The sequence below is a fragment of the Theropithecus gelada genome, chromosome 10 (assembly GCF_003255815.1).
Source record: "Theropithecus gelada isolate Dixy chromosome 10, Tgel_1.0, whole genome shotgun sequence".
Taxonomy (NCBI): Eukaryota; Metazoa; Chordata; class Mammalia; order Primates; family Cercopithecidae; genus Theropithecus; species Theropithecus gelada.
The window spans coordinates 23597648-23669736 of NC_037678.1; the positions used below are offsets into that span (position 1 = coordinate 23597648).

Genomic DNA, 72089 nt, shown 5'->3' on the forward strand with positions numbered 1-72089 from the left:
ATTTTGCTCCACCTTCTTCAGCTTCTGGATATAGGGCTCTGATCCCATCACTCTTACCAAGATTACCCTCCAAATAATCATTAATCATAAAATTGCTAAATCTAAGACCTGATTTCAGCTCTCATACTTGACCTGTGAGTAGCCTTGCCACTGCTGATCAATATCCCCAAGCCAATTTCCTTCTTGGATTCCAGAATTCTAGGCTTTCCTGCTTTCTGCTTACCCCTCAACTCTCTTCCTTATTTCACCTATTACATGTATCCATATCTCCAAAGAATGATTCTGATTTATCTGCTTAGTCTATGGTTCAGTTCAGTGGAGAGGATTCCCATTTGAATTTCAGCTCCACCACAAGGAGAAATCCTCAGCCAAAGTTTTGAGGACAAGTAGTTCATTTGTGGTCCCAGGAAACACTAGGAAGGAGGATGCAGAAGTGAACAGGAAGGAAAGACAGCCAATCAAAGGTGCATAATCAACTCAGAAACTCCCGTGGGCAGCTGGAGCCTAATCCTGCTGGAGAATGCTGGGAAACAGTGCAGAACATGCTTGTTGGAGTTATCCCGCTCGAGGAGCCAGGGTTCTGAGTCATTTATTTACCAACTCCTTTCAATCCATAGTTGAGGGTTGCTCCTGGAGGATGGTGATTCTCAGGTACTTCTAGCTTGCATGCATGTAAGCAGAATAAGCCACAGACAACAGCAAAGCCCTTAGACTGTTGGCAGTCATCCCATCAAGCCCTACAAAGGCAAGGCTGCAGGGATATGGGTCAGGACACCAACAGTGTCTGCTGCAACTCCCAGATCTGGATCTCCATCTACAGCTCTTCTCCCAAGTTCCAGCCAGACACAAATTTCCAACTCAAGGTGGTTTTCTCCCTTGGACCTTCCTAGGCTCCCCACATCAGCAGTCCTAGCCTGTCATGCTCACCATATGTCATCTATATGCCCAGAGTGGAATTCAGGGGATCCCCATTATCCAAGGCGGGAAATAGGTTCCAAGATCCTCATTGGATGTCTGAAACTTGCAGATAGCAACTAACGCTATATACACTACATTTTCTCCTATACGTAAATACCTATGATAAACTTTAAAGTTTATATAATATAAATTAAACATAATGTTTATGTTTCTCCTATACATAAATGCCTATAATAAAGTTTATAAATTAGACACAGTAAGAAGAGATTAACAACAGAACAATACTTCATAATAAAATAGAACAAGTATAACAATATACTGTAATAAAAATAAAATAAGGTGTTCTTTCAACGTAAGCACCATGATATGTCAACAGCCTATGTGATAACCAAGATAGCCACTAGTGGGTAAGGGGCAAGCTGTGTAGACAGATTGGATACCTAGACAAAGGGAAGATTCACATCCCAGGCGGGATGGAGCTGGACAGTGTGAGATCTGATCACGCTACTCAGAACAATATGCCATTTAAAACCTATGAATTGTTTATTTCTGAAATCTTCCATTTACTATTTTCGGACCATGGTTGGCCATGGGTAACTGAAACCACAGAAATTGAAACTGTGAATAAGGGAGAAACAATGTCATTTTACCTATTGTGTATCCTTGACCAATCACTCTCAGCATTACCCCAGAGACAAGATGTCACCAGGGCAAGTACCAGTTCAGTTGTGGAGGGGCAAGAGTTTGAATGCTGGCTCTGCCACTTCCCAACTGCACCCACATAGGTGCATCGCCTCACCCCTCACTTTCAGTTGCATCGCCTGCAAAAGGAGAATTTTAAAATCATATTTAGGGAGGGTGGACAAGAATATGTATGGAAAGCTGCCGGTACCTAGTCCAGATTATAACCCATGGTGGGTATCTAGTCTTTCGGAGCTGTGACCGCTCCAATCAGTAGCCAAGGTATACTTCTCTCTTTATTTTGCCAGTTCAATTGCATATCTCATACTAGCCCCTCTTGTTTATATTTTCTTGGCTATTTCAAGAGTTTGCAAGCTTGGCAAAATGCTGAATACTCCAGTGAATTGTTCCTAACCTTTCTACAGCCCTCAATCTCTTCTCCTAGAGTCCTCCTCGCATATCAATGCCAAACTCATCTCCTTAAAATACCACATTCCTATCAGATATCACCAATGGCTCATGATTGTATTACGGTGATGTTTAGCCTCCTTGTTCTGGCATTTAAGGCCCTTCACAATCTGATACCCTAATTATATTCTTCACTTTATCACTGCTTTTCTTTGGTAAAATGCTTCATGTTCTCTTCTTTATGTTGATTTAATCATCAAATGCTTATTAAGCATCTCCGTGTACCAGGCTCTGTCCTAAGCCCCAAGAATAATTTTATAAACAAGAAAAAGATACATCCTTTTCTCTCCTGGAATGCTCCATGATAAAGCCTTTATGCATGATGTTCTCCAGTTGACTACCCCCACTCCAATGCCATCAACTCCTGTCCAGAGAGGCATGTCATTGTATTGAAAGCAGGGAAAGGTCAAGGTTCAAACCCCAGGGTGACCATTTATGACCAGTGGCCTTGGGTCACATTCCTCTCTGGACTTCTGTTTCCAAATGATATGAAGTCCTGCCTGCAAGGGTTGATGTGGTCCTCTGAATAATGGTCCCCCAAAGATAGACATGTCCTAATCCCTGGAACCTGTGAATGTTACCTTAGATGGCAAAAGGGACTGCTCAGATGTGACTAAGTTAAGGATCTTGAGATGGGGGGATTATCCTGCAATCACAAGGGTCCTTCTAAGAGGGAGGCAAGAAGAGCAGAGTCAGCGGGAGATGTGACTGTGGAAGCAGAGGTTGAAGTCATGAGCCAAGGGATGCTGGTGACCTCTAGGTGCCGAAAAAGGCAAGAAAACAAGATCTCCTTTGCAGCCTCCAGAAGGAACCTAGCCTTGCCAACACCTTGATTTTGGATTTCTGACCTCCAAAACTTGAAGATGATAAATGTGGGTGTTGTTTTAACCCCTAAGTTAAAACAGCAATAAGAAACGAACACTGTTGTTTCTTAGTTGAAACTAAGAAAATAATACAGTTGTCACGGAGAATACAGACTAATGTATGACCTTGGCCTCCCCAAGGTCACATGCCGTAAATGGCCAGAGTGGAGTTTCACCTGGGACTATTCCTGCTCTCGGTGTATTGAGATGTCTTTCCGGGGAGGACCTGACGGAGTATGGAAGGTCCAGCACACAGTGACAGGCCTTCGAATGGAATCTGAGGGAGGGTGAGGAGCAAGGGAGACCAGCTCAGGTTCCCTCTTCTCCTGGAAGACTTCCCTAATCATTGTAGCATGTATCATCTGTAAAATACAGACAATGTGTCTATGAGGGATGTTTACATATAACAATATCTTCGCATAAGGGGGCCTAGGAGTATTCTTGAATGTGATGTGCATAGCAGGTGAACATCATTCCATGGGTGAGAATACAGAGGCCCAAAGGGGTTAAGTGATGTCCAAGATCATTCAAAAGAGCACAGCAGATCGGGGATGCAAACCGAGTTGTCCTGCCTACCAGTCCAGCACCGTGTGGGTTTCCAGCTGGCCTGTTCTCTGCATTCACCGTGTCAGCATCCCCATCTACACACTGGCAGCCACCAGCCCCAGAGAAGTCAGCTCCCCAGCCAGAACACAGGAGTCCCATGGAGGGCGCATCTCCAGTCCCTCTCTTAAGAGAAATGACAAAGGGAGAATGCCAGCTGGGAAGAAATGATAATTTCCTCTATGTCAATAACAGGATGAGAAATGGTCCCAGGATAAAATATGCCCCATCTCCTACTCGGCTTGGATGCATGCCCAGGAGATGCCATGTGCTGGGACTGGGTCAAGGGGCACAGGGAAAGAAGGAAGGCCTAGTGGGAAGGGTGGAGAAAGTCCTCTATGTCACCAGGACATTGGGAAACGAGAGCCAGGACGCTTGCAATATGTTGAAGAGTCTTGGTGTCTGCTCTCAACTCTGGGCGGCCAGGGCTGAGCCTGTCTTAGCCACGGCAGGATCCCCAGGGACTACAAAGGTGCCTCATGCAACATCTATGCTCAGGAAATGCTGGTTGTATGAATGGAAAACTTGGAGTTAGGAAAACTCCCTACAATCTATAAGCTGAGAATTGTAAATTCCACTTCCTGTCTCTGAGGCCTTGCTTCACCATCCACAAAGCTACTCACCAGGAAGTCTGCAAAAAAAAAAAAAAAAAAAATTAAATTAAGTCAAGTATGCATTAGTCAAGTTTATGTGCCCAGACTCTGGAGTAAGACAGTTTTGTGCTCAAATTGCCTCTTCACCCCTTCCACCATTTGCTTCACCTCTCTGAGTACTGTTTCCTCCTCTGAAAAACAGACCTATGTAAGAATGATTATCATGTTGATTATTAGTTGGCTGTATCAGTCATTTACACTTAGCCCTAAATAAAGGGCCTATGTGCAGATTTTGGCAGGAACTAAAAGACACTGCTATTTTCTGTGTTTACTATTTGCCATGCACTCTTTTAAGCACTTTGTATGTAAACATGTATTTGATTTTCACCACAACCCTGTGAGGTTCAAAGCAGGGAAGGAAATTACACACAGCCACACAGCTGGTAAGTGGCCACGTCAGGATTCTCTCAAAGTCTGCCTGCTTCCAGACCCTGGACTCTTAATACTGTGTTACCTCTTCAGATCAAAATTGCCTATGGGCCATGAAAATTAGTTCAGAATGTATCCTCTAGTCCAGTGCTTTTCAAACTGCTGTGAACAGGAATCAGATTCTGGAATAAACAGATCTGGAGTGGGAACCAGGAGTCTGCATTCTAACCAGCTCCCAAGAGTGGCCAAAGCTGCAGGTCCATTTTGAGTAGTGAGGTTCCAGACAACAGGATTCCATGGATGGTATTTCACCAGAACATGACAGAGTCAGATCTGGCCTTTAGTAGCTTGCGGGGCTACCGTAAGGAGCCTGGATTAGAGGAGGCGAAGCTGGAGGTGGGTGTTTACGCCTTGAGGCTCCTTCCGGCTGAAACACTTCATGGTTTGATTCTTAGAGGCGCTCTAAGCCTCTTCAGAAAACGGGTGGAAAGAAAGAATGTAGGAGTCATTCAGCTCCACCCCTTCTCCAGGCCTAAAAAGAATATCAGCTCTGAGGCAGCTTCTGCTTAAAAACGACTGCTCTGAGCAGTCGCTCAGTATTCCAGGGACCACGCTGGATTCAATACATCAAAGGTTGAAGGATCATATAGCCCCATTAGCTGCAAAGTTTAATTTCCCTTCGGGGCTGGTGGTTACAATGAAACTACAGCAGCAATTACAACTTCCCCTTCACTGACAACCTGCTCAGATCAATAAAGGCTGCGTCACCAGGATCAGCCTCATTCGTCAGGAACTCTGGGCCACACAAGGCCCCATACTGCACACCACACACCCTTCTTGCTGGGTGGCAGGGGAGAAAGCGTGGGGACACACACGTTTTAGGATGCTGTTTCCCTCTCTGAGTTTGTAGAGGGGAAGCCTGAGGCCAAGAGAAACCTCATTCATTCATTCATTCACCATATAGTTCATTCATTCATTCACCATATAGTTAATCAAGTGTCAACTCTTCTAAGCCTCAGGGACACGGCTGTTGAAGGTGGCAGATGACATATTATCTTTGTGGGGAAACAGAGGTAAAGGAAACAAACAAGTCAGAAAACCTAGGAAGGCACATGTGCTTCTTGAGTAGAGGGGCTGGGGATGGTGACTTAGTGACATTTGAGCAGGGCCTGAAGGAAGTAAAGGAGCGAACCATCTGAAGATCTGAGGAAGGGCACTCCAGGAAGGAGAGACTGTAAATGACAAGGCTGCGAAGTGGGAAGAAGGAAACAGAAGGGAACCGGGCATCGTGCTTCCTGAGTGAGGGCAACAGGGCTCGAAAACGAGGTCATAGGGCTGCCAGAGACCAGGCCAGGGCTTTGGATTTCACTCTGAGTGAGACAGGGTCCCAGGGAGGGTTTTCTGGGGGGAAAATCACTTCCCAAAGATCACACATGAAATCAGGAGCCAATCTGAGTTAGAACTAATGTCCCCATAGACCCCATTTGGGGGCTTTCTTCCCCAATACCAGGCTCTATTTCATAGAAGTGTTGGTTACACGAAAGGGTCCTCTGCTTGCTGATTTACAGTTGGATGATTGGAATCAGCCATTATTATTCCAGCATCCAGATGAGCATATGGAGACCCAGAGCTCCCACGATGTCTTCATGATCTGATCCAGAGTCGCTGGACTTCATGTTCCCTGTTTTTGTGTGTGTGTGGCCATTGTTTTTTCAAGGATGTCCATTGTCTTGTCAGAACATCACAGCAAGCCTTGGATGCCCACATCTGAGGGTGTGTGTGTGTGTGTGTGTGTGTGTGTGGTTTTTTTTCTGACAAGCGTAGAAGCCAAAGGCTAGAGCAGCAACAGAAGCAGCACCACCAACCCTACGACCAGTCTTAAAAAGTCCTCTTTCAACCTGCTTCTCCTTCTAGGTCCACACCCAGCTAAAGTCCTACCCACCAACCCTTATAATCACACCTGCAGGCACTGATGGCAAAAGCTAGTCTTTTTCGAGGCTTCTACGAGACTGGAACCAGCTTCCTCTCTCTCTTGCCTCCCTCTGTGCCTCCACATTCATTCAATCTTCTTTTCATTCTTTTTTTCAATACTGTCATTCTTCCTTTGATTTATTAATGAAACCACGATTAAATCCTGCTCCAAACTAGACAGTACAGGGAGAAAGTACAGGGGCCAGAGGAAGAAGGGAAGGAAGGCAAATTTCAAATCCCATGATGTTCTGTTGGTGCCAAGCATTATTCCACCCGGGCTTAATTAGCTATGCCTTTCCTGTATCTATATCTTCAACCTAGATTGATGGTGGTCTTCTTGAGGGCAAGCCACCTATCTCTACCCTTTTTACAGTGTTTAGCACAAATCAATGGAGCACATGCAGCACAGCGTGAATACCGGGAGCATGCACTCTGGGGCAGGATTACCTGGATACGACTCCCAGTTTCACCATGTGCCAGCGGCGTGACCTTAGACAAGTGGCTTCACTTCTCTGAGCGTCAGCGTCTTCACCTGAAAAATGGGGATGGGCGTGGTGTGTCTCTTGCGGGGTTTCTGTAAGATGCAGTGACAGTGTGATGAAGTCGCCTGCACAGAGGACTATCTGAATCGCGGTGAATGAATCACTTATTGTCTGGTTCCTGGGCTGCCCCGGGCAACCCATGTCATCTCCTCTGAGCTTCAGCCTCTGCTTTTGTATGTCCTCATGGTACAAAAGTCAGATGGGGTTCAGGGGCAAGAATCAAGGGCGACTCCAGCCTCCCACAAGACTTGGGAAGAAGGTGGGAGATGGAGGAGATGTAAGGTGGTCCCTCTGCACAGCTGATCCTCAACCAATAGAGCCCTCTGTCGTCAAGATAGGTGGGCTCTGAGAACCAGCCCAGCAGGCTGTTTGGGGGGCAGCAGGGCGACTGGGGAGAGGGATTTGTCAGGGCATGCACCACAGGACAAGCACAGATGGTTGTGATAAGACAGGAAGAGAGCCATTCTCTTGTCATGAAATATGCCCTCCAGCCGATATAAATGCCTTGGAAGAATTAACGCACAAAACTTTGGTTTTGTTTTTTGTTTTTTGGTTTTTTCTTTTAAGACAGTCTCTTTCCTTTGCCCAGGCTGGAGTGCAGTGGCTCAATCTCGGCTCACTGCAACCCCCGCCTCCTCTCCCCGGGTTCAAGTGATTCTCCTGCCTCAGTCTCTCAAGAAGCTGGGATTACAGGCACCCGTCACCATGCCCAGCAAATTTTTGTAGTTTTAGCAAAGACAGGGTTTTGCCATGTTGGCCAGGCTGGTCTCCAACTCCTGACCTCAGTGATCCGCCTGCCTCCGCCTCCCAAAGTGCTGGGATTATAGGCGTGAGCCACCGCGCCCCGCCAAGAACTTTGATTTGTAGCTTATCTGCCAGGTAGAAGCAGAAGCATGTGTGTGAGGCAGGCAGTGTCTAGGAATGAATTCCCAAAACCTGCCAAATTCTCGGGAAACCAAGGGCATGCCTCCTACTCCATGGAGGACGGAGTCGCTCATGCAGGGAAACCAAAGTGGAAATCATGTTTCTGTCCGTATATAGCTCAGTGGGGAAGATGTGGGACGGGAGCCAGAAGGGCACTCCCTGCCGTGCTGGTGCCTTCACATGACACCTCAAATGATCGTCCCCACAGCTCAGAGAAAGGCATCCATTGTGCAGGTGGGAAAACTGAGGTTCAAGGAACAGGAATAACAATGTCACATAGCAGAACAGCATTTTGACTCAGGCTTTCTTCTCCCAAAACACTCCTCTTCTAACGAGAAAGTCAAGGGAAGAAGAGACAACCAGGACTATGTAACTCAACTCCCTACTCTACAGTTAGAATCTCTGCAAGCAAGTACCCTCTTGCAAAGTGCTGATACATCTCTGCTGAATACATGAAATGATGGCTGGTCTACTCCCTCCAGCACAGTACTAGGACATCTAAAGACAGCTCCTTTCCTAGTACTGGTGGTGCTTACCTGTTTATCAAGTTTTTATTGAGAGAGGGAAGGAGGAAATGAACCTCTGTGGAGGAAGTATATATATATATATATATATATTTTTTTTTTTTTTGAGATGGAGCCTTGCTCTGTTGCCAGGCTGGAGTGCAGTGGCGCGATCTCAGCACACTGCAACCTCCGCCTCCTGGGTTCAAGCTATTCTCCTGCCTCAGCCTCCTGAGTAGCTGGGACTACAGGTTCGCCCCACCAGGCCCAGCTAATTTTTGTATTTTGGGTAGAGACAGGGTTTCACCATGATGGCCAGGATGGTCTCGAGCTCTTGACCTCGTGATCCACCCATCTCAGAGTCCCAAAGTGCTAGGATTATAGGCGTGAGCCACCATGCCCAGCCAGAAGTATATTCTTGATCCAATGAAGTTATTCAGCAGAATAAACAGAACAAGAAATGTTAATATTACAACCACTCCAAGAATTCAAGTTCAAGTCTGTGCCAAATCCTGGGGCAGTCCCCTGCTAGCTGAGTGACATTAGGTACTTTACTTCACCTCTTTGAACCTCAGTTTTCTTTTCTTTAAAATGGATATATTAACTCAAAAGATGATTGTGAGGTCGGCAGAAAAATGAATCAACAAACTATGATGTTTCCATACGATGAAATACTACACAGCAATGAAATCAATTATTGATACATTCAACCATATATAAGAATCACAAAATCACTGTGCAAAATGAAAGAAGGCAAATATAAAAGGCTGCAAACTGTGTGATTCCATTATATGACATTCTGGGAGAGGCAAAATTGTAAGGACAGAAATCGAATCAGGCGTTGTCAGATAGGAGGTCGGGAGTAGGAGAATGAATTCAATGTGGTATGAGGGAATTTTTGGAGGAGGTGAAAATGCTCTATATTTTGATAGTGTTGGTGTTTTTACTACAGTACACATTCATCAAAGCTCATCAAACTGTACACTTGAAAAAGGGTAAATGTTACTATAGATAAATCATACCTCAATAAACTTGACTCTTTTTGTAAAAAAAATGTGAGGATTCCATAAATATTCGATACGTGGCAATTAACTTAGCACATTGTAGCCACTCAATAACTGTTTATTTCTTCCACCTCTCAAAAGTGGTAAAATAGAGAGAGCTGGGTTGCTATAACCAGTTTAACCAGTAGTTGTCGCTAACAGATTCCATGCCATCTTTGTTTGACAGTCCCATTTATTCACATCTTAAGAATTGGATAAAATAAATCTTGGCTAAAATTGTAATTTTAAAACATCCTGTTGAACGCAAAGGCTATTTTACGCATCTAACAAACTGATGAGGTGATAAGCTTGGCCCTCTCCACCATCCTGATGAATGATATAATGGACTTGGCCCCACTCCACACATCAAGCAGTGGAGGTGTGACCCACTACATCACTGGGCTGCATGTGACATCTAAAGTCCTTTTGTAGATACCTGCACTAGGCATGGCTGAGACATTTCTTGAAATCTTCCTGCCTGTGGAAGAACGCATGATATGCTGAGGTCTCACCAGGGCCAGGCATGTGAGCAGCAGCAAACTTTGAGTTTAGGTGGACACACTCCTCCCCAAACCCTCACAGCTGTGCCTCTTCCAATAACAATATTTTCTCTGCTCCCTCTGAAGAGAAAGTCATGTGTTAAATGGAAGATTTTCTTGAGTGAGTCACTAGGAACCTAAGCGAAATCATATTAAGGAAGTAATATTTATTATATCCATAAAGCGACCCGCACAGGCAAAGTGCGGGGGCCAGATGGGAGGCCCAGATGTGCAGGGAGCAAAATCAAGCCTGTCAAAAGGGGGGCCTGGGCCTGTGAGTTAAAACCCTTCAGCCAGGGAGGAATTGGAGATGGATTTGGGCAGTGGCAGGGTTCTTTGGCAGCCTCAGAAGTGCAGGCTCTCAGGGCAAGAAAACAAAGGGTAAGGGTTGCCTGCAGTAACAGAGGCTGCTGAAATGGTCCTGGGTAACACAGGGTATAGGTTAGCTGGATGGCCATAGATGAAAGGGGACATATTTTCAGGACATGCATAATAAGAACTTGGAGGAATGGAGGAGGATGAGGGGAGGAAAAAACGAAAGGAAAAGGAATAAGGAAGGAAGAGGACTGTAGGGTACAGTCGTCTGACTCATTGCTTGTTCAAGATATCCAGTCAATGGGGCAGGTAGGGGCTAAAAACCAATTCACACTGTACTTTGAAGCTCTATATCCTGGACAAGATTGGGTTCTTTCCAGAGGAAGAGCCTACTACCAATTTTCACATAGGTCCACATGGGCTAGCCACAGTCCTAGACAAAAGGATGAAAGGAAGATGGAGAAAGGGAATGGAGGGGAAGAAAATAACCAGCATCTTTGATCCTTCTCCACACATTGCTAGACTGCCCACTTTATCTCATGGTTAATATATTCTTCCCTTCAAATGCATTCCCTTGGGTCCATGCCAATCTCACCTATACTTCCAAGCCCAGATCAATCATCACCAACTCCAGGAAGCCTTCCTAATTGCCCACATCCCCCAAAGGGAGCTCCTGGTTCTGTTGAGCAATCTGAAGCTTAAGCTACAAGCCAACCCCTGCCCTGAACACAGCTATGATGCCTTCCCTGCCATTGGTCAGTGACCCTTTTGATGGCATTCCTCTCCCCATCCACACCTCTCTGTGCTCAGAGCTCTCAGTTATGCTGAATCCTCCTTTATAGTCATAAATGCAAGCAACTGATAGTCCTCCTTTTATTACCCTTCAAATTCTTGTTGTTGATGCAGACCACAATGCTGGCGATTCTGACCCTGTGCCAGACAAGTGGGCAGGGTCATTGTAAGCAGAGACCCAGACAATGTACAGTAAACATTTGTTGTGCTTGCCACTCAGCATCTATTTCCCCATCTTCTGGGAACAGGGTGCTTCTATTCTTTTAGAGGCCCTTCTTTCATCCTCAGTCCACGGGACTCTTGCTGCACTCATCCTTGCCCCTGGCTCCACAGGCAAGTCCTATTCATCTAGACCACTGTGATTGGTCCACAGCCCAAGCCATTCAATGAGAGCCAGTCCTGTGACTTTTGCTACAACTCTCAGGAAACAGACTCCCTTTCTGCTGGCAATGAGAGACAAACAATTCCAATAGAGCTGCCACTGCGAGGGGCCATCTTAACACAGTGAAGAGAAATGTTTGCCCCAAGAATGGAGCCAGCTCAGAGAAAAGCAGCGCCAAAGACAGAAAGACAAATATTCCTGACGACATGGTTTGAGCATCTGGAGCTAGTTAGCCATACCTGAAGCAGTCACCCATTTCACTCGTGTAAACCAGTACATTCCCCGTCTAAGTGAAGACAATTTCATTTGGGCTTCTGGCATTTGTCACTGAAAGGGACCTAATCAATAAGTACAACTGTCTAAAAAGTCTAGTTATTTTAAAATCATTACAATGCAGGACAAAAAAATGGAACTGAGAGTTAAAAGACATGAGATTTTACTCTAGTTCATAGATTAAGCAAGTAGGTGAGCCTAAGATACTCATTCGCTCTCACCAGGCCTGCTTTTCTATTATGTGAAATAAAGATTGTCTTTGGTTTGGTTAAGTTTTTGTTTTTATTTTTATTTTTTCATTTTATTATTATTATTTTTTTTTTTTCTTGAGACAGAATCTTGTTCTGTTGCCCAGGCTGGAGTGCAGTGGCGCGATCTCAGCTCACTGCAAGCTCTGCCTCCTGGGTTCATGCCATTCTCCTGCCTCAGCCTCCTGAGTAGCTGGGACTACAGGTGCCCGCCACTATACCCGGCTAATTTTTTATGTATTTTTAGTAGAGACGGGGTTTCACTATGTTAGCCAGGATGGTCTCAATCTCCTGACCTCGTGATCCACCCGCCTTGACCTCCCAAAGAGCTGGGATTACAGGCGTGAGCCACCACACCCGGCCTATTTTTATTTTTTAAATAAAATGCTCTGTCCTGGCGCAGTAGCTCATGCCTGTAATCCCAGCACTTTGACAGGCTGAGGTGGGCAGATCACCTGAGGTTAAGAGTTCCAGACCAGTCTGGCCAACATGGTGAAATCCCATCTCTACTAAAAATACAAAAATTAGCTGGGTGTGGTGGCACATGCCTGTAATCCCAGCTACTTGGGAGGCTGAGGCAGAAGAATCACTTGAACCTGGGAGGTGGAAAACTTGCAGTGAGCTGAGATCGTGCCATTGCACTCCAGCCCAGGTGACAGAGCGAGACTCCATCTCAAACAAAATAATAATAAATAAATAAAAATCAAATAAAATGTTCTTTTCAAATTTTTGTGAGAACCGTGGCTCCTTTGGTTAGTGAGGAGGACTGCATTGTCATGGACACATCTCTTCAGCCACTCCCTGTCTTCCCTGGATCACCTGCAGTTGTGGGCACTGCAGTCTTCCCTGTCTTGTCAAAGGAAAGGCTTCAAGAGACAGGCATCCACAGTAACCAAAAGCTCCCACACTTTGGCACCAGGCGGACTCTGGCTCATATCCCAGGGGACCTGCTCACTGGCGTGAGAATCTTGACAAGTCCCATCACTTCTCTGAATGTGTTTCCTTACTGTAGGATGAGGATCATTATCCTTCATCTTCACAGCCAGAGACTTCACTAAATGCTTTCTGTGCATCACCACCTTTAATCTTCACAACAGCCTTATGAGTTAGGTCCTATTATTATCCCCATTGTGCAGAAAAGGAAACCCAGGCTCTGAGAGCCTAAACTTTGTACTTAAAGTCAAGTCCTAAGCTAGGATTAGAAACCAGGTCTGTGTGACTCCAGAGCTCAAGCATGTTCCAGCACTACACACACAAATGCCTAAGTCATGGCCAAAAACACAATTGACACTCAAGAGTAGATACAAACACAGTACTCTGCAGTAGAATTTTTCTCTATTAATGATGGAATATTTTAGAGCTGTGCTGTTCAATACAATGGATCACACATCGTTTAATGACGGCGGATCTGATTTTAAATTTTATTTGATTTTAATTAATTTACATTTAAAAAGCCATATGTAGCTGGTGGTTAATATGTTGGCCGGTGTGAAACTAGACACTCTGCTCCCTAAAGGAAAGATTGAAGATGTTTGTAAAACACATATAACGAGAGTCAAGCTGACCTATATTCAAATCCCAGTTGGCTATTTCTTAGCATTTGGCCTTAGACAGCAATTTCAATAATGTGGCAAAAGCCTCTACTTCACAGGGTAGTCACGGTACTCATTCATACATTGATTTAACAACGCTGAGCACCTCCGGCATCCAGGGCTTTGTGTTAGATTTTGGGAGTATGGTGAATAGGAAAGAAAAGAACTCAGCCCTCAAGAAATGTCCAGCAACTAGACGCTTGTCTGTAAATGTAAATACTGCACATGAGGTAGGGAACACAGAGCCTGGCACGTAACACATGCTCGCAAAATGGAAGCTTATTTCAAGAAGCAGACGTCTTCTGGAAGAGACTTGGCAACGTCTCCAGAGCATTTTGTATTAACTCGAGAAAGTTGGGAGGGTTATGCAAATGGGCCTGTTGAATAAAGAATATTCCTAGTAAAATCATTATGCAGAACGGTTCCCCTCTGCATAAGGTGGCAAAAATTATCTCCCCAGTGCCAATTATGTGCTTGTTAGCACTGACATTCTCAGAGTCATTACACCGAATGGGTGCCGTTTATGTAAGATCTACACTGGGTTCCATTGTAATTTTTTCTCTGTTTACAACCTGGTGTAATCAAATGTCATTTTTTCAAATGTTAAGGTATTTGGTATTTAATCTATCATTAAGGTTTGGAATATGCTTGCCCCTAAAAGGCACTCGCTCCCATCCAAACACCTCAGGTGTCATGGAATGGAACAAATATTCAGGGCTGCTTGATGAGGATGGGGGTCAGGAGACAGGAATTCCATTTCTGACATGATGTCCTTGACCAGGGAGCTTTCCTCCCTGAGACTAGTCATGCCATGTGTGATGCAACGGGATCAGATCAGGTAATTTCTAACGTGCCTTTGCAGACTTGATTTCCACAAGCCCATTGAGAGGCTCAGCTTTTGCAGTTGTTTATTTAAACCATGTTAATAGCATATTTTAAAAAAACAGACAAGTGGAGCAAAATGGTGATAGATTACATAGATAGATAGATAGATAGATAGATAGATAGATAGATAGATAGATAGATAGATAGATGANGATAGATAGATAGATAGATAGATAGATAGATAGATAGATAGATAGATGATTGATACAGGATAGATAGATAAACAAATGATAGATGATTGATAAATAACAGGTAAATAGGTAGATGATAGATGGATAGATAGATAGATGGGTAGATGATTGATACAGGATCGATAGATAAATGATAGATGATTGATAGATAGCAGGTAAATAAGTAGATGATAGATGGATAGAAAGATAGATAGATAGATAGACACCTATATACATACATACATAGAGCATCACAAGTCTCAAAGAGTGAGGAAATGATGGATTATTGAATAGAGTGTGTTGCAAAATTAAATCTCTCTTTGTGGAACAATCAGGTGGATTCCAACCTCACACCACACACAAAAATAAAGTCCAGATATATTAAATACTCAAACATGAAAAGTGAAAGCAAAATGGAGGAGAATATTTTTGTGATCTGGAATGGGAGGGGTAAGGACTTCTCGAAAATATTCAAATAGCAGAGGTCATGGAAGTGGTAAAAGGACAGACTTAGTTACGTCAAAATTAAAGAGGTCTGACCCATGGACACCAGAGACAAAGCTAACACGAGGTTAATGGAGTGGAACAAGAGATTTGCAAAGAATAGCTCTCTAGAAAACACAGAGATATATACAAATTTGGGGCAAAAAAAAAAAAAAAAACCACTTTAAAAACCCGGTAGTGAAATGAACAAAATATGTAAGTAAGCAATTCACAGAAAGTGAAAGAAAATTACTAATAAGTAAGTATATTTAAGATTCGTTCAAAATTACTAGTGGTGAGTGACAATAACTTAAAATCACCATGAAGTAGCACATTATTCCCCATTTGACTAGCAAAAGTCAGAGAGAAAGGCAGTATCGTATCTTGACAGAAAAATGTGGTGAAAGAGGAATTCTTGCGTACAGCTGGAGAGAGTGTGAACAATGCAGCCATCTGAGTTCTGAGTCTGGCTAGACTCAGTGAAATTAAGTGTACAGATACCAAGAGCCAGTAATCCCATCTTCGGTGACAGAGCTTGAAGAAATCCTTTCCTGGGGCCACAAGAAGATATGCACAAGGATATTCGTTGCATCCCAGTGATATTGACACAAAGTTGGACTCCCCCCTCATCAGAGCAGCCGTAAGGAATCCGTGGTGGGAGGCACACTAGGAACATACTCTGTAACTATCAGAAGAAACTAGCCAGATCTAAATGCAGCAACACAGGCAGATCTCAACACCATGCTGAGCAAGAAAAGTGAGAGCCAGGAGGACTGGAAACCGTGTCTGTACTTTGCAGAAGCACACACACACACACACACACACTATATATATATATACACACACACACTTTTCCAGGGTGCAAATAGATACCAATGGCCAGTCAGTGGGCTGGAGAAAACATAAACCAGGATGATGGCCAGGGTGGGAAAAGGAGAGGTATTAGGATGGAAAGATGAAGGCCAGGTGCAGTGGCTCACACCTATAATTCCAGCACTTTGGAAGGCCCAGAAAGAAAGATCACTTGAGCCCAGGAGTTTGAGACCAGGCTGGGCAACATATTGAGACCATGTCTCTACAAAAAATTAAAAATTAAGGCCGGGTGTGGCGACTCATGCCTGTAATCCCAGGACTTTGGGAGGCCGAAGCAGGTGGATCACTTGAGGCCAGGAGCTCAAGACCAGCCTGGCCAACATGGTGAAACCCCATCTCTACTAATAATACAAAAATTAGCCAGGTGTGATGGCGCATGCCTGTAGTCCCACCTACTCAGGAGGCTGAGGCAGGAGAATCACTTGAGGCAGGTGGAGGTTGCAGTGAGCCGAGATCGCACCATTGCACTCCAGTCTGGGCGAAAAGAGTGAAACTCTGCCTCAAAAAATAAAAAATAAAAATTATCCAGATGTGATGACACATGCCTATAGTCCCTGCTACTCAGGAAGCTGAGGCAGGAGGATCCCTTGAGTTAGGTTGGAGGCTGCAGTGAGCTGCGATCGTGCTACTGCACTCCAATCTGGGCAATGGCATGAGTCCTTGTCTCTAAAAAACAAAACAGAACAAAAAAGACAGGGAGTAACTTAAAACAAAAGAAGAACCCTTGCAGAGGGTGTCTACTCCACTCTGTCCACCTGAGTCCCCCTTCCAAACAAATAGATACTATCCTTTTTTGGTTGTTCCCAGGCACTATGCTAAGGGACATATAGATTAGATATAAATTGAATTAGATATATGTGGATATATCTTTATCTCATCTATATTTATATAGATCATTTAATCTGCACAATCAATCAAGACTATAGGCATCACTATTAGAATTTACAAATGAGGAAATTGAGTCTGAGTTAAACAAAATCATTGTTCAAGCTCACTAAGCTCAAAGGTGGCTGAGTAGGGACTTGAACCCAGGTTTTCCCACACCAAAGGCAATGCAGTGAAACCACTCCACTCTGTTAGGGCCTGTTCAAGTAGCTCCCGTCTTGCTCTTTCCCTCTAGGCACCTTCAGCGTCAAGTGGATCTGAGCACAATTGTCTGTCTCAGGCCAGACCCAGGTCTGTGTCGCCAGGGTGGGGAACCACATCTGGTGCACCACTGTGCACCCAATCCCTAGCAGATGGCAACCACGTGTGGTCAAGGGAAGGATGTTCACCTGTTGTTCTGAAGCACAAAGCATACTGTGAACTCACCTACTATAAAAAAGAGGTGTTTGTCTCACAAGCATTAGGATGGCTAGTATAAAAATGTAAGAAAAAGAGAAAGTAACAAGTGAGGGAAAGGAGGTGGAGAAATCGGAACCCTTGTGCACCGTTGGTGGGAATGTAAAATGGTGCAGCTGCTTTGCAAAAATGTATGGCAATTCCTCAAAAAGCTACAGATATAATGATCATGTCACTCAGAAATTCCATATTTCTTATCTGGGAATATATCCTGGGGAATGGGAAAAAAGGGAGCTTGAACAGATATTTGTACACCCACGTTCAAAGCAGCACTATTCACGATGGCCAAGAGCATTGTGAAACCAGCCCAAGTGTCCATCAGTGGATCAATGGATAAGCAAAATGTGGCATATACATACGGTAGAATATTATTTATCTTCTAAAAAGAAGGAAATTCTGACTCATGCTACAACATGGATGAATCTTGAGGACATTACACTAAGTGAAGTAAGCCAATCACAGAAAGTCAAATACTGAATGTTTCCACTTATATGAGACATCTAGAGTAGTTAAATTCATAGAGGCAGAAAGTAGAATGGTGGCTGCCAGAGGCTGGGGGAAGGAGCCAAGGAGGAGGTGTTTAATGGATAAATAATTTCAGCTTTGCGCCATAAAAAACTTCTAGACTTGGTTGTAAGCAATTAGAATACACTTAACATTACTGAACTGTACATTTTTAAAATGGTTAAGATGGTACATTTTATATGTATTTTAACACAATTAAATATATATATACACACACACACACATATATATATATGTTAGAAATCAATAGGACTGACATATCAGAAAAAAACTCCCATGCTGAAACAGCATAATCAAAGCGCATGTGATGGGGATGGGGGTGGAAATGATGTCTTAGAAAAGAAATACTTCTTCCTACATAGATCCTCTTTCTAAAAAAGATTTGCTGTCAAACTTCCCAGTTTAGCCAATATCCTATATATCTCAAGAGTAGTATCCTTCCTATACTTTTCTAAAAATTAGTTCCAAATGGTCATAAGAGTTTGTAGCTGAAAGAGCTCTGGATTATTTTAGCATTGTATGCATATTTGACCATATTTTCTGTAAAACCTCCCAAGCCCTCAAGAGCAAGGGATCATGTCCAGGTTTGTTGTTGTTGTTTTTATTGTTGTTGTTGTTGTTTAGAGGCAGGGTCTTGCTCTGTCGTCCATGTTGAAGTGCAGTGACATCATCATAGCTCACTGCAGTCTCAAACCCCTGGGCTCAAACGATCTTCCCACCTCAGACTCCTGAGTAGCACACCCACTGAGTCTGGCTAATTTTTTTTTTTTTTTGTAGAGATGAGGTCTTGCTATGTTGCTCAGGCTGGTCTTGAACCCCTGTCCTCAAGCGATCCTCCCTCTTGGGTCTCACAAAGTGTTGATACTACAGGCATGAGCCACCACAATCGGCCTGTTCTTACTCATGAATTTATCCCTAGCTTCTAGCACATAAAAAGGGCTCAATAAACATTAACTGAATGATATAAAAATAAGCATATCACACTTTGCATTCTTATCTTAAAAAAATAAAGAGAGATTAAAGCAGAAACAAAGAAGGGGGGGCGGCATTTGTCCTGACTCTTAACATCAATAATAAAAGGGACCTCCTTCATTCCTCTCTCTTCTCCTCCCTTGGCATCACTACCCAAGTAAGAATCTATCAAGATAAATCCCCCTCAGGACTGAGCCTTATAATTTATAGCTGTGCTCCAGGAAAAACCTTTGCCTAGAAGTTGCGATCGTTCTTAACTTGCTGTGTGACCTTGAGTTTTTTTAATGTGTTTCTTTATGCCCTTCGCCATGAGCCCAGAGCTTGCTAAGTGCTAGCAACTGTGCTAAGTAAAGTTAAATCTCTTGCCGGAGGTCCCAGAGTTTCAATCTACAGATCCAGTGTTTGAACCCAGCCCAAGAAATCAATTCAAAGCCTGTGATCCAATACAAAGATCGCTGGTCCACAGCCTCCAAGCACACAATATGATTCAGACATTGCAAATCCCATTCCTCAGAGTCCCTGACTTTTCCCTGGAATCCCAGGGAGCCGGGGATCTCGTGTAGCTCTTGGACTGCTCCTGCCCCAGAGAAGCGTGCAAGGAATGTTTTGCCAAACTTGCTGCTGGCAGGCAACACTATGCCACAATAAATCCCATGACAGATCTGGATCTGCAAGTGGCCAACTGTCCCCAGCCTGGCTCATGATGGCTGTCCTCAGGTCAGAACAAAGTGCCTCCAATAACCGGGTCATTAATCTTGAATCACTCTCTCCCCAGCCTCTCCCGTGTGCCACGTCTCTGGCCAAGAACAGATTGGCCCGTAACGCCTCTCTATCGGGCACTCCTGCTGCAATCCTGGTAGATCCCACAACCCAAGTGTGCCACAATCATTTGTAAAATGGGAGTTTGCTCATTTCGGGTTTCCTCTCAATCCAGAGAAACATTCATGTTTTAAGGGGATTCAGAAAACAGCCACCTGTCAATATTGTTGTGTGTGCCCCCAATTTCAAACAAGTAAACTGAGGCTCAGGGAATTGTGGATGAACTGAGCTGAGATCCTAATTTTTTTTAGCTATTCAGGGAGAGAAAAACCAATATAGTCAATAAGGCTCAGCTTTGCTTTCTGGGCAAGAGAAAAGGTAACACCACTAAGGTTTCTGAGGAATGAAGCATGATATAATTCATATATTTTCTGTGCCTTGGGCTCTTGGCATCAGGATGTGGACAACGGCTTCAATACTGCTTGATTCTTCCATCCCATGCCAAATTTGAGCCAAGCCCCAAACTAAATGATGGGAAACAGAAGATAGTGGGCAGACTATTCCCCAAAAAGACCAGACCCAGAAGCTTCATGATCTCATGACACCATATCTGATGGCTTCAGAGGTCAGAGGGGATTAATCCTTCCAGCTCAGGAAGGTAGATGGCCCATGACATCTTCATGCAAGGGGCTGCACTTGAGGTTTGACTTTCAAGGATGGGATAGAGGTGGGGAAGAATCTCGGCAAAGAATTCTTCATTCTTCTTGAATCCAACTTCTCCCCATCCCCCACAGTCACTTCCCAAGTCCTCACAAATCTGGACAAGTCAACATCGTCTCGCAACCTGCAATGCCTGTTGTAGCTTCTTCACTGGTTGTTTCCACACTTCCCTCCCAAATCCCCCTGATACATTTGAATTCTAAAATTCAAATCTGGTCTTGTGTTTTTCTAGTTGATATCTGTCCCTCCATGTTGTAAGCTCCTTGAGAGCAGCAACATTGTCTTGGTCAATACTTGGTCTCTGGGGTTTAGCAGAGCACTCAATGAATACTTGTTGAATTAATGAATAAATAAATTGTCTGCCCACCCCCTGTTCATTTTATGGAGTTCGAGGTTGAAGCCCAGAGACGACATCTGTCCTAGCCACGGTCACACAGTTCACCCTGCTCCAAACCCTCCCATGGCCCTCTATTGCCTTAAAAACAAAGGCCACTCACCTTACCATGCCCTGCAAGATCCTGCACAATCTGGTCCCTGCCACCCTCCCCTGGCATTCTCTGCTGTGATATTTACACTTAGCATATTACCAAGGTGCCCAGGGTGCCTGGGACACACCGTGCCGGGTTTGCCTACGTGTCTCTGTGTATAGCATCACCTCTGCCCAGAATTTCTTTCCCACCACATCCTCAACAGTGTCCCTGGCTAATTCCTACTCATCTGTCCCCTGCCTTGGCACCACCTCCTGAAGGAAGCTTTTTATGCCTACCACCACCCCTCCTTACTCCTTGGTGGGGCATGTGCACTGACATTCAATCTTTACAGTAACCCACGGACTAGGATTCAAACCGAGGTCTGTGTGACCCTGGGGCTCCAACTCTCAAAGAAGACGTCCTTCTGCTGCAGTGAACTGGGATTGGGACACAGGAGACGGTGGAGAGAAGATGCTTCCACTCAATTCCATCCTGGTCTTTAACAGCAGAAAGAGGAGAGAATGGGAGGAAGCACTCCCACCCAGATGTGGGATGCAGGGCAGTGGGCAATGGAGTTGACTGGGTACTGTCAGCAGGAAGATCAGTGGTTCCCACACTTCACACAGTGCCAGTGTTCGTGTGGATCACAGCTACAGAGTGGACCGCAGCACCCAAATGTCTCCCCAGATCAGTTCCCCCCATGATTCTGCAGCGAGGTCATTTGAAGGGCTCCTTGCCCAGAGGGGAACAGACATGGAGCCAGGATGTGGGTGCCAGAGACAGGACCAGAGCCCAGAAAGAAACAGACTCTGACCTTCCTTGAATGGGAACCCATGTTCTCAATCCAAACGTTTGCTTTCCATTTCACTTTTTTTGGATGAAGAAGAGAGACCTCAAAGTCTGGGCCAGAGAAAAAGCCAAGCCACAAAAGGGGAGACTATTAAGGTATGCAAAGGCCACTCGTCAAAGCTCCAGTAAGTTTAACTCTTGGATCTGACTCAGCCACCAGTCAGCTGTGTGACCGTGGGCAGGGCAGATATCCTCTCTGGGCTTCAACCTTCAACGTCATAAAATGAACAGGGGATGGGCAGACAATTTATTTATTCATTAATTCAACAAGTATTCATTGAGTGCTCTGCTAAACCCCAGAGACCAAGTATTGACCAAGACAAGGTTGCTGCTCTCAAGGAGCTTACAACATGGAGGGACAGATGTCAACTAGAAAAACACATACGGAGGTGGAGTGAGCAATAGGGAAAGGGGAAGGAGAAGACACTGCAGGGCAACACAGAGCCAGAATTTGGAGGAATTTGCTCCTAAAGTCTGTGAACCCCTGCCACTTGTCACTCCTAAACCTCCTTTGTTCCTGTATGAATGAAGGACGTATCATTCAATGGTCATAGCCCTAGGTTCCAGGGCCAGGTGCTGCCCTGCCCGGTGCTTTGCATTCAAGATGGCAGCTCCATTCCATCAAGCCTTCCAGCCCAAACAACCCCTTCCATCCTTTCCCCTACTCCGCTGGATCCTGATCCCCTAGATTTCCACTTTCCCCCATTTTTCTCTGTGCACTTCTCGCCTTTCATTTCTGACCAAACTTCAGATGACGGGAACACTGATAAATTAATGATTGTAATTAATAAAAATTGACTCTGTGCTAATAAATTATTATGAAATGGCCTGTCAGATTTTTTAATGAAATGCAAAAAGCTGCAGTAATGAAATGAGTGTGTGCACTTTCCCAGCCAAGACGTGAGAATATACATCCATGGGGTGCTCAGGGGTCTACAAAGAAAGAATCTGGGAGAGAAAAACAGGATTGGATCAATACATTGGGAGGAGTTACTGCTGTGTGAGTACCTACTATGTTAGACACTTAGCTGATGTCTATAATTTTATATTATCTGATCAGCCCATGAGGTAGAGGCTATTATTACTGTTTGCTTTTACAGATAAAGAAACTGAGGCCCAGAAAGTGTAAGAAACAACCCTAGGTCCAAAGCAATTATGCTGTAGATCTGTGATCAAACCAGATATTTTGAACTCCAGACCCCGCTCCCACTTATTTAACCACTTAATTATATAGCATTGATTCAATGCTGTTTTGTAGATCCAACCCTGTTTTATAGAGCTGTGATCAAACCAGATATTTGGATTCCAGACCCCTCTCCCACTTAGTTAACCACTTAATTATACAGCCTTTTAAAAACTCGGGACTTGAGGCCAGGCACGGTGGCTCATGCCTGTAATCCCAGCACTTTGGGAGGCTGAGACAGGCGGATCACCTGAGGTCTGAAGTTTGAGACCAGACTGGCCAACATGGTGAAACCCTGACTCTACTAAAAATAGGAAAAAATTAGCCGGGCCTGGTGGCACATTCCTGTAATCCCAGCTATTTGAGAGGCTGAGGAGAATTGCTTGAACCTGGGAGGCAGAGGTTGCAGTGAGCCGAGATCATGCCACTGCACTCCAGCCTGGGTAACAGAGTGAGACTCTGTCTCAAAAACAAAAACAAGAAAAAAAAAAAAAAAAAACTTGGGACTTGGAAGAAAGAGGCATGAATTCAAAATCTGATTCAGTCATTTGACATCGTGATTTGGGTCAGTTTGCTTAACTTCTCTAACTCTCCATTTACCCACCTACACAATGGAGATAACAATATCTCTTTCCCATGCTTTCATGCATGGACATGTGAGAATGAAGCAAGATGATGCGTGTGAACACATGAGGCCCTAACCGCATCCTTCCTCTCCTTTTCCAAGCGTTTGGTGTAAGAAATTCTGGCTGTGAGAAGGTGAAGCATTGCAAAGAAAAGGGTTCAATGTCATGGAGAGGAGGCATGGTGGTACCCTCATTTACACCCCATCCCAGCTCTATGGAGTGTTTAATATTACGAGGTTGTCCCAGTTCTTTGTAAACTATAGCCATGAATGTAAAACAACCGATTTTTACAACAGAATTGTTTAACCCTGCACCAATTAAAAGTACCTGTTATTAAAAAAGGTAATTATGCTGTAATTAGTTTGACACAAGACATTAAGCAGATTATTATCAAAGCCAGGGAAATAGTAACTTCAAAGCAATTTCCTCTCTTGAAAGAGGCATTTACATGCCGCCATCAGAACATGATCCTTACTCCAGGCACTTTTGAATGCAGGGAAATGTGATGCCTAACTCTTCCAAGCAGCTTGGAGCTTTATGGCAGGGAATGCCCGCATTGCAAATGAACTTGGGTGGCTGGGCTGCAGAAATTCTTCCCAGGAAACCCACATTCTGGGTCAGGGACTGGCTACACATTATGAGCCTGGCCTGAGCAAATATAGGCAGAGGCTGCTGACAAGACCAGGAGAACAGCTAAAGGACATGTACTCAACACTCACATGCATGAACACCAGGCTTGGATTTTTCAATATTATTTCCTGGACTCCCCAAAACCAACCTGTAAGGTAGGAATAATGAGACACTATTTGCAAGAGACAGAAAAGAGGTTTCCAACCACTAGTGTGGCAAGAAGGGGGAAAACTGAATGTCCCTCTTCCAACTAATGAGAGGAAAACCACTTTCTCTAGCAACAGTGTTATTCAAAATATATATCAAATCAAGTCCCCCTTTTCCCCCAGAGCAATCGCTCAGGAGTTGGATCCTTCTAGAAGATTCTGATCCTCTCTCTCTCTCACTGTCTCTCTGCATCCCACCTTCCATGCCCTTTCCCCGCTTTCTCTTCGTTCACTTTTCAGATTCCTGGGGGAGGCAGGACGGGCATCATGATTGGAGAACCAGCATTCCAAAGAGCAATTCGGCCCCAGTGCCCACCGATGTTTCAGGACCAAGGTCAGCGGCACAGGTGCTCTCCTTCCCATCCCCATCCTCGGCAATAAAGTCCACCAGTGACTGAGGTACCATCTCTGCCTCTTACCAGCCCTGTGTGACCTTGGATGACTTATACAACCTCTCCGAGCCTCAGTTTTCTCCCCTGCAAAATGGGATAACAAGAGCATTTAACTTTAAGAGCTATTGTAAATCAAATAGTTGTAATATCAAATGGGCAACCGGAAGCCAGGAATATTGTAAGTTCTCAATAAATGAGAACTATTATTATTTTTAATCCATGTTTTCTGACTGCTGACCAATGTGCTCCCATGAGCCCATAGAGCTCTGTTCCCTAAAAGACAGAAAGAAAAATATATACATATAAAAATGTAAGGCAGGAAAAGGGGTGAAAACAGATGGTTCAAGAAGTAAACTAGATCCCTCTTCTCCCAAAGCAATAAAAACACTGTCTATTTTATTTAGCCATCAAGATGCAAATTTCTCTTTCTCTGGGTAGGCTTGTAATATTAATTATTATATATGACATTTATGCTTTGCCAAACATGCACCAAGCATGTTACATAAATTACATCATTCAAAAGCTCAACCACTCTGTGAGGAAGGTAATATATAACATCAACTTCACTCATTCTGCAGATGAGGAAACTGAGACCCAGAGAGAGGAGATCGTGTGCACTGCCGTCCTGAGGATAAGTGGCAGAGCCAGTATTTCAACTCAGGAGCCTCTACACCTAGCCTCACCCAAGATGCCTCCCTGCTCTGGCAGATCACATAGTCTGTTGGAGAGACAAGTTATTAAAAGATAGCAGTAAGTACCAGCTACATAGTATGTACTCAGAAAATGTGTTCTCTCCACTCTCCACTCTCCTTCTTAGTGCTCAGTTCCCCATGCCTCAATTGAGGGATTTGGACAGGTCTTCTCTAAGGTCCCATGGATTCAGCAAGTGTTGTCAGAAAGGCATCCTAGGTCCCAGTGTCTGCCCTCTCACTGGCTGTCACCCTGAGGCCCCACCTGTTTTCTCAGGGCCCCTATCTGAGCTTCTTGCCTACCCTCAAAGGCTCTAGAATCTGGGAAGAACTACAGGAGCTGATCTAAGCAGTGGGGCCTCTAGCCCATCCTGGTGTTGCCATGACAACAATGCCAGTATCAATCTTCTTCAAGCCCTCTTCCCAGTTCTGCCTCTCCCTGTCTCCTGTCATGTCTGTCTCTGCTGACTGCCCCAGCAGTAGAATGCAGGGTGAGGGGCCAGGACCAAGCATGAATGCAGCGATGAGCCATGAGGAATAAGCAGGAAGAGAAGAAGGGTCTGGACTAGGGTGGATCAGGTTCAGTAGGGGGCAAGGAGGGATCCTATGTCCCCCACTAACCTCAGAAAACCCATTATCTTCTTCTCTCCCTTTTAATTTCTGACCACATAATTCACATCAGGCATTGTGCTAAACTTTTTACAACCATTACACCCATTAAAGTTCAGCTCAAGTATAACCTCCCATGGGAAGTTTTCTATCATTATTGTGCCCTCCTTCGCCTCCTAGCGAGGTAATACTTCCCACACTTCTTCATTCCTCCTGTATCATAACAAGTATCTTAGTCCATTTTGTGTTGTTATAAAGGCTGGGTAATTTATAAAGAAAAGAGTTTTATTTGGATCACAATTCTGAGAACTGAGAAGTTCAAGATTGGGCATGTGATGAGGGCCTCAGGCTGCTTCCACCCATGGTGGAAGGCGAAGGGAAGCTGGTGTGTATAGAGACCACACGGAGAGAGAGAAAACAAAAGAGGCAGAGGGAGATACCAGGTTTTTCCAACAAGCAGCCTTTGCAGGGGCTAGTAAAGTAATAACTCACTCCTGAGGGAGGGTATTGACCTATTCGTAAGGGATCTTCCCCATGACCCAAACACTTCTCATGAGGCCCACCCTCCAACATTGGGGATGAAATTTCAACACGAGTCTTGCAGGGGACAATCATCCAAATGATGGCACCATTTTTTCCTTGAACTAACATCTCAATTCTCATAATGGCCTTATGAGGTAGGCTCTATGGTTATCTAATGTTGACTGTTAGTATCTCCATTTATCAGGTGGATAAACCAAGGCTCATGGAGGCTAACCAATTTGCTCACAAGCAAGTGGCTTAGCCACCATTTATTTATTTGTTTGTTTGTTTATTTATTTATTGAGATGGAATGTCACTCTGTCACCCAGGCTGGGGTGCAGTGGCGCGATCTTGGCTCACTGCAACCTCTGCCTCCCAGGTTCAAGCGATTCTCCTGCCTCAGCCTCCCAGGTAGGTGGGATTACCATGTCTGGCTAATTTTTGTATTTTTAGTAGAGACGGGATTTCACCATGCTGTCCAGGCTGCTCTAGAACTCCTGACCTCAGGTGATCCACCCGCCCATGCCTCCCAAAGTGCTGGGGTTACAGGCGTGAGTCGCGTGGCCACCATTTAAACCCCACTCTATTTGGCTGCAAAACTCAAATCTTTCCAGTGCACCAGGAGGACTCAGGGATCCACTTAACTGAGGGAAACAAAGATATCAACATGTTTAGCTGTTGATTCACATCATGAGTTTGAAGAGGAGCTGGTGTGGCCAACAATGTGGATTGATGTCAGCAGGGACCAGTCAACTGGATCTGTGGTCTCTGAATGCTCCCTTAGTTCCAACCAACTTCTCAGGAATGCATGAGCATTCTCTGGACAGAGAAGCAAGTGGCTCGGGGTGAATACCCTCAGCTCTGAATCCTGAGAAAATCTCTTCCCAAGGAGTTGGTGCAAGGTACCACGTTTACAGAAAACCTCTCTGAGGGCCTTCAGTGGGCTACAAAAGCCCACCCACTTTGAATCCTCACAGGAGGCTCACAGCTGGTAGATATGATAGATCATCCTTCCCACACCCATAATAGAGACTGGAAAACCTTCCAGGGTAGGAACAAATCCAAGGCCATTAGAAAGAGGCAGAGCCAGGACTTGAACCCAAGTCTGTCAGATTCCTAATTTAGGCCTCTTTCTTCTAGTCCCACATTAAAGAAGCTAGAGGACTAAACTAGGAGGACCAGTGGTCATTCCACCTGTGGCATCAATAAAAAAGGTACCATTGTCCAAGGGCTGTGCTAAACACTTGGTGTGGTACGTTAATTCAATTTTTAATACACTACAAAATAGAAATGGTTATTAAACCCACTTATTAGATTAAAGAACTAAGGGCCTATATTACTTTTCTATTGCTGCTGAAACAAATTAACATATGCTACGTGACTTTAAAATATTAGGAGCTTATTCTATTACAGTTCTGAGGGTCAGAGGTCTGAAATGGGTCTCACTGGGCTGGAGTGAAGGTGTCAGAAAGGCTGTTATCCCTCTGGAGAACAGAGGAAAATCAGTTCCCTCCCTTTTCCAGCTTCTAGAGGCTGCCCTCATTCCTTACCTCTTGGACCCCTTCTCCATCTTCAAAGCCAGCATTTTCAGGCTGAGTCTTCCTCAAGCTGCCATCTCCATGGTTCTCTCTCTCTTCTGCCTCCCTCTTCCACTTTCGAGGACCCTTGTGGTTCCACTGGGCTTATCCATATAATCCAGGATAATCTCCCCCATTTTAAGGTCAACTGCTGTGCAGACTTAATTTCACCTGCAATCTTAATACTCCTTTGCCACTAAACCTAACATAGTCACAGGTCCACACAGGGCATCTAGAGTGAGCCTCTGATGGTAATGAGTTTTCTGTCCTCCGTGGAGTCAGTGAAGATGGAGCTCAGGAAGACAGGCATCCAAGCCAGTCCTTGGAGACAGGGTGGGTTGGGGGTTAAAACCTGCCTCTGTTGGGCGTCAGGGAAAAAGCAAACTGTAGGATAAGTATGTCCAAACCCTCCCCAACTCATCACATCTCTGGATCTCCCCATGCCATATACTTCTTGCTCCCACCACTTGGAAATTTTCCCTGACCCCCAGTACAGCTGGGTCTTTTATGCTCTGTGGCTTTTCGTGTGCTGTTCCAGTCTCCATGATTTTCCCATTGTTTCACACTAGGGAGCATTGGTGGTTTGGTGGCAGAATTCTCACCACCCATTATTTCAGACTAATAACTCCATCTTATCTTCCAGGTCTCCTCTGCCATGCAAGTGGGACTTGACTCCTTTTAGCCCCATTCTTCCCTTCCCTCTCACTTCTGAGGTTGCTGGTTATTAACACAGATATTTTAACACACACACAGTTCCACTTGGGTTAAGAAAGGCTGTCATTACACTAGAAATTTCTGGTGTGATTCTAAAAAAAAAAGGAACATTCTTTAAACGTAATCTTTTAACTAGTATCCACTTTAGGCTCAGAAAATGTAAGCTACCTATGGCCTGACAAAGACAAGTACAACCTATTCCTGTCTCAAAATGTTTCTAAAATTAGAGTGAACATTGTGTTAACCGCCACAGTTAAAATCAAAATGATGGATTTCTCTTCTGAAATCAATCCTAAAATGTTTCCTCTCCTGGCAGTCAGAAAACTCATTCACCATTTGTACTATTATGATCCTTGTAATCACTTTTCAAAATTGCATTGTGACTACCCTTCACTCCATAAGGATTATGGTGGCCTTGGAGAAAAGAGAAATGCTGACCTCACACAGAGTCACTTCCTGTCTCGGCTCTAAGACCTTTAGATGCTTCCTGTAAGGAGCAAGCCAATCAGAGCAGAGCTGGGCTGAAACCTCCCAACTAAAGGAAGACTTTGTTAGCAGAGGAATGTTGACAGTTCTGATGAATCAACATAGCAAATGTCTAATGTTTTCAGTCATAGGAATGTCAAAGAGATACATCTAACTGGTGGATGCTTCCATTCAGAGCTGAGCTAAATAATTCTGAGCACTGGAATGCTGAAAAAAAAAAAAAAAAAAGAATGCCTTTCATTTAACAGCTGAGAAATTTAAAATATTAATCCATTTATAATGTTCTTCCCCCACCTTGATTTTGAGGTCAGGGCACCTCCCCTTGATAATGGATTCATGACTTTAGGCAAATTGCTTCCTTTGTCCAGGCCTCAGCATTCTCCTCCCCAAAAGTGGGAATCACAGGCATTGCTGCACCGGGACATTGAGACTATTCAAGGAGATAATATAAGTGCAAGTTTTGGCATAAAGAAAGCAGCCATGAACGTTTCCTTCTTGGCCAAGACATTCACGTCCCACTCCCATCCCCACTGTGCTCAGCCAGCACTTGGCTCTCTAAGGGATAGGAGGAAACATGTCAGAGTGGGCCAGTCACTAGAAGTTAGTGATTGTCCTGAGTTTTGCTTTAATCTGTGCTGCCAACCAGCTGTGTGAGCTTGAGAAAATTGTTTCAAACTCTCTGAACATCATTTTTCTATAAAACGTGCAAAGAAATCCACCTCACCTAGGAGAGCTGTGAGGAGCAAATAATTTAGCATGTCAAAACGTCTTGAGAACCAGCACAGTCTCCACCCTGAAGAGGTCATGAGGGACCAAAAACAGTGTCATGATCTGCCTTCCAGAAGAACTTAAAAGAGGACAACTCAAAACAGAGCACTCTGAACTTTCTGCAAGAACTCATATCTAATGGTGAGCTTTGGGCTGTATACCAAAGGGAGGGAAAGGGAATATTTAAGAATAGGGCCAGGCGCGGTGGCTCACGCCTGCAATTCCAGCCCTTTGGGAGGCTGAGGAGGGTGGATCACAAGGCCAAGAGATAGAAACCATCCTGGCCAACATGGTGAAGCCTCGTCTCTACTAAAAAAAAATACAAAAATCAGCTGGGTGTGGTGGCACGCGCCTGAAGTCCCAGCTGCTTGGAAGGCTGAGGCAGGAGAATCACTTGAAACCGGGAGGCAGAGAGTTGCAGTGAGCCAAGATCGCACCACTGCACTCCAGCCTGGCGACAGAGTGAGACTCTGTCTCAAAAATAAATAAATAAATAAATAAATAAATAGAGTAGGAATTCAGTACCTTCTTATCATGTGAGGTTTTTGCCCACAGCCTCTTCTGTATGGTCACTCTGGACCCAACCCCAAGTCAGCTCCAGCCCGTTCTAAAGTTCTCCTTGGATGTCAGCATCATCCACATTGACAGTAAGGTTGGTCTTAGCCAAATGCTATATATAGTCAGCTGGGGGCAGGGAACTTAATGTGAAACACGAAAGCTTAATTTCTATTCTGCCCCCAGATTCTTAAATTAGCCTGGGGCAGTTGTTCTCAACTGGGGGTGATTTTTGCCCTTCAGGGGACATTGAGCAATGTCTGGAGACATTTTTGGTTGTCATGTGACTGGGACATGGCTCCTGGCATCTTCAGGGTAGAATCCAAGGATGCTATTCAACATCTACAATGCGCACAACAGTTCCACTCCCCACTACCTGCCACCAACAAAAATTATCCAGCCCAATACGTCAATAGTGTCAAGGCAGAGAAACCCTAGTCAGGGGTGAGGCTCAGTCATTGGTATGTTTAGAAAGCTCTTCAGGTGATTCTAATGAGAGCCACTGGGTTAATCAAACGCTCAACAATTAGCCTTGGGGAATTAGAGTCTTTTAGATGAAGCCTCCATAATCAGCCAGCTGTTATTAAATCATCAATAGCTGTAGCCAAATTAAACCCAGAGTTAAGAGTGCTTCAAGCATTGACTTGTCCATTCCTGCAAGGGCAATCAACCGTCCAGTTTTTCCAGGACTAAGGGAGTTCCCAGGAGGTAGGACTTTCCTGTTTTAAGACTGGAGGAGGTCTGAGAAAACTGGGACAGGTGAGTCACCCTTGCTTCTGCCTCTCTCTTGTTTCCCTCCTTCACTCTCCATCTGTCCATGGTTTATTGTGTTTGTACGATGTGCCATGTCTATGCACACACTTTACCCATATTAGCTCAGGGAATGCTCAGAGCCCTAAAAGTTGGGTATTAAGATCACCAATTCCCAAGAACCCAGGGCTTCAATTACTTGGCCACAGAGGCTGCTCAGATAGTTAAGTGTCTGAGTTAGAACTCAAACCCAGGGCTGCCAACTCCATGGTTCTCACCACTAGATCACACTGCCTATTTCCTTCAGTAACATGATTCACAGCACTCTCTGATGGGGTGACTCAGGGATGCTAAACCCCTTTGGGCAGGAATGCCACATCCCAGTTCTGCAGAATCTCCCCTGTTTCCACTGATCCCATTCCACTGCATTTTACTTTGAGTTCCCAGTCAATTACAAAGAAAAGAATGGGGGCTCTGTAGATGACCTTCAGTCAAAACTAATTAACAAAGTCATCTCAGTACACTGCAATGCTGAAATCTCACAGGTAAATGAGAGAGAAATGAAACGAGGCTGGGTGCGGTGGCTCATGCCTGTAATCCCAGTACTTTGGGAGACTGAGGTGGGCAGATCACCTGAGGTCAGGCATTCAAGACCAGCCTGGCCAACATGGCAAAACCCCATCTCTACTAAAAATACAAAAATTAGCCAGGCATGGTGGTGCACCTGTAGTTCCAGCTACTCAGGAGCCTGAGGCAGGAGAATGGCTTGAACCCAGGAGGCAGAGGTCGCAGTGAGCCAAGATCTCGCCACTGCACTCCAGCCTGGGCGACAGAGTGAGACTCCAAATCAAAAAAAGAAAAAAAAAAAAAAAAAGGAAACTTACTGCTCCATTCTAGTCTCTCTGCATATCACATCTGTATTCCATAAAGTACAGATGATCATCTCCATGGTACAGAGAAGGGAATCGAGGCCAGAGAGGTGAATGCCAAGGCCATCTTCCCAGTAGGTGGCAAATCTGGTGTTAGAAGCCATGTCCGTTTACTCCAATGCCCATGCTTTTAGCATTTCATTCCATGCCATGTGGGGAAGCCTGACTTCTTGTTGATTTAACAGCCCAATGTGGGTAAAGCGCCCCTAACAAATCCCAGAAGATTGTCTCGAGGAGGCATTCATGCAGTGCAAACAGCATTACACGTGTCCTGGGCTTTGTAGCACCGTTTCAGATATTGACGAGGCCCATTAAAGAATTCTGAGAGAACAGGCTGCCTTAAGTGGAGCGGGTACTGAGTTCAGAATGCCTGGTGCAGTAATACACGGCATGGCGCCCTGCCATTCCAGGCAGAGGCCACGTGGAAGTCCGCCTGCACGCTCGTGCACGCACACCCGCAACCTCGGCAGACCTCCACCACCCACCCCTCTCCACGCGTGCCCACTGAGGTGTGAAGCCCACAGTGCCCTGTGCATTTCTACGAAATGATATTTTATTAAATAAACAAACTGGAGCCGTTCCCAGAGATTTATGAACAGTTCCTCAAGTCTCACTTGTTCGACCCACTGCGGATTTATGGCCCTGCATTAACCTCGTGAGCGCTCATAACGTTTACTAAGATAATGTTGGCAGGAGGGAGAAGGGATTTTTACAGCCGAGTAATAATTAGGAAATGCAGGGAGGACCGGGGAACCTGTTTATTGGTTACGTCGGGTGCATGGACAACGATGGGACTGTAGATTCTGCGCAGGTTTCTCTGGCGGAAATCAATTCCTTCCCTCTCGAGCCGGTTTTACCTCCACGGCTTGTCTGAAACCTGGTTTCCACTTTTAGAGAATGTGTTATCAGCGTGGTCAGGCCTCAGTCTTCAAAAGAGAAGGAGGGCAGTTGCCCAGGTGACCCCCGGTGCAAACTCGCCCCAGGTGCACTATTCAGATAGCGGCACCTGAAGTGCACCGTTAGAACCCGGAGGGAGGTGACATCCCCTGGAAACAGGTCAGTTCCCGGGGGTGAAGCATTGCTTCCTCCTCGGAGTGGGAGCCATTGGTTCTTCAGCCTCTTTCCTGACAACAGGTTTGCTTGGGGAAAAGAGAGAAAGCATTGTGGCATTGATGTTTAAGAGGAGTTGAAGAAGAGGAAGCTTGCAAAATGGTCATAAAATATGAGGGGGACCAGGCACGGTGGCTCACACCTGTAATCCCAGCACTTTGGGAGCCCAAGTGGGCAGATCACTTGAACTCAGGAGTTCAAGCTGGCCTGGGCAACACAGCAAGATCTCGTCTCTACAATTTTTTTTTTTAATTAGTCAGGCATGGTGGCACGCGCCAGTGGTCCCAGCTACTGGGGAGGCTGAGGTGGGAGAATCACTTGAGCCTGGGAGGTCAAGGCCATGACTGCACCACTGCACTCCAGCCTGGGCAACAGAGTGAGACCCCGTTGTGAAAAAGAAAAAAGAAACTATGAGGGGCATAAATAATAAAGACATATTAGTAACAAGAATGACAAAAATCTGGCTGCATATAGAAGCCATGGTGGGTGGGTGTCAGGGGGAGAATTTAAAAGTACCAGTTCCTGGACCTAACCAATTAAAGCAGACCCTGGGTGGGGGGGTAGGGAAGGGCATTGTGTTTTCACAAACTCCCCAAGAATACTGATGCACAGAGAGGCTGAGAGCAGCGAGTGGTCGCTATAAACTGCTTTCCGATCTGTATGGCCCGGCTGCTCGCAGGGTGGGCTGCAAGTCAGCAATCATGGGCCTCACCTGGGAGCTGGCTGGAATGCAGAATCTCAGGCCCTGCCCCAGCCTTACTGAATCAGCACCAGCATCCCAGCAAGCTCCTCTGGGATTCACCTGAGTGTTCGAACTTGAGAAGCGCGGTAATGCGGCATTTGACTCTCAGAAATGCTACCTCTCCCCACAGTAGGTAGAGGAGCCACTCCCTCTGCTTTCCCATTTTACAGGGGGAACAAAAAATCAAGGTTCAGGGAAGTTTAGTCACTTGCCCGAGATCACACAGAGCCAGGACCGCCCAGACACCACATCTTCCTCTGCATCTCACACTCACACAGCCACTGCTGGGGGAAATCTGGGCACCGTGGCAGGTGCAAGGGAGGTGCTTGTGGGCTGGAGCTAAAAATGAGAGATGGAAGAGGGGCGCCCTAGGGAAGGGGATCAGTGAGTAGTTGTCAATTAGTCACCCGGCCTTCCGCAGCTGGCAGAGTGGGGCCCTGTCTAGGCTGCCACCTCCGCCTCCCACCGCCTCTGCCCTCTCTGCTTTCCCCTTCCAGAGCCTCCTTGAGATCTGAAACTCAAACAAGGGGGCATGAATAATGTAGCGCGATTGCTCCTCTCGTCTCTCCTCAATCCTCAGAGGGTGAGCGAGGCTCCTTGTCTGCCTCATTAGTGGCCGTTCAACCATTTGATTTCAGTAACAGTGTGCCTTCCTCGGAATTTTCATACTTATTTGCGTCACCGGAGTCAACACTGAATTTTTGAATCCACATGAAATTTTAATGGGGTGATCTGCATACAGCATGGTCCTGGCTGGGGCTCCAACAACGGGCTAGGAGAAGAACAGCCTGATCTGATGATGGGCTGATCACAGACACGCGGGTGGGAGCCTAGTTCACTCCCAGTCTGGAGCCCAGATTGGGGCACGGGGTGAGAGGGAGGGTCCCCAAGGGCTGAGAGGGTCCTACCAGCTAAACTCCCTGCAGCCAAGATTAGCAGCTACCAGTTTCAGGTGAATGGTTAAGGACTCCACTCTGGAGCCTGTAAGCCCTGAGGTCAAAATCCAGCTTTACCACTTCCTGGCTGTGTGACCTAGGGTAAATTGCTTTACCACTCTGAGCCTGTTTGCTTATCTGTGAAATGAGGATTATAACAGAGTTGTTGCTGCAGGGCTTAAAGAGGTAATCCAAGTAAATCCCTTAGCCCAGTGTTTGGCACGTGATAAGCAGTTAATGCTTAGTAGATACGATGATGATACCTAATGTTTAATAGATATGACAATGTGATGATGATGATAATGATGATGTTTTCCTCCGTCTTTCACCCCACACACATGACTAGAACTGTGTAGTTTGCAAAACATATTCACGTCTTTTTGTTTTTTTCATCTGTACTTTGGATTTGGTAGACTGATCTCAGCTGATTCCAGCTTTACCTCTTACACACTACAGGAGTTAGAAGAAGTTAACTTCATCTCCTTGATCCTCAGTTTTCTCGCCTATGTAATGGGGAGACTACACCCTACCCTGTAGGACTCTTCATCAGGATTCAATAGGGAAACGTCTGTAAAATGCTTCGCCTTGTGCCTCACACGGGGCAGGCACCGTACACAGGATGATGTTCTTAATTCCAAGCACACGTTTTGTTCACATTTTGCATCTCTGAATTCAGGGTCCATCTGCCATTGTGAGAGCATCTTAAATCCTCGAACTATAATAATATTATTTCCATACAGGGTATTTATTTATCCAGTGCTTGTTCGTGTTCCAGGCATGTGCTAAAAGCTGCATGAGAGCTGTAATAGTTCACGCAATTCTTGCAACAACACAGAAAGTAGGTGTTTTTTTCTAAATGCGCTTTGAGGATGGGGAAATGGTGCCTCCAAGAGATGGTGGTTCCTCCCCTGGGTTCCACAGCTGGTTTGCATTACAAAATTCCTGTTCTTAGGAGCTGTACTCTGGCGGGTCTGTCCCATCCCCCCATCCCGTGTGAACAGCTAAGGAGAGGAAGGACCAGGAAGAGTGGCATGGCCAGTAAGTGGCAGAGCTGGAACTGGACCCCAAGTCCATAGGATGACAAATGCTGGGCTCTTTCTGCTAGGACCCACCATGGCTAGCAGGTGGATGGGCAGCATGATCTTTCTATTACGTGGCTCTGGTGCAGTCCAGGACAACCTTGCCTGAGCTTGGAAACTGGCTCTCATTCCCAGGTGTCTTGCAAGTATCTCTGAGCCTCACTTTCTTCTCCTGTAACATGAAGGAGGTGAAAATACCAACCTCTCAGAAGTATTGTGAGGATTAAACAGAGCAATGCATAGAAATAGTTTCTGCCAGCCATGGAGGCACCCCAAATGTGAGTGATTGATCAGGACAGAGAAAGGCAGGGGCGCTGGGAGCTGGGAGGAGCTGCAGCACAGGATCTTGAAACTGAAAAGAGCCACCAAGGGGTCTCCATCCCTTCCTAGTACTGGCCTTCCTCCTGTGGGATGCTCAGTGAGGACAGTCTTCCCTCCCCACCTGACACACAGATGGGAGTGAAATGAAACACAGCCCCTACCCCACCCGCTGCTGCCCAGGATTTCTCACCCAGGGTAATGAAATGGAAGGAATTTCTGCTGAGAATGGTGATTACTAACCTGCCAAGATGAGTGAGAAAAATCAATTCAGAGAATGCAGGAGAGAAGGGACTCTACTGAATGGGGGAGGTATGGGAGAGAGGAGAGGGTGGGAGGGACAGAAAGAGAGAGACCTGGGAGAAAAGAGAGAAAGAGGGAAAAAAAGAGAGAAAGAGGGAGAAGGTGAGCTGCACATCTATTCATCGAGGACGAACTTCAGGGAGATTCAGCCTCAATCCCTCTCTCACAGTTTCTGTCTTCAGTGATCAGACAAGGACAGCAGGAAAGTGGGTTGCAGAGGCAAACACACGCCATTCAGCAGAGATTCAGTAGGTCTGTGTTTGGGGTTGCCAACAATTCTGTATTTCTAACCAGCTCCTGGGGATGCTGAGCCTCTGGTCTGGGAACTTGACTGGGAGTATCAAGGCTGAAGACGGAAATCATCAACTTGCCCATTGGTAAATTGATATCACAAATGTTTCACAAGTGTGTGCTATGTGTTTTAAACTGGTGAGCCAAGCACTTACTAAACACACAGTAGGCTTTGTTGAATGTTACTGGAGAGAAGTCTTTTTTTTTTTTTTTTTTTTTTTTTTGAGACGGAGTCTTGCTCTGTCGCCCAGGCTGGACTGCAGTGGCGCAATCTCGGCTCACTGCAAGCTCCGCCTCCCGGGTTCACACCATTCTCCTGCCTCAGCCTCCCGAGTAGCTGGGACTACAGGCGCCCGCCACTGCGCCCGGCTAATTTTTTCTATTTTTAGTAGAGACGGGGTTTCACCATGGTCTCAATCTCCTGACCTTGTGATCCGCCCGCCTCGGCCTCCCAAAGTGCTGGGATTACAGGCGTGAGCCACCGCGCCCGGCCTAGAGAGAAGTCTTTAGTTATTCATTGTTTAATTGAGGTGAAATTCACATTACATAAAATTAACGACTTTAAAGTACCCAATTCAATAGCATTAGTTCATTCACAGTGTTGTGCAACCATAGCTCTGTCTAGTTCCAAAACATTGTCATTACCTCCAAAGAACACCTCATACCATCAGTAGCCATTCCCTTTTCTATTTTTTTTTTTTTTTAAGGCAGAGGCTCGCTCTGTTGCCAGACTGGAGTGCAGTGGTGCGATCTCGGCTCACTGCAAGCTCCACCTCCTCGGTTCATGCCATTCTCCTGCCTCAGCCTCCCGAGTAGCTGGGACTACAGGCGCACACAACCACGCCCAGCTGACTTGTATTTTTCAGTAGAGATGGGGTTTCACCATGTTAGCCAGGATAGTCCCCATCTCCTGACCTTGTGATCTGCCCACCTTGGCCTCCCAAAGTGCTGGGATTACAGGCGTGAGCCACTGCACCTTGCCACAATTCCCTTTTCACTCTTTCTCCCAGCTCCAGCAACCACTAATCTACTTTCCGTCTCTATGGATTTACCTATTCTGGATATTTCATACAAATAGAATCGTACGTAGTATGTGACCTTTTGTGTTGAGTTTCTTTCACTTAGAGTCAGACATGTACCTGCACACGGATGTTCATAGCAGCATTGTTCACAATAGCCAAAAGGTGAAAACAACTCAAATGTCCATTAGCAGATGAATGGACAAGCAAAATGTGGTATACAATGGAATATTATTCAGCCATAAAGAATGAAGAAGTACTGATCCACGCTGTGGCATGGAATAGCTCTGAAAATGTTACACTAAGTAAATACTTTTTAAAATGCTGTTTCTTGCCGTCGTGGCTGTCGCCATGATCCTGACTACCTCGACTCAAGTGTGGTCACCTTTCATTCCAAACAAATGTCAGCTGAGCAGCCACCATGGGCAGGATGCTGGACACTCCAGGAATATAGGTCAGTTAGACCACAACTGCCACCTTGGGTCCTTACTGACTTGCTCCATGGCCTTAGGTGAGTCCCTTCCCCTCTCTAAACCTCAGACTTCTAATCTGTGGAATGGGATTCCAGATTTCTTACCAGGTTGGCACAAGCGTTAGGTCAAGGTGAGGTCTCTGAGTAAGCCACTGAACTGGACAAGTGTCAGTCACTGCTATGGTCTGAATGTGTTCTCCCAAAAGTCATGTATTGAAATTCTTACCCCCAGTATGATGCCGTTAGGAGGTGGGACCTGTGGGAGTGATTAGGTCATGAGGGTGGAGCCCTCATGAGTAGAATTAGTGCCCTCATTAAAGAAACCTCACTGGACTTCCCAGCACCCTTTCCACCATGCGAGGATACAGCAAGAAGTTGGTAGTCTGCAACCTGGAAGAAAACCTCCATTGGAATCAACTCTGCTGGCCCTGATGTAGGACTTTCAGCCTCCAGAACTGTGAGAAATAAATTCCTGCTGTTTATGAGCCATCCAGTCAATGCTCCTTTGTTATAAGCAGCCCGAACAGACTGAGACAGTTGCTGTCACTGTGAGTTGTACAAGGTAAGAGGGACCTCAGGACCTACCATCGTCCTCAGAGTTTGGGAGTCAGAACCTGAATGTGTGGAAAGAGAATTAGCAGTCCAAGGAGAGCACTGGCCAGAGTAGGGATCCCAGAGAGTGACTGCTGTTATGTAAAATCCATGCCCATGGCCCACTGGGCACATCTAATCCAGCGCTGACTCCCTCGCAGACTTTGGCTGGACCCTAGAACTCATCCAGCCCAACTTCCTCATGCCACAGGTGAAGAATCAGAGACCGTAGGGAGAGAAGTGACTTGCCCACAGTCTATCAGATAAATTTCCTTTCATCTGTTACTGACTTCCAGGGAAGATGGTGGACTGAACACACTCCTTTAATACATTTCCTTCCCTAAAATACAATACTATTATAATAAAGGATTTGTTTTAAAGGCATAAACTCATAAGGACAAGGAGAATGGAGGAAAAGATAACAGTTACGAGGTTTGGAAATGGGAAGGTGAGTAGGCGATGGTGGTAACTGACTTAGCAGATCCAACATGGCTAAGAAGTGGGGATGGTGAGGGACCAACCCAGTTTGCACCCGTTCGTTATGTCATTCAATTATCTTTCATTTGTCAGTTTCTCTGTTCAGGCCCAGGATGAAGATGAATGGGACTCTCCAGACCATGCTGCCCGGTGGTGCGTGATCTTCTGGTGGCAACAGGGAAGCAAACGAGGCAACATCTGGAGGCCTGTAATGCAGACATGCAGTTGGCCCTCCATATTCTTGGATTCTGCATTCGTGGATTCAACCAACGACACACTGAAAATAATCAGAGGAAAAAAAGAATGGTTGCAGGCCAGGCGCAGTAGATCATGCCTGTAATCCCAGCACTTTGGGAGGTTGGAGGGGGAGGATCACTTGAGGCCAGGAGTTGGAGACCAGCCTGGCCTAACATAGAGAGACACCACCTACGTTAAAAAATAAAATTAAAAAAAATACTTGAGAGCTTATTGGAAGAGGTCAAAAAGCAATTCACCTGAATCTTGTAAGGCAACGCAATCTATAGGCCCTTAGTTTTCTGTTTCTCTATTATATTTAAGGATTCTCACTCATTCACTCAATGTAACATAAGAAGATGTAACATAATAAGTATTTTCAGCCAGGCACAGTGGCTCACACCTATAATCCCAGCACTTTGGGAGGCCGAGGCAGGAGAATTGCTTGAGCTCAGGAATTTGAGATCAGCCTAGGCAACAAAGCAAGATCCGGCCTCTCCAAAAAAATTTTAAAATAAGCTGGGTGTGGTGGTGCATGCCTACAGTTCTAACACCTCAGGAGGCTGAGTGGGAGAACTCCTGGAGCCCAGGAGGTGGAGGATGTAGTGAGCTATAATGGAGCCACTGAACCTCAGCCTGAGTGACACAGACAGACGCTGTCTCAAAAAAAAAAAAAAAAAAAAAGAATGGTTGTGCTGAACATGTACAGACTTATTTTCTTGTCATTACTCCCTAAACAATAGAATATAACAAGTATTTACATAGTATTTATGTTATATTAGGTATTAGAAGTATTCTAGAAATTATTTAAAGCATACAGGTGGATTGTATAGGTTATCTGCAAATACTATGTCATTTTGTATCAGTGACTTGAGGATTCGTGGAGTTTGGTATCCACAGGGCGTCCTGGAATGAATCCCTCATGGGTAACCAGGGATGACTGTACATAAGGTACCAAGAGGAAACGCCAAACTCTCTTTGGAGGGATAAAAGGTAAAGGGTGCAAGGACAGAGGAGTTTGAGTTTGAGTTGGTTATGGAAGAAGGGCCAAGAAAGAGGAGGGAGGACTCCCAAGAACAGGAAGAGCTCATGGGAAGACAAGGAGCAAAGATATAAAACTTTCAGAGCATTCCAGGTCCCTTAGAGACACCCTCAGGTACAGATCTTGAAGGACCCTATAAGTCAGAACACAGAGTACTAGGGAACCATTGAAAGGTTTTGAGCAGTGAAGTGACAAACGTCCAGAAAGATCACTCTGACTGGGGTGGACCAGAGGAGTCTTTAGAGCTCCCACTTACATCTCTTAACCTTTCTCCATCCCTCCTTCCACAAGCTTTAACTGAGCGCCTACCATGTGCATAGCCCATTCTAGGTGCCTGAGACTACCGTGTGCATAGTCCCATACTAGGAGCCAGGTATGTGCACACAAGTGCATGGCATGATCAGCCGTGAGCAGTAGTAATTGGGCCCCGTCTGCATCTGCTGTCTCCTGTTGCTTGGAAAACACTTCCCACTGAGCTTCAAATGTGCACCTGCTGGCCCTCACACTCACATAAAAGTCTCTGAAAAAAAAATTGATTATATTCATTCTCTTAACCTCACCCCAACCCGAACATAAATCGTCTCTGTTTATAACACTTCTGGCATTTTGTGCATTTTGCCGAGTGACATAAAATGACAATAAATTTAGGCCCCACCAGCAGAAAAGTACCTAAAATGCCACATGTCACTAATATTGACAGGTTCTAAAAGTAAAACTTGGAAATGGTTCAGGCGACATAAATTAAAATAAAAATATATACTTTGTCCTTGAGAGAGAATCAGCTAAAATTAAACCTCGGTGTGGGTGGGATGTCCAGGAATATGAAGGAAGGAAACATCAGGGATGCATGGTTCAGAACAGAGTCCCAGAATGGGAGGCCAAGAAGGACCCAGAGAAAATTCAAGCTAGGACCTTGATGGAAAAAAGAAGGACTGCTCTTAAACCTGCACTGTCCCATACTGTAGTCGCTACCTTTATGTGAGCATTTAAATATAAATCTAAATACAATAAAAATTCAGCTTCTCAGTTGCACTAACCACATTTCAAGTGCTGGGTAGCTACCCGAGGCTACCGAGCACTTGAGTAGGACGGCAGATTAGAGATCACAGAAAGTTCTATTGGACAGCTCTGTCTAGGAGCAGAGCATCCCTGCCACCCTGCAGAGTGACTGACACCTGAGTCTCCTCTCCTTCCTCCCAGCCTTCTCTCCTCCACTTCCTCCTCTCTTCCTCGGTCTCCTCTCTTCTCTTTCTCTTTCCCTCACTCCTCTTTTCTCTCTTCTCTCTCCCTTCTTTTCTTTCTCCCTTCTCTTCTTTCTCCCTTCTCTTCTTTCTCCCTTCTCTTCTTTCTCTCCCCTCCCCTCTCTCACTTTCTCTCTCTCCTCTCTTTCTCCTCTTTCTTTTCTCCCCTGTCTTCTCTCTCTCTACCCTTCTCCTCTTGTCTCTATTTTTTAAGTTTTACTCTAAGTTCAGGGCTACATGTGCAGTTTTATTACGTAGGTATACCTGTGTCATGGGGGTTTGTTGTACCGATTATTTTATCACCCAGGTATGAAGCCCAGGACCCATTAGTTATTTTTCCTGATCCTCTCCCTCCTCCCATCCTCCACCCTCCGATAAGCCCCAGTGTGTGTTGTTCCCCTCTATGTGTCCATGTATTCTCGTCATTTAGCTCCCACTTATAAATGAGAATGTGCAGTATTTCGTTTTCCATTCCCGTGTTACGTTTGCTAAGGATAATTAATGGCTTCCAGCTCCATCCATGTTCCTGCAAAGGACATGATCTTTTCTCTTTCTCTCTCTCTCTTCTTCTCTCTTTTTCCTTTCTCTTCTCTCTTTCCCTTTTCTCTCTCCTCTCTCTTTCTTTCTTTCTCTCTTTCTTCCCTCTACTCTTTTCTGTCCCCTTCTGGCCCCATCTTTCTCCTCTCTTCTCTGTCTCTTTCCCTTTTTCTCTCTCTCTTTCTCCATGACTGTTTGCCTCCCCCAAATTGTCTTTTTCTTTGCCTCTTTCTCTCTTCTCTTTCCCTTCCATTTTATATGCATTGCTAAAACGTAAATACATGGAATTCAGAAGGCAGCGCAGGATTTGGAAACCAGGGTTCCAAAGCCCTGCTTGACCATTCTGCAGCTGTGAGGTTTCAGCAAGTGACTCCAGCAGGCTTGTCATCCTCTACACTGGTAATGATGGGGACAATAATCCCTACTGTGCTTGGCCGTTGAATTACATCACCTGTTCAGTGGCACGCAGTAGGTGCTCAGTGGATGCAACTTTCTTCTTTCTTCTCCTTGATCACAAAGCTTCAGAGGCTCACAAAAATCTACCAGAATTTTCTCAGCCTCTTAAGCTCAGAACAGGAGCCTCACCATATTTTCCATCTTTCATCTCTGACTTTAACCCACTCAATCTTCTTCCACGTTCCAAACATTCCACACACTTTCCGACCACCAGGCCTTTGCACATGCTATGTGCCCAGCCTAGGATGCCCCTTTCCCCTTTGGCCTGCCTTAGCCTGCTTCCCTCAGTGGAGAATTCGGCTCAGAGGTCACCACAGCCTCTTCGTCCTCTGCAGCTACTAACACAGGACAGGTTAAGAACCCAATAAAGATAGAAGATGTAGACAGAACCCCAGAGAAATTAGAGAGCTGGTCAGGCTCATTTCAGGCAGACTGAAACCTGATCTCAATCTCTGGCTAAGACGACATATTTCATACATTCAATCAACAGTTTTGGGCATCTACTGTTTGCATACTCCTGCCACAGCTGGATGCAGAGATGCATCAGGCACGTTCCTTTCTGGAGGAATCACAGCCCAGTGGGGAAAGAGACCCTCCCCAGTGCAGTTACTAGACAGCGTGGTAAGTTCTGGAATACAGGTGGGTGAAGGTGTCCTGGTCGCACAAAAGGGGGCTAGCAGTCCACTTGAGGAAGCTATGGGGACTTCAGAAAATGCCCCAAGGGCAGAGCATTTGGTGCGGCGGGAGGTGAGGTTGCCACAAAGCAGCTGGCTTTTGTGGTAGGGACATTCCAGGACAGGTGACAAGACAGGAGCGGAGGAGGCGTGTGAGAGCCAAAGGAGTCCAGGGACACGAGCTTTTCAGTGGGACTGAGCTTAGCTAGGAAGAGGGGACTAGAAGGAAGTCAGGTCAGGAGGGTGAATGGGGCTAGACCACCGCGAGGAGTCACACAGGTTGGCTAAGGAGCTGGGACTTGACCCTGAGTGCAGCCAAGAGTCCCGGAAAGGGTTAAAGCAAGAGAGACCCGTGACCATAGAGGCGGTTTAGAAATCCGACTGCTCTGGGCCGGCCCTATGGTGGGGGGCAGTGTGGTGTCCAGCCCAGAATGGAGGTGGGGGCCGAAATAAGGCAGGGGTGGCCCTGGTGCAGAGAGAGATGGGGAGGGGTGGAGAGAGTGGCCAAGATGGAGCGAGTCCCATCTCCGGCCTCGCCCTTCCCCCTTTGGCGGCGGCTGCCTCGGGCGTCTAACTACATCCCCCTCCCCAACCCTTTCCCTCCCCACCCCCTCCCTGCCTTCTGGCTGCACAATTTGTGAAGAACATTATGTAAATAAGCTTTATGCAAATCTAGCCTCTCCCCCTGCTCGCTCGCTGGACTCCTGAACCCTAATTAACTTGCCAAAGCCTAATGTTGCCGTCCCCTCTATACCGGCCCAGCCCCCCAGCCCGCTCCCCGAACCAAGAAATCCGTCTTCAGAAGCAAGCGCGGTCTAATCGCTCCCTCATTTGAATGTGCGGGCTGTCACCCACACCGTTAGCCCGCAGGAGAAGGCGGCCTTTCAACCCCTGACACTTGTGCTTCCTATGCGCCTCCAAAATAAATGCCTCCCTTTCTTCGCACCAACCCCTCCCGCCTTATTTTTGCTCGCTTCTAGACCCAGAAACAGCCTGGGGAAAGTTGATGCAATCTCTCATTATCTTCAAGTCTTTCGTCCACCACTCAGCATCGCCCTCCTCTCCCCGACCTCAAGGTCAGGGATCTAATACCCTCTCCCCTCCCTCTCTCTCAACCGCTCAGGAAAGGAGCAAGGCCTGGGCGCGGTGGCTCAAGCCTGCAATCCCGCACTTTGGGAGGCTCAGGCGGGCAGATCACCTGAGGTCAGGAGTTCAGACCGGCCTGGCCAAAAAGGTGCAACCCTATCTTTATTAAAACAAACAAACAAACAAACAAACAAACAGGAGGCTAAGGCAGGAGAATTGCTGGAACCGGGGAGAAGGAGGTTGCAGTGAGCCGAGATCGCGCCCACTGAACTCCAGCCTGGGTGGAAAAGGAAAGAGAGAAGGAAAGGAGAGAGAGAGAGAGAAAAAAAGAAAGGAGGGAGGGAGGAGGCAGGGAGCGGGGGTCGGGGGGGGAGAGAGAGAGAGAGAGAGAGAGAGAAAGAAAGAAAGGAGGGAGGGAGGGAGAGAGGAGGGAGGGAGAGAAAGGAGGGAGGAAGAGAAAGGAAGGAAGGAGAGAGAGAAAGACAGGAAGGAAGGAAGGAGAGAGAGGAAGGAAAGGAGGGAGGGAGGGAGAGAAAGGAGGGAGGAAGAGAGAGAAAGGAAGGAAGGAGGGAGAGAGAAAGACAGGAAGGAAGGAAGGAAGGAGAGAGAGAGGAAGGAAGGGAGGGAGGGAGAAAGAAGGGAGGGAGGGAGGGATCGGTGTTTCCTGAAATCAGAGCAGCAAGGATGTATTCAGCTCCTGCTCCCTGCAAGGCACTGTTTGTGTGCCTACCCCCTAAATGAAGGGATGTTGTTGACCTAGAAGAGACTCCAGGAACATCTCTTCCAGCCTCCTTGGGTCTTTTTAAAGACAGGGTCTTGCTCTGTCACCCAGGCTAGGGTGCAGTGGTATAATCACAGTTCACTGCAGCCTTGAATTCCCGGGCTCAAACAATCCTCCAGCCCCAGCCTCCTGACTACTACAGGTGCACACATGCCACCATACCCAGCTATTTTTTTTCAATTATTTTTTTAGAGAGCTTTGTTTCCAAGGCTGGTATCAAATTCTTGGCTTCAGGTAACCCTCCTGTGTTGGCCTCCTGAGTAGCTGTGACTACAGGCATGCACCACCATCCCTGGCTAATTTTTAAAACAAAATTTTATAGAGACAGAGGTCTCACTATGTTACTGAGGCTGGTCTCAAACTCCTGGCCTCAAGCGATCCTCCTTGTCTGGGCCTCTCAAAGTGTTGCGATTATAGGCATGACCCACCACGCCAGGCCTTTCTTTTTTTTTGTCATTGTTGAGACAGGCTCTTACTCAATTGCCCAGGCTGGAACACAGTGGTGCAATCTCGCCAGCCCTTGACTTTTTTTTTTTTTTTTTTTTTTTGAGACAGAGTCTCGCGCTGTAGCCCAGTGGCACAATCTCAGTTCATTGCAACCTCTGCCTCCCTGATTCAAGTGATTCTCCTGACTTCACCTCCTGAAGAGCTGGTACTACAGGCACGCACCACCACGCCCAGCTAATTTTTGTATTTTTGGTAGAGACAGGGTTTCAGCGTGTTGGCCAAGCTGGTCTTGAACTCCCGACCTCAGGTGATCAGCCCGCCACGGCCTCCCAAATTCCTGGGATTACAGGCGTGAGCCGCCGCGCCGGCCCAGCCTTGATTTTAAAGATAGTTGAACCCATGTTCCACCACCAATGATGCATCCGAGGTCATGCAGCAGGGATGGGCTGGAAGGCAGCCTCCTAGTCCCCCACACGGCCTGGGCCTTTCTGCTTAACATTCCTCATTCGAAACAGCACAGCCTAAAGTAGCTGAGCTGTTCTGGCAGCCTTGTGCATACTCCCTTCGCGTGCAGAACAAAGTAAAGTAACGACTTTCCCTGGAAACAGGAAGAATTGTGTTGTCAGACGATTCCTGCTGCTGCAGCAAATTCCCTGGATGCGGCTCCCAAAGCAGAGATGGGAGAGGGGGTGGCTGCCTCTGGAATCTGGGGGCAGAGCAGGCAAGGTGTCTAGGACTCGGCATTGTAAATGGGTTTTTGAAAGACACAAATGTCGGACATTTGCTGGTGTGATAACAAGCAGGGTCGTCATTCCTTTATTCGTTCACTTATTCAGCCATCATTTATTCAGGAAATATTTATTGTCCGTAGTGCCTGGGCCAGAGTGAATCCCAAAATATATTTCTGCCCACAGAACCTGGTAACCCACTTGTCACTGGTTACAAGAAACCAAGATCACCATATGCAAACAGCCGTCTGACACCACGTCTTTCCTGATGGCCAAATCTCCTCCCTCCTCCCCCAGCAACCTGGCATCTGAATAAATAAAGGATCTACATTTGGAAATCCCCATCATCATCTTGTTCCTTCATTTTCATTTCCACAAAGAAGTGATATATGTCTGCGCTTAGTCCTGAGGAGGACAGTTCATCCTGAAAGACAGTTTATCCTGGAGGAGAGGATCTGGAGTCACGCATGGGTTCAAATCTATAAGCTTTGGCAAGGCACAACTTTCAAAGCCTTTTTATTCTCATCTGTAAAAGGGGTATCACAACCATGCCTAGCTCTCAGTTTGAAGGGGGATTAAATGAGGAAATAGGAAAATGTAGAAAATATCACCCTCTTTCTGAGACAAAAGCCTGTTCACAGAACCTCTATTGAAGCCATCAATTTCTCATTGAGGTTTCAAAAACAAGGATAGAAAGCCAGAATTCTTGTAAGTTTTTGGTGAGGATTTTGTTACAGCGGAGATGTCACTGAAGACGGTTTTAGAAAGCACTTTGATCTGGTCACTTTACCTCTCTGAGCCTCAATTTTCTCAGTGCTAAAATGGGAATAATAAAATTAGCCACCTCAAAGGGTTATAGGAAGGAATTAATTAGGGAGGTCTTAGTACTGTGTGAGTTACATAGTTACGGCTCTGTGAATCTCAAAGAACATAGACACATCAATTATACTAGGCAATGGGGAATTTTTTGAACATCAATTAATTAATTAAAAGTTAGTTTCCCAGTTTCTCTATTAAGAAAAGGTTGTTTTTTTTTCTTTTTTCCAAGACTTATGAAGGGTGATTTAAACAGAAATCTTAGATTATGTCTTTATTTCTATTTGGAAAGATAAAACAAAAACAACACATTTTAGTGATCATGGAAATTACATGAGTTTGCTTATTCCAATAGAAGGCAAATCATTATCTCTGAGATTTAGCATTCAGTGAGCCTGTATATCCTGAGGTCCTAAACGCTCAGCTTAGGTAAACAGAGGGTATAGTCTGACCATATCCTCTATGGATGTACTTAAGGATCTATTCACATACTCAATGGTAAATGCTAGGATATACATGGTATACTTTATAATTTTATGTAATGATTACAGAGCCTTCCCACAATGCCCATCCATCCCCTCTGCTTTGAAATGCTATCATGCGGACAACAGAATGGCAGCCACTACAGATGGTACTAGGATTCTAGTTCATCAGCAACAATGAATCTCACATGGAAATGTTACTTAGTCCCATCGTGCAAACAGGCCTCCTTTAGCACGCCAGCTCCCATTAACTGGTAGCCGTGGCCTGAGGGACTGTGTTAAGAAGGATTCTGATGTCTTGGCTAAGCCCAGTGCCAAAGAGTGCCTAATTGATGAGTGATGTCCGCTATGGAACTAGGTGATGGTCAGTGCCTGCGCGTCTCTTGTTTGCTAATCCCAAGCTAGTATAACCCCTGTGTGTGATAATGGAAGTAGCTGAGATTCAGAGAGGAGACTAGATTTGCCAGGGTCACACAGCTATTTAGTGGCAGAGCCAGAACTAGAATAAATGCCACCTGGCTCCATGCCCAGGTCTCTTTTCTCCCCATCAGGATGCATGCGGGTTCTTAATCAAGGCTCAGGGGTATCTACGTAACAGTCATAACATTTGGCATTTGTCACACTATTTACCCCCATATGGTTCCAAAGAAACTTACAGTGATTACACACGAGAAATACACACGTTAGAGAGAAATGTGCACATTAGAAGAGGATTAAAGTAAAATAGAGAAGGTAACCAGGGCAAAGGGAAAATGAGAATAAAAAATAGGATGGAACCACGAATGAGTTTGGCACACAAAATACGCTGTCCCGATGCAGTTGCTAAGCAACTGGTGGCTAAAGCAAAGAAGGGAATAGGAATCTATGTGTTTAAAGATGGAAAATATAGTCACTTACTCAAAAGAAGCAGATTTCCTTGGTATTTCCCCGGAAGCAGTACCTCCTAGGTGCTCATACCAAGGCAGTTGCCATGCAGTAGAGGATGCTCTTCAAAAACAGATGTCCAAGAAATTAAGCAATTTTGACACCATTGATTCTTGAAATGTCTTGCAGGGAGGTTGATGAAAAAATGTCAGAGTGCAGTCCAAGAATTCAGAACTTTTGATGTCCAGGTGGCCAAAGACCATCATGTTTCCAAAGCCAGTCATCAGAGTCCATTGTTCATCTTACTTGACCTCTTAACCGTATTTGATACCACTGATGGCTTCAACTTTGTGGGTTGGGTTTATGTTCTCTAAGGACACCACATGCTCTTGGGTGTCCTCCAATGTCAGTGACGTCTCCTTCTGGATGTCCACTATTGGGTGCTTCTCCTTTCCCCCAGTGCCTAAATGTTTCAGGCTCCAGGACTCAGCTGCAGATGTTCTCTTGTACTTATCTGTCTTCGGTTCTTGGTGACCTCATGGCTTAAATCCATCCTTAGGCTGATGCCTTCGTATTTTCTCACTCCAGCCTGACCTCTCTCCCAAAAGAGGTCAGACTCACGTATTCACCTGCTCCCTTGACCTCTCCATTTGGATACTAATGGCATCTCAAGCTTCACAAGCCCTTGCCAAAATCTAGATCCCATGCCACTCTCTCTCTAACCTGGTACTACCTCCAGTCCTCATTTCAGGAACAGGCACCATCATGCAAATAGGCGCTCAGGCCTAAAACAACTCAACCTTCACTCAAACGACCCAACCTTTATTCCTCCCTCCTTGTCACTTCCAGTGTCCAATTTATCAACAAGTCCTGGGAGCACAACTCCAAAAATGATTTCAAGTGCACTCAACTCTCCCCCTCTCTACCTCTTGGTCTTGGCCACCTTCCTTTCCCACTTGGATAGCAGGAATGCCTCCCACCTTGCTCCTGGCCCTACAGTCATTTGTCCAGACAGTATCCAAAACAATCGTTTTTGAAACGTCTATCTGAGTAAGGTCACCACCTGGTTTAACCCTACCCTGTGGCCTCCTCATCACTGGAAATCTAAGGTCTTGGCAGCGCATGGCCTGAGCCCTGACTCCACTCCCCGATCCCGCCATCGCTCACTCTTCCCCAGTCACACTGGGCTCTTCCCTGTTACTCATGTGTGCTGGATGCTGTCTTCTCACAGCCTCCACATTTGCTGATCTTTCCTCCTCAGAAAGAGATCTACCAATGCTCTTTCCCCGGACAGACCCTGGCTCACTCCTCCACCCCTAACACAAAGAAAACACCACCTCCTCCACGACGCCTTCCCTGACAACTTTATTTTAAATGGACTCTACATCTTCCCTCCCACCCATTACTAGCCTCCCCTGTATCCTTGTAACTTCCCCTTAACCTCCCACCAGCCTCCCTCCCACTCTCCACCAGCCTAGCTTCTCTCCCACTTCCTACAGCTTGCCTCTCACCCATCACCCGCATCTCTCCAACCTCCCACCTACAGTGGCCCCTACCTTACCACCTGTGTGTAGAGGATAAGGTCTTTTCTTCACGACACTGTGAGAGCAGAGATATTTGCTTTATTAGTTGACCACTGTGTCCCCAGGACCTTGCACATAGTAGGTGCTCAATAAACACATGTTGCACAAATGACACTCTAGTGGTCTGATTTATTCCAATAAATTTCTTCAGCTGAAAACTCCAAGGAAATTGGCCTGTGGGAAGAGCAGGGTGGACTCTGAGCCCCTCAGTGGTGGCTGACATGCCTAGAGAGACCCACACTGACGGTTTTGCCTTTGATGATGACACATGGAGTCAGGCCTGGCAGTCCCCTTGGCTGATGCCACCAGGGACACTCCAGTAGTTCCGTAGCTTTCCCTTAATCATAAATATCTCCCCTTGGTGTCAGCAGATCCCTTGGAAATCACCAGGGGAAATACTGTCATCAAACCCCGATAAATTCCTGAATGCCCAAGCCTACCGCACCAATTTACAGCAGGTTTTGACTTTAATAATGTTTTGTCTTAGATTTGGCCTTAATTATAAATCATTTGCAACTGTGGTTTAAACTATAAGCAAATCTTACATGGCATTCTTATTATCTACTTAATATAGCAAAGAGAAAGATTTATGGAATCACATTCTGGGAATTAAGCAAACGAGGAAACTTTTAGGTGAGGGTGAAACACGTGAAAATTATAGTTTTGTCATAAAACGTTGATTGATCAATGATTATTGTAAAACGGTGGTAACTGTGCTGGCGTCAACATAAATCTGTAATTGGCTGGATTTATTCTTTTTCAAAATACTATATTTCCTCCAGTTTTGACCATCGTGTTAATATGAATCTGTCAGATTTACTGTGGTTTTAACTTAATTAACTCCATTCAGTTTATGCATATATATGTGTGTGCGTGCGTGTAGGATGTGTGTGTGTATATATATATATACACACATAGATTTATATATGTTATACATATCCTTAAAATGCATTGTCTACAGTCACTTTTACTTTTTACATAATGGTTTGTGGTTTTCTTCAAATATAATCTTTTTACATATTTAGGAAAAAACCATTTTGCTGTATGAAGCCAACTCTTGCTGCAGAAATGGGTTCAAAGCACTGTTCGAGTTTTTCACCTGTGGGGTGACCACGTCAGGTAATGATATTGCATCTTAGGAGACAGGGAAGACTATAAAAAGATCCTGAGTCAGGCTTAAATCTTGACTCTGCCATTGAGTGGCTGTATCACCCTAAAGAACCTATTCTACCTCTTTTTGCCTGTCTTTTCATGCGTAAAACGGGAATAGATTAATTGCCCCTACTTCAGAGGCTACTGTGAGGCTTAACAAAGTGATGAATGTTATGCGGCTGGCATGAGGCCTGGCATGCAGTGGATGCTGAGTGCATGTTGTAGATGGCCTTTCCTTCTGCTTCCCAGCCAGGGAGTGCACTTCTGATGTTTGGGGTAGCATGCCTCAAGGAGTGACATTAAGGGAGAATCCTAACCCCCAGCGGAACCATCTTAGGAAGGGCCAGTCCCAGTGCCAGAGGGAACCAGCCCCAACACCAGAATCATCTTCTAACCCAATAGGACCAGGCAGATGGTGGGTCCAGATCAAAGCCATACAGGGACAGATAACCATATACTAAATCAAATTTAAAATAATAATAATAAAGCAGTAGCTCCCACTCACCCAGAAACACTTGCTTTGCCTCAGGTCCTATGCATTTTTTTTTAGCGGGGAGTAAAGGTCTCACTCTGCCACACAGGTTGGAGTGCAATGGTTCAGGCACAGCTCACTGCAGCCTCCAACTCCTGGGCTCAAGAGATCTTCCCCCTCAGTCTCCCAAGTATCTGGCACTACAGGTGCACGTCACCACACCCAGCTAGTTTTTCTAGCTTTTGTAGAGATGGGAGTCTCACTATGTTGCCCAGGCTGGTTTCAAACTCCTGGCCTCAAGCGATCCTCCCACCTTGGCTTCCCAAAGTGATAGTATTTCAGGGGTGAGCCACAGTGCCTGGCCCATAATTCTTTATAGACTTGATTTTGTTAAAGCTCAGCAAAGCCCGCTAGCATATCAACCTTGAGCTGAGAAAATTATGATTTCAGAAATGTGACTTGCCCAAGGTCACACTGCCCAAGGTCACAGCTAATACGGGGTGGAGCTGAGACTCCAGGCCCACATTCTGAGGCACCTCTGACTGTTATTGGGCCACACATCCCTCCAGCAGCTGCCCTCTCTCCCGGCAGCATGCCTTCTGAGCCGATAATTCCTTCCAAGTCTAAACCAAGGAAAAAGGAGGCCCGATTCAGCCACTGCAGTCTCTTCCTGTCTAATTGCTAAGGACAGAGCTGAGAAGTCGTTGCTTTCAAGCTGAAACTCTTCTCTTTCTGTGGAGTTTCGCATTTGTATTTAATCGTGCTTTATTTTTCTCGATTCACACTGTGGAGTCAGTCAAAAATATTTTCTGAGGGCCTATTCTGAGTCATTGATTCGTGGTGTCTGTTCTGAAGTTGCCCAGGGTCAAGTGAGTCAGCTGTGGGTAAATGAACCCAGACATTGGATTTCACTGAAAAGTAAACACTTCAAGCAATGGAAAAAAAAATGTTGGTTTCATATGTAACTTTCACATGCAACCTCCCTCCAGTCTTCCCCTTCTTCCTCCACTTCTCCCCCAACTTTCTCTCTCTCCCTCCTTTCCTTCCTTTCCACATTGATTTTCCGTTTCCTCATCTTTCTCCCTCTTTATTTTCTCCAGTCTTCTCTCTCCTTCTTTCAAACTTTTTTCTCCCGTTCCCTTTTCTCTCTTATTTCTCTCTCCGTCTTCCTCTCTTCTTTTCTTTCCTTCATTTTTCTCTTCCTTCTTCTATTCTCTTCTCTTGTTTCCTATATTCTTTTCTATTTTGCACACAGGATTTTGTTTTTATTTAGGTGAGACCCACACAGCAGAAAGACAACTGCTATTGAAAAGAGAGTTTATTACTCACAGTCCCCAAGAGGAGCGGGTGTAACATGTTACGCAGGGCAGGAGGAGCCAGGGGAAAGCGTAGGCCAGGGCATTTATCATGGATTTTATGTTCTCAGTTGATGGTAGCCAAAATAAAATAATAATAATATTATTTTAGGCTGGGCATGGTGGCGCACGCCTATAATCCCAGCACTTTGGGAGGCTGAGGCAGGCAGGTCTCTTGAGCCCAGGAGTTCAAGACTAGCCTAGGCAATATGGTGAAACCCTGCCTCTACAAGAAGTACAAAAAGTTAGTCTGGCATGGTGGTACACACTGTCCTCCCAGCTATTTGGGAGGCTGAGGTGGGAGGATCGTTTGAGCCTGGAAGGCAGAGGTTTCAGTGAGCCAAGACTGCGCCACTGTACTCCAGCCTGGGAGACAGAGTGAGACCTTGTCTCAAAAACAGTAATAATAATAATGATAACATTATCATGGATTTTGCTGGAAAAAACAGGTGAACCAGCGTAGGCAGACATAGCATTGGCCATTTTGAATAATGTCGGCTGACTCTGGGCTACAGGGGCAGTCCCTAGTTGTTTGGTTCCTGGCCCTGGGGTGATTTGGAACAGCCAGATAGTGTCCCGGAGGGCAGGAGGTTAAAAAAAGGCTAAGGATCGGTTGGTTTGCATATAAAGGCTTGCTCAGAAGGGAAGTGGTTTGCTATCTCTGGGAATCACCTAACCATGGGAGGGGCACTCCCTCCCTGGATCCTCAAGACCCCCACAATTCCCAAGCATCATCAAAGACAGAAAGTTAAAAACATGATTTCTACATCTTTTTTCCTTCCTCTCTTTTCTTCCTTCCCCTCTCCTCTTCTCTGTTCTCCCTTCTCGTTCCCTCCTCCTTTCTGCCTCCCCAAGGCCTGGGAAGAACTCATAGCAAAGGTTCAGGTAAGCAGTAATAAAAGCCTGGGTTGAGTGGGTGACAAGAAGCCGACAGAGGAACAGTCAGCGTCACGAACTACTTGGGAGGTAGAGCGCTTGTTTTCAGTGACTGGATGCGGCTCCGACAGCCCTGCTTAGCTCTGCCTGCTGGCCCAAGCTCGGTACCACCACTTCTGGGAAAGCCGCCCCTTCCTTGCTCCGATGGTGGCGGCTGCTGTGTCCTCACCCTGCCACTATCCCGTGGGTTGGTTGTTTTGCCCAGGCCCGGAATTACCCAAATCCCCTTAAATACACGTCTGCAAATGAGGACCCTGGAAAAAAAGGCAATAATTGTGACAGTAACTCACGGGGCCAGGCCTGACACGTCTCTAATTGCCTGCTAAAATTGTCGCTGTCTCCTAAAGTGCAAATTATCACCCGAAATGACAAGAATAATGAATGAGTAACTCTGATGTAATGCAACAATTAGTCCTCAAAGACACTGTCTAATATGGTAATTCAGAACACCCACTCCTTGTTATTAAGTGCCTGATAATTATTTAATTATCTATCTGCCAGCATGATTTACTTGGTTTATTTAGCTGCAGATGTGGGCAGGAGCGTTCGGGTTTAAGGTCAGAGTGAGCTGGCCCCTCCGCTGGCTGCCACATCGGTTTGCTTGGGTACTGGAGGCTGCTGCCCGTCTGACTTCCCTAATTGGCTTTGGCAGTCCTGACCCAAAGTCAGAAAATTGCCTCTTCTCCACCCCCGGCTCCGGTTCAGGGTCACTCAGGGGCTGAGGGTCTTAAAGACCAGGGCTGAGAGTGCCTGCCTTCCCCTGCCCCTTCAAACCCTCCGACAGGTGATCAGAATATTTGGGGGCAGCAGGTGCCCCCGTTGAGCTTGAGGGGAGTGTTTGTGCTGGGCATGGCGCCAAGTCTTACACAAGCGTTAGCTCGTTTAATCTTCACAACAGCGCCAGGAGGTAGAGACAATTGGTGTCGGCATGTGACAGAGGAGGAAACTGGGACTTGGAGAAGTGAGGTCATCCACCCAAGGTCCCACGGTGAATGCGTGGTGGGCGGGGACAAGTCTCCCTGTCCCCAGAGTCACTCTACTCTCCTGGATCCTGACAGCTGCAATGTGAGGCTGGCCCCAAAGCTGTGAGTCACAGCCCATCCCAGGCCAGTGCACGCCCGAAAGGGTCTGGGCAGGGACTCAGGAGGATCAGTGTCCTGCTCGCTAAATCATAAAATCACTGATAGGGAGGGCAGAAAGAGTGGATCTAATCTGTGTTGGCTCAAGGAGTTAACCCAGAGCCGAGGAGTAGAAGGTATTACAGAGAGACAGACGGGATCTACAGAAAGGGCCGCTTGCTAGCTGAATGCACTTGGGCAAGTTCCTTACCCTCTCAAAGCCTCGTTTCCTCATCTGTAAAGTGGGGATGGTCAGAATTTGCCCGTGATCACCTGTTGAAAATATCCTCATCATCAGATACCCTCCACCTTGCACCCTGTTGGTTTCCTTTACTAAATGTCCCTGAATCTCTGATTATCTTGTTCATTTATTTACTTATCCCCCCTCCTACCTTCCCCCCATCCCCACCCTCCCACACACATAGAATATAAACTCCAAGGGAGCAAGGGCCCTGTCTGTTTTACTCCTCCTTCATACTCTCCACATTGTGCACAATACTTGGCACATCATAGTCCCTCAATAAATATCTGTAGAATGAATGAACAAATGAAAGAGTAATCAGAAACCAGGTGGGGTCCCCAGCCAGCTACCCCCTTGCCCGAGTGACTCCCCAGCATCTCTGTGCACAAAGCTCCCTACTCCCCATGTGTCCCGGCCATCAGTGCTGATGACGCCTTACCTTCATGCCCGTACATTTTCACCCCGCAAAAGGCCATGATGACCACTCCAGCCGCAGCTGTAATTTCCTTGCTCTGGTGCCTCAGCTGACCTGAGACTCCAAGCTTCCACCAGCTTCCTCGTTCCACATTTCTGGGGGATAAGTCTGATTGGTCCAGGCCACCTGGAGCAGATGATCTTGGCATCCCACACACCCACATTTCTACAACGTTCCCCACTTCCAAGTACATCTGCCCAATCTCTACCTTCCAGCACATGACTCTGTCTGCTGCTGGAGCTCTCTGTGGCTACACACAGGCCACGCTGAGAATTAACCTCCCCAGGAGTCGCCTTCAGTAAGGGCTGCCAGGAGTTGGTGGGTCAATAGGCCAACTCCCTCAACCCTCCAATTGAGATCACATAGAAGTGTGAATTTGAGACTGCCTCCCCCACTTTCCCAGTAGGATGAAGCTCCGTCTCTCACATAGTAGATGCCATTGGTGCACCACTCAGATCCCCTTTGAAAGGTCAATGCATCCAACATCCTTGACTGTAAATTAAATGTACATTAAACTGGTATTGTGCATTAAATGTACATTAAACTGATAATGTCCATTGGTAAGTCCAGCCCCCTGCTGTAGTGAATGTTTGCTGCTAACACGGCAGCACCCCACAGCTAACATTGCCCTCCACTGACAGGAGCTGCCTCACCTGGAAATCCTGGGGAGGGTACACCCTCCCCTCTGCACCAGTTGGCTACATTGGTGTCATGTAGCCAATAATTGACTAATACAAGGGTACAAAAGGCCAGCCTCTTTACTCCAAGGCAGGACAACTCTAGGGTGCAAGTCACACTCCAGAGCTCCTCGTGGGATCAACTGGAAGCGCAAGATGTTACCTGAAACCGTGTCTTTTACTAGCTCAGGAAAGGCAGGGCCAAATCTCTCTTGCTCACTGCTGCATCTCCTGCACATAGTATAGTACTTGTTGAGTTAGTAAATGAGTGAACAGATGAGTTCGTTCATTCATTCATTCATTCATTCATTCATTCATGTCTTCATTGATACGGATGAATGAATGCATATACATGTATAAACAGATGCATGTACATACGCACATCAATGAATACATTCAAGCCATATAATTCCCAAATCAGGACCTGAGCACCTATTTTCTAAATTATTAGCATGTGCATTTAAGTGGCCAAAGATCAGCAAAAAGGGAGATCTGGGCTGGAAGTCAGACCGACGACCTCGGTTTTCATCCTTGATTCACTGGGTGACTTTGGTTTTTCCATCTGTTAAATCAGAAAAGCACATTTATTTTTCTCCATGTTTTTTTCCCCAGCTCAAACACTGTATAAGTTTATTTTGTGTGTGTGTGTTTTTTTTTAAACTTTTAAATTTTGATATCATCTTAGACTCCCAGAAAAATTTTAAAACAGAGTTTCTGGCCGGGTGCAGTGGCTCATGTCTGTAATCCCAGCACTTCGGGAGACTGAGGTGTGCAGATCGCTTGAGCCCAGGAGTTCAAGACCAGCCTGGGCAACATAGTGAAACCTTGTCTCTACAAAAATGCAAAAATTAGCCAGGCATGGTGGCATGTACCTGTAGTTGCAGCTACTTGGGAGGCTGAGGCAGAAGAATTGCTTGAGCCCAGGAGACAGAGGTTGCAGTGAGCCGAGATCATGCCACCGCACTCCAGCCCGGGTGACAGGAGTGAAACCCTTTCTCAAAAAAAAAAATAAAATAAAAATAAAAACAGAGTGCTCTCATCTGCCTTTCCCCCAGGTTGCCCTAATGTTCATGGTTTGTGACGCTGAAATCCTCCGTTTAAGTGTCTGGTGATCATTTTAAGGAAGGAAAGGTGAACAGAGCCGTAGAAAGGAAGTCAGTTTCAGAAAACACAGAATGAAAATTCACCTGGCTTAGCAGCCTTCAGAAATGAGGCGGCGGCAGGCAGACAACATTCCTGCCCCTCTCCGTCTCTCTCCATGAGTGGTGCATCTGCGGTTTTCTTTTATTTGTGGTCTATCACCTCCTATGCCATGGCAAACAAGAGACTTTATAAATATTTCAAACACTAATAATTTGTGCTGTCCCTGCTTAGACTTTTAAATGAATCTAAGAGCATTTCTCTTTGAGGAACCTGCCAAACTGCAGGTGGGTGAAAGAAATACCACCGCCCCCTGTCTGAGCTGGGTACTTGATGTAGACATGGGACCAGAGGCTATGACTGCGGGTGCGGGATGCCCCTGTCTCTCCCACGCACCTCCCCCACCCCAGCATCTGCTCTGCCTAGCAGGACAATGGCCAGCCTCATCTGGATCCACAGGGTGGGGAGATTCTCTCTGCTCCTACAAATGGAGAAATTGAGGGCTGCTAATTTCATGGCTGCTGTTTTAAGAGCTTTGGATTTTTTTTTTTTTTTTTTTTTTAGATGGTGTCTCGCTCTGTCGCCAGGTTGGAGTGCAGTGGCGTGATTTCAGTTCACTACAACCTCCACCTCCTGGGTTCAAGCGATTCTCCTGCCTCAGCCTCCCAAGTAGCTGGGACTACAGGTGTGCACCACCATGTCTAGCTAATTTTTGTATTTTTTGTAGAGACGGGGTTTCACCATGTTGGCCAGGATGGTCTCAATCTCTTGACCTTGTGATCTGCCCGCCTCGGCCTCCCAAAGTGCTGGGATTACAGGCGTGATCTGCCCAGCTTTGGCTTTTGAGTCAGATGTTCCTGGGTTTAAATCCCAGCTCCTCTGCTCATTCCCTGTGTCGCCTTGTGCAAGTCACCTCTGTGAATCTTTGTTTCTTTATCCATGAAGTAAATATTTTCATGATTAAATGAAATAGTGTGTATAAAGTGTGCAAGCCCCAACATAGGCCATGAGCTCAATGCACACTAGCTAGTATTTTCCCTTTGAATATTTCCAAGTCATTTATAATGGCTCAGACATAATAGAAGCTAGTTTATTGTTCACATAAACTACCCAGTGAAGGTCCAGCTTTGAAGTCATGGAAGATCCTCCATAAATTTGTTCCTACCCAACATCCAGCAAGCAGGAAGGAGAAGAACATGGAGCATCGCCCAGGAGAGGTTCCTTCTGTCACTCCCAAAGCTCACAGTCTAGGGAGAGAAGAACTAAGGAAACAACAACCCGTAATATGCAAGGTGGATCCTCAAGAGAGCAGGAGCCAAAAACACTTTGGGAGAATAGAGACGGGGGAAGCTGTTTTGAAAAATAGAGAAAATCCTGGCACATCCTGCCTGAAACCCTTCAAAATGGTGTCTCATTATTCTTGGGCAAGATAATGACCTCCTTCTCCAGCCTTCTCCAGGACTATGTGGTCTAGTCCCTGCCAACTTCTCCAGCATGGCAGTCCTGATACTCCGGGATTTTTTCAGCTTCCTGAGTAGGTGGGATTACAGGCACGCACCACCACACACAGCTAATTTTTTTATTTTTAGTAGAGACGGGGTTTCACCATGTTGGTCAGGCTGATCTTTAACTCCTGACCTTGTGATCCACCCGCCTCTGCCTCTCGAAGTGCTGGGATTACAGCCATGAGACACTGTGCCCAGCCAGCTTCTTTTTATTCAGTTAGTCAACCATATAATTTACCTTCCAAACCAGGCCACTTTGGAGAAAGGAAGAGAATGCTATTGATCAATAAGCCAGGACAATAGGAACTGCCTGGGGTAGACCAAGATGGGCAGTCACCGTATACCATCGTTCCTGCCACAGAACCTTTGCACATGCTACCCTTCCTCCTCCGCACTCACCTTGCTAACTGGACCTGAAACTTCAGCAGCCCTTCTTAAGGAAGCCTTTTCCAGTACACCAATTTAGTCAGATCCCTTGTTAAGCATTCTGCTAGAACTTCTTTCCTTAAGGGCACTAATTTAGATTTCTAAATGCACACTCAATTGTGTCTGTATTTGATTAACTCTCTGTTTCCAACAGGACTATAAACTCCATGAAGTTAGAGACTGTGTCTCTTTTTGTTCACTCTTTATCCCCCATATCTGGCACATAGTAAGCATTCCACAAATGCGACATCGCAATGCATGAATAATTGCTGACCTCTCCCTGGAGGGCTCAAAATAGAAACCTTCTGATGTGAGAGGACATTTCAGTGTGGTCTAGAAGAATAAGTAAAGAATGGGACTCCATGGAGAAGCAGATGAACAGCTTTCAAGGTGGAGGGAATTGCAGTGAGCAAAAGGAAGCGTTGGACCACATCCAAAGCAGTCATAGAATGGCTTGGAGTTGAACAACTGGAGCACCAAAGTGTGGGAGTGAGCTGGAGGGGGCAGGTCAGGTTGGAGAAGCCTTGAGTGCCCAGTGAAGGCCTGACTCTCAACAAGCAACAGGGAGCCAAGCCATGGAGGACGCTTACCACTGGGTGCCTTTGAGGGCCATAGTGCTGGAGTTAGAATACAATCCCCACCTCCTCCAAGTAAACCTAGAGTCTGCTGGCAACAGCAGCTTGTTAAGCTTTTCTTACTTGGAGCACAAAGCTATTTTTTACTTTTCTTTCTAATTTTTTAGAGATGAGGTCTCACTCTGTCACCCAGGCTAGAGTGCAGTGGTACAACCGTAGCTCATTGCAGCCTCAAATTCCTGAGCCCAAACGATTCTTTCGTTTCTGCCTTTTGAGTAGCTGAGGCTACAGATGGGCGCCACCATCCCTGGTTAATTTTTAAAATATTTTTGTAGAGATGGGATCTCACTACATTGCCCAAGCTGATGTAACTTGTGGCCTCAAGCAACCCTTTTACTTCAGCCTCCCAAAGTGCTGAGATGACAGGCATGAGCCACTGCGTTCAGTCACCAATCTATTTTTAATGGAAGCTGGGCGTGGGGGTGAGCACAGCCACATCTGAGGCACTTCCGTTCCCTGAAGGGTAGTTTGAGAACCACAAGCATGGCTATTTTTTAAAGCTCTATCCAGGGCTTTCCCCATCAGTTATGGCCCACAGAAAGCAGCTGATGTACTAAGGGTCACCCAGCCAGGAATCAAGCCCTGACCCTCAGTCCTTGTCCTCCCATTGTGCTACTCTGCCTCCTGAGTAGGGCCTGGGAGAGGAGGACACCAGTGGCCCTTCAGAGTGGGTCTTATCTAGCCCTGGAACCAGACAGAGCTATACCTGTCCCGAGTGATGGGCAGCTCTCACCATTCCCATGCACACCAAGGGAGGGGACAGAGTAATTGTCCTTGATGACCTGGTGTCCCCCTCCCATTCCTGGAGCATTTCCTGTGATCCTTATTCCATCCAAAACCCACATTAACTCTTAGAGCTGGTCATCATTCGCCTCTTTTATTTTAACGGTAAGGGAACTGAGGCTCAGAGAGGTTCGGTAACATGCCGGAGGTCACACAGCTTGTGAGTGGCTCAATCCAGATTTGAACACAGACCTGTCTCCAGAACTTTTTAACACTACACTAACCATTGCCAAAAGAAAAATAAAGAGTGTCCTGGGGAGAGTTTCCCTTTCTCCATGGAGACTTGTAAGAAAGAAAAAAGGCAAGCCTTTCCAATCTGAGATGAGCTGAAGAGGGTCCCACCAGACTCAGTGGAAGGACACAATGACTCCAATAGGCCTGCCGTACCTCAGATTCCGTTTGCAGGGCTGTCCCTGTCAGGTCAGATGAAGCATCATCCAGTGAGGCATGTTGTCCACCTGGCTGTCAGCACAGCATTATTTATCATGCCTAACCCACAGCCAGGCTGTGATGAAGAAGAATTCAGCCCTGGCTCCTCGGCAAGGAACACAGTTGACTTTGGAACCAGCTGTCCTTGCAGGCCCAGTACAGCAACTATGTCTTAGACGTGAGCCCCAGTCTGAGGACTTAGGATCGGCCGTAACTCCTGCTGCAGGCAACTCGAATACGCTGTTGGTGGGAATGTAAATGGAACAACAACTTTGGAAAAGAGTTGAGCCACTTCCAGAAATTTAAACATACACCTACCATATGATAGTCATTCCACTCCTGGATGTTTGAATTAGTCAGGGTTTGCCAGAGAAACAGACCAATATATTTCCAAATGTATGTTTATACACACTTACACACATAGAAAGAGATTATAAGGAGTTGGCTCACATACTTATGGAGGCTGAGAAGTCCCAAATCTGCAGTCAAGAAGGTGGAGACTCAGGAGAGCCAACGTATGGTTCCGTTTCAGGTCCTAAGAGAGCAGATGTTTCCGTCTGAGTCCGAACACCAGTAAAAACCAATGGTCCAGCTCAAGCATTCAGGCAAGAGGGGTTCCCTCTTACTCAGTCTTTTTGTTCTATTTACATCTTCAATGGATTGGATGAGGTCCACCCATATAATGGAGGGTGATATGGTTAGGATATTTGTCCCATCCAAATCTTGTGTTGAAACGTAGTCTCCAATGTTGAAGGTGGGACCTGGTGGGAGGTGTTTGGGTCACGGGGGCAGATCTCTTGTGAATGGCAGGCGCCATCCCTACATTAATAAGTTCACATGAGATCTGGTTATTTAAAAGAGCCTGGCACCTCCACCTCTCTCTTGCTTCCTATCCCACTATGTGACCACCTGCTGCCCCTTTGCCTTCTGCCATGACTGTGAGATTCCTGAGGCCCTCACCAGAAGTAGATGCTAGCACTGTGCTTCTTGTACAGCCTGCTGAATCCTAAGCCAAAATAAACCTCTTTTCTGCATAAATTACCCAGTCTCTAGTATTCCTTTATAGCAACACGAATGGACTAACAGAGAGGGAAATCTGCTTTACTCAGTCTACTGATACAAATGTTAACATCATCAAGAAACACCCTCACAGACACACCCAGAATAATGTCTGGCTAAATGTCTAGGCAAACTGTGGCCCAGTGAAGTTGATATATAAATTAACCATCACAGTATTTACCTAAGAAACAAAGCATAGGTACCTACATGGACTTGTACATAAATGTCCGTAGCAACTTCACTTGTTATAGCTCAACTGAAAACAGCCCAAATGTCCATCAACATGTGAAAGGATAAAAAATCGTGGTATATCTATACAATGAAATACTATTCAGAAAACAAACAAACAAACAAACAAAAAACAGAGAGAAACTGTTTATACATAAAACATATGGATGAACCTGAAAATAATTCTGCTGTGTGAAAGAAGTCAGAAAATAAAAAGAATACATACCATATGAGTACTGTACAGACTGTATTTATATAATCCATAGAATCCATAGTGACATAAAGGAAATCTGTGATTGCCTAGAGTTGGAGAGTTGGGGTGGAAAGATAGGAGAGAAAAACTAAAAAGGAGCAAGAGAAAAACTAAAAAGGAGCAAGAGGAAAACTGAAAGGGAGCACAGGGAAAACTTGGAAATGATGAACATGTTCATTATCTTAATTGTGGTGATGATTTCACAGGTAAATAAATATGTCAAAACTTATCAAATTGTGCTCCTTAAAAATCAGTAGTATATTGCATGTCTGTTGTAACTCAGTAAAGTTATTAAATAAGCACGATATATTGCTATATGTGGCACATTGGTAAAATAGTGGTTAGAGGGAAATTTATAGATTTAAATGTTTATATTAGAGAGAGTTTAAACTCAATTATCTAAGCTCACACATTAGAATGTTACAAAAAGGAGGACAAATTAAATATAAAATAGGAAGAACAATGATTAATAAAATGCAATTTAAAAAGTAAAAAAAAAAATAAAATAAAATACAAAACAGATGAACACCAAAGAAAATCAATAAAACCAAAAGCTCATTCTTTGAGAAGATTAAGAAAGCCGGTAAACCTGAAGTCAAACTGTGTGGGTAAAAAAGAAAGATGGTACAAGTTGCCAATATGGAGAATATAAGTGGAGATATCACAACAGATCCTACAGACATCCTAAAGACTCAACTTGCCAAACTTGGCGTTAGGAAAAAATAGAAAATCTAAATAATCTTACACGTAGAAAAGAAATTGAATTTGTAATTTAAAACCTTCCCACAAAGAAAACTCCAGGAAAAGACTGCTAAACTGATTAATTCTATCATATATTTAAGAAAGAAATAATACCAGTTCTACATAAACTCTTTCAGAAAACAAAGGTTAGAAGAAACAAATAGAACATCATTTTATGAGGCCAGTATTACCCTGATATCAAAAGTAGATGAAGAAAACACAGAAGGAGAGTGTTGCATGCCATTATTCATTATGAACATAGGTGCAAAGGTTCTGAGCAAAATATTGTAAAAATGAATGCAGCAATATATGAGAAGATAATACATCACAACCAAGTGAGGTGTAACCCAGGAATGCAAAGTGATTTAATGTCTGAAAATTAAACAACGCAATTCATGATTTTATGAGAATAAAGGAAAAAACTCCAGACGATTGTCTCAACTGATATAGAAAATTATTTTCAAATTTAGCAGCCATTTGTGATTTAAAAAAAAAAAAAAAAAAACTTCCAACAAACCGTAGATAGAAAAAAGCTTTCTCAGATTTACAAAGAGCATGTAAAAAAATCCACAGCCAACAAAAGTAATGCTGGAATAGTTATCATTTTCTCTAAGACTGGAAAAAAGACAAGAATGTCCACTCTCACCACTTTGTAATTTAGCATTGTCCTAGCTATCATAACCACTGAAATAAGACAAGAAAAAGAAACAGAACTTAAAGTATAATAATAATTTTTAAAAAAGAAATAAAAGGCATACAAACTGGAAAAGGAGAAGAAAAGCTGTTTTTATTTGCTGTCCTTATAATAGTGAATTTAACAAAAATCAATAGGATTTTTACACACTATCATTGAACTAGAAAATAAATTTTAAAAATGCAATTTTATTTATAATATCACATAAATATGTAAAATATATAAGAATAAATGTAATAAATCTATGTAAAACTTATACTCTAAAATATAACATTGATATATAAACTATAAAACTATAAAATTAAAACTTTATGAAATTTAGAAAATTATATAATTTATTTTAAACATTTATAGTTTCATGTAATTTAATAGAGTAATTATTTAAATGTAAAGGAAATATTTCAAATAGAAGGCAAAGATTGTTAGGCTCAATTAAAAAGAAAAGTATATGCTGCTTATAAGAGACATGTTTTAAATACAACCATATAGAAATATTGAAAATACAGAAATGTAAAAAGATGTGCTATGTAAACATTAACCAAAAAGGAAGCTGGTTCAGCCATTCTAACGTCAAAGTAGACATTAAAGGCAGAAAGTAAAACTGAAAATACAGAAGAGTAAATCCAAGAGGAAGATGAATATGTCACAATCCTAAATCGGTATGCATCTGGTAACATAGCTTCAAATTTTATAATGTAAAAATTGAATTAAGAGAGAAATAGACAAATGCATGATAATGTGGAAAGAATTTAACACATCCTTCTCAATAACTGATAGAGCAATAAAATAAAAGCTCAGCAATGACAAAGATCACAATACCACCGTTAACTTTGACTGGATTGACAAATAGAGAACATTACACCCAACAATGATACATTCTTTTTATATTCACGTGTAACATTTATATACCACGTGACCAAATGCTGGGTCAAAATTTGGGGTATTTTCTCTGAGACCAAAAGAAATAGGAATTAAATTAATACCAAGTGGATTCCCAAGAAATCCCCAACTGCTTAGAAATTAAACCAAATACTCCAATCTCTGCATCAAAAATCAAAAAGAAAAATTATAATTATTTTAATTTATGATACTGAAGTTATGGCATATCAAAACATGAGATCCAGGCAAAGCAGAGAATACAGGGATCTCCCTAACCTCAAAATGCATATGTTGTTAAAAAAGAAAGACAAAAATTAATAATTTATTCTTCCATCTCAAAAAGCTAGAACAAGACTAAGTCAAATGCAAGGAGAGCAGAAGAAAGGAAATAATAAAGATAGCAGAAATTAAATAAAAGTGTTCAAAACAAAACAGTAATAATACCAGAAGTTAGTTTATAAACTTGTTAATGTTAATAAACTTGATAAATTTCAGGCAAGAGCAATTAAGTAAAAAAGAGAGAGAAAAACCTGTCAATACCATAAGAAATAATAAGAGACATCACTTCAGACTCTATAGATGTTGTAAAGAGTTTAAACTGATAAATTTGACAACTTGAATTGCAAAGGACAAATTCCTCAAAAAAAATCCACCTTTGCAATGCTAACAAAAGAATAAATTGAAAAATCTTAACGTCCAAAATCTATCAAAAAATTGAACGTATTAGTTAAAACTTCTCATAAGAAAACCTCAAATCTAGATAAATTCACAGTCCACTGTTCTTTATATTTAAGAAAGAACTCACACTGATCTTCCACAAACTATTCCAGATAATATTTTTTAAAACACTTCCCAATATTGTTCATGGGGCCAGAATAACTTTGATCTGAAACCAGAAAAGTATAAGAAAGAAAAATTACAAACCAGGCTTTCTCATGAAGTTACAGGCAAAAAGCCCAAACACAATTTTGCAAATCAAGTCAGTGATAAATAAAAGCTATGATACATCATGACTAATTGATATTTATTCTAGAAATACAATGATCATGTAGTGTAATTTTCCACTTCAACAAGAGAGAGAACAATCATATAATCACCTCAGTAGATATAGAATATCATTTGACAAAATTCAATGGACATTCATGGTAAAAGCTTTTAGGTAGAAATAGTGGAGAATAATCTTTAATTTGGTTAAAAAAATGAAATAAAGATCAAACATTACTTTTTTTTTTTTTTTTTTGAGATGGAGTCTCACTCTGTCGCCCGGGCTGGAGTGCAGTGGCATGATCGTGGCTCACTACAACCTCCACCTCCCAGGTTCAAGTGATTCTCCTGCCTGAGCCTCCTGAGTAGCTGGGATTACTGGTGCCCGCCACCATGCCCAGCTAATTTTTTTCAATTTTAGTAGAGACAGGGTTTCACCATGTTGGCCAGACTGGTCTCAAACTCCTGACCTCGTGATTCTCCCACCTTAGCCTCCTAAAGTGCTGGGATTACAGGTGTGAACCACCACCCCCGGCCACAAATTTTCTTAATGGTGAAACACTGAACGATTTCTCCACAAAATACGAAACTAGACAAGAATGCCTGCTATCACCAAGCATTATCTTCTTCTATTCAACATGTACTGGTATTCCAGCCAAAACAGTAGGAAAGAATAAGAAATTGAAGGCTTAAGAACTGAGAGTGAAGAAATAAAATTGTCTTTATTCACTGGTAATATGATTGCATATGTAGAAGATCCAAAAAATCTATAAATTATTAGCATTAGCAGTTCAATTTAGTTCAATTTAACAGTGTTACTGGATACAGGATCAATATACAAAGATCAATGTTATTTCTATATATCAGCAATAAACAAATTGAAAATAAAATGTAAGAAAATCATGAAACTATAATAGCATCAAAAATATCAAATACCTAGAAATAAACCTAATGAACCACATCCAAGTTAACTACACTAAAAACTAGAACACATCATTGCACGTGAGAGATGAAAAGAGGGACTGTTTCTTAAATTGTGCTGGGACAATTGGATGCATATATGAAAAATAAATAAATTAGATCCCTACCTCACACATTACACAAAAACAAGTTGATTGTTAATCTAGGTTGATTAAAGACCTGATAGACAAAACTAAAACCTTTAAATTGTACAATAAATTATATAAATTTTCTGTAATAAATTATAGAAAGATATAGCCTCAGGATGAACTGTTAAACCAGACACAGAAGCACAAATCATACAATAAAAGATTGATAAATGTGACTAGATTAAATTTCAAAACTTTTAAACAGCCCAAAGACATCTCATACAGTATTGAAAGACAAAGAAGGTACTGGCAGAAAAAAAAAACAAAAAACTTCATTTTATATAATCACAAATAATTAGTAACCAGAATATATTTTTAGAATTGATTTACTAAAAGGTAAAAAACACTGTAGGGGGAAAGTGGCATAAGAAATGAATAGGTAATTCATAAAAGAGAAAAATAACTGACCAAGGAACATAATTAAAGGTACAGTCTCACTAGTAACCAGGGAAATGCAAATTAAGCCCACAAAGAGATATCATTTTGCAAAGATGCATGATTTGGAAAATATTAAACCATCTGACAATATAAATTGTTGGCAAGAACTCTCATCTACTGTTGGTGGGAAGGTAAATTTGTACAATCATTTTGGGGGGCAATTTGGCAAAATCTAGCAGAGATTAATACATGCATATCCTTTCACCTATAAATTCTACTTCTAAGTATATATCCTAAAAACTGATGCATATGTGTACCAGAAAACGTGTACAAAAATTGGAAACAGCCTACATGTCCATCAATGAAAAAAGAATAAATTAATGTTAATATATTTATACAATGGAACACCATATAGAAATTAAAATGAATGAACTAGAATTACATATATCAACATGTATAAACCTTTCAAAGAAACGTAAAATGTATTTAAAAATAAAAGTTGTGGAATGACACATATGGTATAATATCATGGATATAAATCTAAGAATATGCAAAACAATACCATGTATTATTTATGGACACATATGTAGTAAAAATATTTTTAAAACATGATAAACACCAAGTTTGGGATAGGACTATATTTCTGGAACAGAAAGCAAATGAATGGGATTGTAGAGGGTAATACAGATGGGACCAACTGTCTTTGTATTATTTTAACTTTCAAATAAGAGGTCTAAAACAAATATAACAAAATGTCAAGATGTCAAAGCTAGAAGCTAGGTGGTGGGTACACAAGTGCTTGTTATATTATTAATATTAGTCTGGTGGTGTGCTGGTAATTTTTTTTTTTTTTGAGACGGAGTTTCGCTCTCGTTGCCCAGCCTGGAGTGCAATGGTGAGATCTCGGCTCACCAGAACCTCTGCCTCCCAGGTTCAAGAGATTCTCCTGCCTCAGCCTCCCGAGTAGCTGGGACTACAGGCATGCACCATCACACCCGGCTAATTTTGTATTTTTAGTAGAGACAGAGTTTCTCCATGTTGGTCAGGCTGGTCTGGAACTCCCGACCTCAGGTGATCCGCCAACCTTGACCTCCCAAAGTGCTGGGATTACAGCGTGAGCCACCGCACCCAGCCAGTAAATGTTTAACAACTGGCTTTCCTAGGAGAAAACCCTGATTTGTAGTGTTGGCCAATTTTCATGATGTAAATACTCCCACCATGACCAATTCCACACTATCAAGTTGATTTCACTGATTACAGAGTAGGGGAAAAGCTGCACACAATAGGTTCTTGTGAGCCAGAATGAACCAGCTTCAGCATTCCTCTGTATTAGTCTCTACCACTTTCTGTGTGAAATAGAGGAAAATAAAACATTAATTTTAAAAGCAAAACTAATTTTAAAAGCTCAGTTCCAATATGGAAGAAAATCAGAGTGCAGGTACTCTGTAAAAGCAGGGATGGTGGGCCCCCACCCTTTCTCTTCCTTCCATGAAAGCTACCAAGACACCAACATGTAGACCACTAGTCCAGACAAACTCTGATGTGCTATGATTTGCCAAAATGTTCTCACCTGCTTTGTTGATAGTGGCACTTCCTCACTCAGCAAGAAAGCAAGGAGGCATCTAGAAAGGTGGCAACACAGGGACCTGAGAGTCCATGCACAGGACTTGAGTCACAGGCAGGTTTGTGAACTGGGAAAAATTGTAGAGCCATATTCCAAAGCAGATATAAAATAAATGGCCAAGACCACTGTACCCGCTTAGCATGAAATGCGTAGGTCAGAGATCATTTGGTTATCTCTTCTTAAACTGTACTTTATGGAACACTGGTGCTCATTGAAAGTACCTCGGGGACAAGAGTAGGGCCAGGGAGTGGGATCAATACCCCTACTCCCTCTCCATCCATAGCCACTCCTCTTGTATCTGACTTAAGCTTTCTGATAATGATTTCATTGGAGTAGCTGGTTCCACTGCTTCAAAACAGGAGCAGTATGGAAGAGCCACTGAGATGTTCATCTAATGCATATATTTTTGCAGTTATCGAAACCAGTGTTTATGAAGAGAAAGGGATGTTCCCAAAGTCATACAGATGACAAAGCCACAACCCAAGCCCCTGTGCTCTGACTCCTGGCCCAACTTTTCCTACCCTCCCATACCCTCAATCCAGAAGGAACTCCTGCCCTTCCCTCTTTCTGCCTCATTAAGAAAGGAAGCCCATGAAGATCAGCAAGAAGAGAGAAACAAGCAGAAGGTGGTGCATAAAATCCAAGCACCTCACTAGAGTCATCCAAGAAACATTGCTCCTTACCTGCCTGACACAGACAGACAATGTCTCTACCTCCCTGACCAAGGTCCAAAAATAGGACAATGGTCAGCCAGGGGACTTCTCCCAGATATTCTTCATTGAGCTTCCGGAGGAGGACACGGAGAAGAGAAAGACCTCACTCTCCCTTTTTGGCACTGCAGCAAAGTGGACAAACACGGGCTTCCCCATCTAAGTTTGAATCTCAGAATCAGTAGGCACCAACCCTGTTACTGTCAGGATGATTAATTTCTCTGAGACCCGATCTCATCATTTGCAGAATGGAGTATTCATTGGCTCAGAGAATGGCCATGAAGGCCAAGTGATGTCACAAACAGAAAACCTTCAACACAGACACTGATCTGATAGTAAATGCTTATAATATATTGATCCTTGGCTCAACATATGCAAATCCATAAATGTGATATGGAATATTAAGAGGAGGATAAAAACTGTATTGTCATCTTCACGGATGCAGAAATACATTTGACAAAATTCAGCATCCTTTTTTAGGAATAGGAGGAATGTACTGCAACACAACAAAGCCCATAGATGAAAAACCCACCAATAACATAATACACAATGGTGAAAAGTTGAAAACTTTTCCTCTAAGATCAGGAACAAGACAAGAATGCCCACTCTCAACACTTCTAGTCAATATAACACTGGATGTTCTAGCCAGAGCAATTAGACAAGAAAAAGAAATAAGAGGCAACCAAATAGTAAAGGAAGAAGGGAAATAGTCTCTGTTGGCTAATGACATGACCTTATATGCAGAAAACTCTAAAGACTCCATGAAAAAAACTATTAGAGCTGACAAACAAACTCAGTAAATTTGCAGGCTGCAAAATCAATACACAAAAATCAGTAGCATTTCTTTACACTAACAATCAACTATCTCAAAAATAAATTAAGAAATCTGATGCACTCACAATAGCCCCAAAAAGAAAAGCTAAAATACTTAGGAGTAGCCGGGCGCAAAGGCTCATGCCTGTAATACCAGCACTTTGGGAGGCCCAGGTGGGTAGATTGCCGGAGCCCAGGAGTTCGAGACCAGCCTGGGAAATATGGCAAAATCATATATCTACAAAAATATATATACAAAAGAACTAGCTAGGCCTGGTGGTGTGTGCCTGTAGTCCCAGCTGCTTGGGAGGTTGAGGTGGGAGGATCACTTGAGTTCAGGAGGTCAAGGCTGCAGTGAGCTACAAACCTACCACTGCACTCCAGCCTGGGTGACAGAGTGAGACCCTGCCTCAAACAAACAAACAAATGTAGGAGTAAATTTTACCAAGAAAGTGAAAGGTCTGTATACTGCAAACCATAAGACATTGATGACAGAAAATGTAGATGACCCAAATATAGTCATGTGTTACTTAATAATGGGAGTATATCCTAAGAACTGTGTGGTTAGGCAATTTTGTTTTTGTACAAATCTCATAGAGTGTA

At 44.5% G+C, this 72089-nt stretch overlaps 1 long non-coding RNA gene across 1 annotated transcript; it reads right to left on the bottom strand.

The window, feature by feature from the left end:
• Nucleotides 1-27169: 27169 nt before the first annotated feature.
• Nucleotides 27170-44807, bottom strand: LOC112633681. The gene is made up of 3 exons (XR_003121569.1): nt 44668-44807; nt 41285-41495; nt 27170-27402 (listed from the first exon to the last, which is right to left on the bottom strand). It is a non-coding gene; the product is annotated as an uncharacterized LOC112633681 (long non-coding RNA).
• Between the last annotated feature and the right edge of the window lie 27282 nt (nt 44808-72089).